The following is a 72,089-nucleotide window of genomic DNA, read 5'->3' on the forward strand; positions in this document are numbered from 1 at the left end:
GCCTTGCTGGGTATCTCACATAAAATATCAGTGGTGGTCGAGAGCACCTGTAGTGGGGGGCAGAGCCTGAAGTCAGTATCTTCAAACTAAGGCCCCCTTTGAGCCTGCACAGGGAAGTGGATCTTCCTGGACATCCTCCCCCTGCCCAATCCTACCTGCTCACACCCACCAATGGTAGTCCTTATACTGTGAGAAGCTGCAGAGCCCTGAAATCTGGGGGTGCAAGTTCACAAGGGTGTAGGGAAGTTGCCCTTTCAGGGTGGTACTTGTGATTTCCTTTAGCCTAGGCATTTTTACATGTTATATTTGAGTGGTCCCTCCATGATAATAGGTGCACTCAGAGTGTAATTTGTGCCCATTGAGAAGTCTGTGAGGATGAGGTGTTCTGTCCCGTGGACAAAGGGTTTATGAATATGGGAGTCCATTTGGATCAGAACCTTAACCTGAATCAGGCTTGGAGTTTCCTGACTTGTGATAATGGAAGCCTGGGGTAGGGAGAGCTTCCCTGCTTACAGGACTGGGGAGGGTTTGTGGAGCTCCCAGAGTTTATTTTTGTGGGTGCTCAGGTATCCCTGCCCTCATTGAGAGACTGACCCTTTACAGGACTTTTATGTCAAAGGGACGTATCTAGACTCTCAAGTCTGGAAAGATAGTCAACTTTCTGAATGTGGGCTTTTCTTCCAAACTGTAGGGAACACAGGCTGCTTACCTGTTTTGATTCTAATACTTGTGTTTCTTTTCTTGGATTCCTTTATCCATTGAGGATTACAGCCCTTTGATTCTAATTTCCATTAACACTTGGGCTTTTAAAATTTATGTTGATTGACAGATACCATCTAAGGCAAGAAAAATGTGCAGTCAAGTAGAATTTTTGTTTCATTTAGACAAGAGGACCTCAAGACGTGATATGGGTGTACTTAAGTCTCAGGTGCTTTTCCATTTTTAGGTCAGCGTTTGTAAGTGCCTGTTGCCTAGATAATTTTGACAATTAAAAGGCCTCTGCTCTTCCTAAAGGAAATGAATTTCTACTTTAATGGATATGGGGAAAAAATACAATTTAATTCTATTTTAATTGATAGGAAATCACCTCTAAGTTTATGTAAATCTTTCAAATTCCTAGTCCATTTAAAGGTTAAATTGCAAACCTCAAATGTGGTGTAATAGGCTCCTTATTTCTGAAAATATTTCCAATGTTTACTATAAAGGAGGGAGGGAAAAGCAATAATGTCCCTTGTCCTTTTAGTTAGGAAGGGAGTTTTTATTTTTTTGCTTTGCAGTTTTATATCCATAACTGTTTAAAGGATCAAATCTTGCAGTGGTTTTCTATGTAGAATATTTAAAATTAAATTCCTGAGGGAAGAAATTAACTTATGAAGACTCCCTGCCCACAGCTGTTGCTGTACTCCTCTGCTTTGAACTCCATCTACCCTCACATAACCAGTTTTGATTAAGCCTTCATCATCCTTTTAGTGTTTCTTAATATACAAACAATCCAGTGTGAATGCCTGTTTTTCTTACAGATTTTATTCTCATAATGATTATCTGGGATCCACCTATTTGATGTTTGACTACTGAAAGTTAAGCCTCACCATTACCTAGTGCTTCTTACCTGGACAGGTTGATTAGAAAGCCTGGAGGCTCCTGCTCTGAGAGCTGCTGTTTGCTGGGGAGCTTTTCCTGTGCTCTGTTCTGCCCTTTGTTGCAACTGCTGACCCCACCAAGCCTGGGTTGTATATAAGGAGGACTCCAAGTTGGCAGTTTCTGTTAGTTCCTTGTACTTTGGGAGCAGGAATATGAGAATGGGGCCCTCCTTCCAGTGGTCCTGGGTTGATGTCTGAGCTGGAACCTATCTGTGTTTAGATTAAAGGTGTGACTGAGGCTGGGTTTGCCCAGACATTGTTGGGTGTGGGAGGATTGGGGGCTAGGAGGATGATATACCCTGTGACTAAGATGAGCTCAAAAGATAGTCACTACTATAAAAAGAGCAGTTACTTCAGAGAAAGTGAAAGAGAAGAGACAGGGAAAGGCAGCCAGTAGGTGGTGAGCTTCCAGAAGCTCACCAAGGGCGGGGGACGAGGGGGTGGGGGGAAGATGGAAAAAAAAAAAAGTAGGCTCACCGAAACTTTTAAGTAACTCTGAGGCACTTGCCCCTTCATCTATTGCAACCAGGATCCTTACCCTCTGGGTTATGCCGGACAACACTCACTGTCTCCGTTTGGCACAGCAAAGGGCTTAGTTCAAACCCAACTTAAACTCGGGTTTCTTAAGTTGTGTAAAGCTATCAGGGTCGTGGAGGGGGCCTCTAACCCTGTGGGCAGTGACTGGAGGCTCTCTGAGGAGGGATTTAAGTTGGCCATAGGCTTCTGATGCAAGGCACTGCCCTAGGTCCTACATTAATATGCCAGTAAAGCTGCAATTATCCCCCTGGTACTGGGATCTCTTAAAACTAGAGGCTGCCACTGAGATGCCTGTTATGGCTTTGGTACTGGAAAGAGCACCCCAGTATTTCAGCTCGGCTACTGACAACTATTTGTGATATGATGTAGCCAAACCTTGGCTGGATTATGCCTTCCGTGGGAGAGATGACATTTCTTTCTTCAGTCCTTTGAAAGATGCTGTGGTGCTGGAGAAGCCACCCTTCTCCAACACCTTGGTTGCCTGGATAGTTTCTTGGGATTAACTGAATGCACAGATCTGGGGATTGCATAGACTAAGAATGACAATACACCCTGGTACATAATGGAGCTCAGTGGAGAACTGGTGCCCTTCATCCCTTAATTGGGACATCCTTGATGGAGAACCAAACACAGTGGTCCCTACATCTAAACAAACATCAGGCAGTCATCAGGATGAGTTGTAAGGAGTCAGTCCTCTTTTTTTTTTTTTTTAAATAAACTTCATCTCTTTTGGAGCAGTTTTGAGCTTTACTGAGAAACTGATCAGAAATTACAGAGAGTTCCCACATAACCCCTCTGCATCCACACAGTATTCACAATTTTTAAATCTTGTATGACTGGTCCATTTGTTACAATTGCTGAACTCATACTGATGCATTAAGGAGCAAAGATTACATTAGCATGGAGTTTTTGTGTTACATGATGTGTGGATTTGGCAAATGTTTAACAACACATATTCATTTCTATACATAGAGCGTAGTTTTACTTCTCTAAACTTCCTCTCTGCCACATCTATTGATTCATCTCTACCTCTAATCCCTAAATCCTTCAGAAGCAAAGATCATTTTACTGTCTCGTGCTTTTGTCTTTTCCAGAACGTCATATACTTGGAATCATACAGTATATAGCTTTGTCAGATTGGCTTCTTTCACTTAGCAATATACTTTTACGCTTCCTCTATGTGTTTTCATATCTTGATACCTCATTTCTTTTCATCAGTGAACAGTATTTCATCCTAAGGATATACCACTGATTATTTATTTGACTCTTGAAAGATATCTTGCTTACCTCTAACTCATGCCTGTTATGAACAAAGCCCCTGCAGGTATTTGTGTATGGGTTTTGTGTGAACGTAAGAGTCTAACTCATTTGGACAAATAACGAGGAGTGTGATTGCTGGATCTTACTATACATAGTAAGAGTATATTTTGTTTTGAAAGAAAGCTCCTGTCTTTCATTGTAGGGGTACCAAATTCCATCCCCCCCAGCAATGAATGAAGATTATCTTCACGTCTTGACTAATATTTGGTGTTCTGAATGTTTTGTATTTTATGCATTAAATAAGTGTGTAGTGATATCTTGTTGTTTTATTTGCAATTTCCCATAGATATTTGAGGTTGAGCATGTTTTCATATTTCTTATTTCCTTTGTATTTTTTTTGAGAGCTGTTTGTTTAGATCTTTTCCCCATTTTTAATTGGGTTGTTTGTCTTCTTACTGTTTTTGGTTTTTGTTTTTTGGGGGGGTTTTTGGCCTCACAGCATGTGGGATCTTAGTTCCCCGACCAGGGATCTAACCAGTGCTCCCAGCAGTGGAAGTGTGGAGTCTTAACCAGTGGATATTCTTGGAAGTCCCTCTTCTTACTGTTGAGTTTTAATAGTTCTTTAGATATTTTGAATACCAGTCATTTATCACGTAAATGCTTTGCAAGGATTTTCTGCTGTTCTGTGACTTGTCTTTTCATTCTTAACACTGTCTTTCTCAGAAGAGATGTTTTTCATTTTAATGAAGGGAAATTATACTTTTTTTCTTTTACAGACCTTGTGTTTGTTGTTATATTTGAAAATTCATCACCCAGCCCAAGAGGACCTATATATCCTTGTATATTTTCCAGGAGTTTAATACTTTTGCATTTTACGCTTAGATCTGTGACATGTTTTGAGGTTCTTATGGTGAAATGTGTAAGTCCTGTGTCTACATTCTTGTGTGTGTGTGTGTCTGTATATAAATATCCATAATTTCCAGCATTATTTATTTAAAAGATTTTCTTTTCATTTGAATTGACTTTCCTTCTTTGTCCAAGTTCAATGTTGGTCTATAGGAAAACAATTAATTATCTTTCAATCTTGGGATATGTCTTCTTAACTCCAAGGGTTGTCTGTTGTTGGAGAATCTTTCAGATGTTTCACAGAGATAATTATGTCCTAGAGAACAAATGTTTGAATTTACCTATAGGGTTCATGAATGTGTTCTTTCTCAGGAAGTAGAAGTTCCCTCTGTAGTTGTTTGTGAACATAAATGGGTGTTGGATTTTATCAAATCCTTTTTTATTTTCATATCCCCCACTGTTCCTTTCTGATATTAGTAATTTCTGTCTTTTCTCCTAGTAATCTTGACTAGATGTTAATCAATGTTAATCTTCTCAGGGCTTCCCTGGTGGCTCAGTGTTTGAGAATCTGCCTGCCAATGCAGGGGACACAGGTTCAAGCCCTGGTCCGGGAAGATCCCACGTGCCGCGGAGCAACTAAGCCCGTGCACCACAACTACTGAAGCCTGCGCACCTAGAGCCCATGCTCTGCAACAAGCGAGCCACTGCAGTGAGAAGCCCGTGCACCACAACGAAGAGTAGCCTCCACTTGCTGCAACTAGAGAAAGCCCATGTGCAGCAACGAAGACCCAACGCAGTCAAAAAAAAAAAAAAAAAAAAATCTCATAGAAGTAGCTTAAATTTTTTTTTCTCCTTCAATTCTCCACAATTACATTAATTTTGTTTCTGATTTTTATAATTTTATTCTGCTTACTTTGTGGTTATACCCTCTTCTTCTTATTTTTTCCTAATGTGGATGCTTACATTATTGTTTACCCATCTATTTTTTTACCAGTGTATTTGGCTGATGGCATAAATTTCACGGTAGGCACTGCTTTTGCTACATCTCACAATTTAGCTCAAAATAAATTTAATTTATCAAGTCTTCTTCTTTAATTCTATGTATTATTTAGACATGTGTTGTGGAATCTCTACATAGTAGGGCATTTTCCAACTCTCTTGCTGTTATTGATTGCTAGAGTAATGCTTTTTATTTTTTTTGTGTGGTACACGGGTCCCCTGCATCCGCTAAAAGAGAAAATATGTATTGATTCTGCCTTTTCTAGTTACAGAATTACCTGTACAGGTGTTTTTGTTTCTTTATGTTGATATGAATTATCTTCTGGAGTCCCGTGCTATCAGCCTGAAGAACTCCAGTAATTCCTGTGAGGCAATTGGCTATCAATATATTCTTTCACTTTTTGTTGATCAGAGAGAGTCCTTATTTTGCCATCTTTTTTCAGAAGGTAGTTTTGATTATAGGATTGTTGGTTGACAGCCTTTTTTCCTAGTGCACTTTGAATGCTTCCCTCTGCCTTCTGGCTTCGCTGTTTTCTGCTGAGACATCACCTGGCAATTTTACTGCGGTCTCCTTGTTAAGAGTTGGGTCACTTTTCATTTGCTCTTTGTTCTCACTGTATGGTTCTTACCTTCCTGCTTGTTTGCATGTCTCATATTTTTGATATAAACTAGATAGTTTAGGAAATATAATGTAGCAACTTTGGGAACTGGACCCATTCCTTCTGGAGATTTTTATTGTTATGTGCTTATTTGTTCAGTGAGTGCCTGCATTATTTTATTTTTTTTATTTTTTGCGGTACGCAGGCCTCTCACCGCCGTGGCCTCTCCCGTCGCAGAGGACAGGCTCCAGACGCGCAGGCCCAGCGGCCATGGCTCACAGGCCCAGCCGCTCTGCGGCATGTGGGATCCTCCCGGACCGGAGCACGAACCCACGTCCCCTGCATCGCCAGGCGGACTCTCAACCACTGCGCCACCAGGGAAGCCCTGCATTATTTTATTACTTTATTTTTTAAATATTTATTTATTTGGTTGTGCTGGCTCTTAGTTGTGGCAGGCTGGCTCCTTAGTTGCGGCACATGGGCTCCTTAGTTGCAGCTCATGGGCTCCTTAGTTGTGGCATGCGAACTCTTAGTTGCGGCATGCATGTGGGATCTAGTTCCCTGACCAGGGATTGGACTCAGGCCCCTTGCATTGGGAGTGCAGAGTCCCAACCATTGTGCCACCAGGGAAATCTCAAGTGCTTGCATTAGTTTAATAAAACCTGTTCCCCCTGTATTGAGAAGCCAGAGGTGGTGTATTGAATTAAGAATATGTAGATGAGGGACTTCCCTGGTGGTACAGTGGATAAAGAGTCCATGCTCCTAATGCAGGGGGCCCAGGTTCGATCCCTGATCAGGGAACTATGTCCCACATGCATGCCACAACTAAGGAGTCTGCGAGCCGCAACTAAGGGGCCCGCCTGCCGCAACTAAGACCTGGCACAACCAAATAAATAAATATTTTTTAAAAAAAGAACATGCAGATTATATGATCCTGCAATCCCACTCCTAGGCTAATATCTGGAGAAAACTACAATTCTAAAAGATACATCTGGGACTTCCCTGGTGGCACAGTGGTTAAGAATCCACCTGCCAATGCAGGGGACATGGGTTCAAACCCTGGTCTGGGAAGATCCCACATGCTGCAGAGCAACTAAGCCCGTGAGCCACAACTACTGAGCCCACATGCCACAACTACTGAAGCCTGCGCACCTAGAGCCTGTGCTCTGCAACAAGAGAAGCCACTGCGATGAGAAGCCTGTGCATCGCCATGAAGAGTAGCCCCCACTCGCCACAACTAGAGAAAACCTGCACGCAGCAACGAAGACCCAGTGCAGCCAAAAAAAAAATAAAGATACATCCATCCCTATGCTCACAGCAGCACTATTCACAATAGCCAAGAGATGGAATCAGCTTAAACGTCCATCGACAGGTGAATGGATAAAGAAGATGTGGTTAATATATACAATGGACTACTAATCGGCCATAAAAAAGAATGAAATAATGCCATTTGCACAACATGGATGAACCTAGAGATTATCACACTAAGTGAAGTTAAGTCAGGGAGAGAAAGACAAATACCAAACGCTACCACTTACATGTGGAATCTAAAATATGACACAAATGAACTTATCTATGGAACAGAAACAGACTCACAGACATAGAGAATAGACTTCTGGTTGCCAAGGGGGAGAGGAAATGGTGGAGGGATGAATTGGGAGTTTGGAATTAGCAGATGCAAAGTATTATACATAGAACAGATAAACAAGGTCTTACTTTATAGCACAGGGTACTGTATTCAACATCCTATTATAAACTGTAATAAACTGAAAAAAATATAAAAAAGTATATATATGTATATATAACTGAAACACTTTGCTGTACAGAAGTTAATACAACATTGTCAATCAACTGTAGTGCAATAAAATTAATGTTTAAAGAAGAGTAGTCCTTCAGAAGGGTTCACTGGCATAGCAGTCCTATCCTTCTCTCTTGCTAGTTTTTTTTTTTTTTTTTTTTTTTTTTTGTGGTATGCGGGCCTCTCACTGTTGTGGCCTCTCCCGTTGCGGAGCACAGGCTCCAGACGTGCAGGCTCAGCAGCCATGGCTCACAGGCCCAGCCGCTCTGCGGCATGTGGGATCCTCACGGACCGGGGCATGAACCCGCATCCCCTGCATCAGCAGGCGGACTCTCAACCACTGCGCCACCAGGGAAGCCCTTGCTAGCTTAATTGTCTCACAATTTGCCTAAATTTATAGGCCTTGGTTATGTCACAAAGGAGATTATAAAAATATTACCTAGCATACTAAGAAGTGAATCTATGTATTTTATAACCTATTGCTAATAGTTATAAAAGATTAAAAAAATCATAAAAATGACCAACAGCCCCCTCTTCTAACATAATTGAATAAAGTTTCTTAGCAATTAAGTTTAGCTCCACGAGAATGTTCTTGCTTTCAGGAAAATGATTTATGATCACCAATGATAAAGTTAACCGCCTAAAAGCATTCAATACTTCTTGCTAACTTGAACAGCAATCAAATCCTCTAACACAAGTAAAATTCCTATAAGAAGTCCCTTTGAACACCGTTACTGTTACACACCACAGTCTTATAGGATTTGTAATCATTATTTTTTATAATTTTTGTTGTATAGTTGATTTACAATAGTGTTAATTTCTGCTGTACAGCAAAGTGATTCAGTTGTACATGTATTCTTTTTTTTTAAATTTATTTTTGGCTGCATTGGGTCTTCCTTGCTGCGTACAGGCTTTCTCTAGTTGCGGCAAGCAGGGTTACTCTTCGTTGCAGTGTGCGGGCTTCTCTTGTTGCTGAGCAGGGCTCTAGGTGCGCGGGCTCAGTAGTTGTGGCTCATGGGCTCTAGAGCACAGGCTCAGTAGTTGTGGTGCACGGGCTTAGTTGCTCCATGGATGTGGGATCTTCCCAGACCAGGGCTCGAACCCGTGTCCCCTGAATTGGCAGGCGGATTTTTAACCACTTCCCCACCAGGGAAGCCCGCCTGTAATAATTCTTAATTGAATTCATTTTGCCCCAGTATTTGACTAGAGGTATGATCTTGTGGTCACTGGCAAGACGGCACTGAAAAAATCCCAAGATTAAACTTTTGCAGATGAGTAAGAAATTAGATCCATGACAAAACTATAACTAAAAATAAGAAAATGGCCTGAAGATAAAGTAGTTGACCTTCTATTCACAGGATAAAGCAGACTCATATTGTATAATGATTAAATGAAGAAAACTGCAAGTTTTTCTGAATATTTATAAAATGGGTACTTCAATATATTCTTTGAGGAAATGAAAAACAACATGTGTTAGCTAACGAAAGCATCAAAGAGTTGGTAAAATATTTGAAACGACTACAAAAACTGTTTTACAAAAAAATTCAGTTTTAATTATATAAAATAAAATAAAAAACATATTGAGGGGTTATATTCAGCTACAATTAACAGGAAAAACCCACCATCCTCCTGACGGAAGGTGCTTATTCTCACATGTAAACAATGGGTCAAGGAAGCCACTGTACAATGCAGCAGAGAAACAAACTCCCATGTCATTCTTTTTGGTGGCACCGTTGTAATTGCCGTGGTGACTCAGGAACACATACTCACTAGCACTATTAACAGCATTAAGTGTTTCCTACACAAATTAGACATTATGAAGATATAATCCAGAGAAGAGTGGAATCAGAGAATATTCCCAACCATAAAACACTGGAATACTTTGACCATGGACACAAGAGGCCTTACAGAAAAAATTCAAACTCTGATGCATCTTTGATGTGGAAGGTATGAAGACAGCAGGGGAAACTACACATCCATAAAAATGGAAATCAAACATTTGTTGGTGGTGTTAATGATACTCTTGACTATAAGGACACAGAGTCTGGAAAATAAGCTGGAAGACGGTGTCATTGAAGCTCCTAGTATCTGCCTCTCTCCCAGTGTGGGGATTCCAGTATCTGAAGAATATCTTCTTTGTACCTGCTTTTAAGTCACACACAGGTGAGCTATTGGTGAATGCTGATATGGAACCAAAAAGAGGATGGATTATGGAAAGTCTAGACCTTAATATTACTCACAGGCAAGATATCTCCAACTCTAGATTTTTTGTATTATCACAAGTCTCACAGTTTATTCACCAAATACTAGTCAGAAGGAAATACAAAGCATAATTTACATGAAACTATACTTTTTGCCATCCTTCCCATACATAAAATTTCTTCCAGGTGTTTAGTAGAATGGAAAATGGAAAAAGGCTCCTATACTCACCACCACCAAAAAGTATCTTTCTCAGTGAAAAGGGTACTATATATAATAGATTATGAATATCCAGGAACTGCCACACAAAGCTACTAGGCATATCCCAACAAATACCAAACTGCCATTTTGCAATGGCTCATTAACTGAGAATGAATAGAACATTATAAAAATTTAAGACGAACTGCATATTAGAAATGTACTTGGGGACTTCCCTGGCAATCCAGTGGTTAAGACTCTGTGCTCCCACTGCAGGGGGTGCAGGTTTGATTACTGGTAAGGGGACTAAGATCCCACATGATGCATGGCACAGCCCCCCACCCCAAAAAAAAGAAAAAAGAAATACACTTAAGTTCACCCATGGATCCAACAGGGTTAAAATGTAAAGAAAAATAATCATTACCTGATTAAAGGAAAAATCACTACCTTTAAATCTTAGGTACTATTGTTCAAAGACAATGTACACAATTACCTCACATTAATATTCATTTCTAAAATTAGGAGAAATCCACCATTCAAGGATACACTTGAAGAAAGATCCTTACTAAACACAACATATTTATTAAACTTTTAAAACAACTCTTTCATATTGAAGATTTTCTGGAACATTAGGCATGGAGTACTTTCCATTAAGTTATCTCATTTTATTTACATTTATACTTCTTCTTCATGGGAATTCTCATACATGATGTTGGCCAGCTGAAGTTGTTGCCCAGGCTGTTTACAAATGCGGTTTTATCTAGGGAATCCTTTCATCCTTTTAAACTACTGAGATCAGAGAAGCCTTTCCCATTCTCCACACTTTATATGTTTTCTATGCAGTGTGCAGTCTCATGTGTCTTCAAATGATTGAGAGATAAATGAAAGCTTTCCCACATTCCTGACCTTGGTAGGTTTTCTATCCAGTGTGAATTCTTTCATGCACTTGAACATAAGTGGAACGGAAGGTTTTCCCACATATTTTACATTCATAGGGTTTTTCTCCAGTATGGGTTCTTTCATGAACCTTGAAACCTTTTTGAGAACTAAAACATTTACCACATTGTTTACATTGATAAGGTTTCTCTCCAGTGTGACTCCTTTCATGAGTTCGAAGAGAACTGTGGTATCTGTAGGCTTTCTCACAGTGTTTACATTGATACGGTTTCTCTCCTGTGTGAATTCTTTCATGTGTTTGAAGGCTTTCATGACAACTAAAGGCTTTTCCACATTGTTTACATACATAGGGTTTCTCTCCAGTGTGAGTTCTTCTGTGTACTCGTAAGGAACAGTAGTAACTAAAGGCTTTGCCACATTGTTTACATTGATACGGTTTCTCTCCAGTGTGAATCCTTTCATGTATTTTAAGAGAACTGGGATTAATGAATACTCTCTCACATTTTTTACATTTATAAGGTCCATCTCTAGTGTGTGTTATCATATGTTTTCGAAAGGTTTTTTGCCATGTGAAGGCTTTCCCACATTCTTTACACTTATAGGGCTTTTCTCCAGTGTGGATTCTTTCATGATTTCGAAGAGAACTGGCAGTACTCAGTACTTTAGAACATATTTTACATACATACAGTGTCTCTCCTGTGTGATTTCTTTTGTGTATTTGGAAGGAACTGAAATAATTAAAGGCTTTACCACACTGCTTACATTCATAGGGTTTCTCTCCTCTGTGAATTCTTTCATGTATTTGAATAGTTTCAGGACTTTTAAAGGCTTTTCCACATTGTTTACATTGATAGGGTTTCTCTCCATTGTGACTCCTTTCATGCATTCGAAGACAACTGGGATAAATGAATGCTTTCTCACATTTCTTACATTTATAAAATCCATCTCCAGTGTGTGTTACCATGTGTTGTCGAAAGCTTGTTTCCCACGTGAAGGCCTTCCCACATTCCTTACATTCATAGGGTTTTTTCCCAGTGTGATTACTTTCATGTATTTGGAAACGTTTTTGAGCACTGAATCTTTTACCACATTGCTTGCATTCATAGGGTTTCTCTCCACTGTGAATCCTTTTATGTGTTCGGAAGGATTTCTGATATGGAAATGCTTTTCCACATTGTTTACATTCATAGGGTTTCTCTCCAGTGTGACTCCTTTCATGTGTTCGAAGAGAACCAGGATAAATGAATGCTTTCCCACATTCTTTACATTTATATGGCTTTACACCATATTTTTGATACTCTCGCGTTTTGTGTTCAATGTGACATCTCATGTGTCTAGTAAGGGATGAATGATCCATGAAGACTGTTCCACATGCACTGCATTTCAATGGTTTTAATCCAGGAGTTTTCTTGTTCAGATTGAGAGTTGGAATAAGGCTGAAATTTTCTCCACATAAACTAATGTCTTTACTTTTACAGAATCTCTCTACCAGAAAAGTTCTGTAATAAATGAGAATGTTATTAATGACTTCTTTATTAATCATTTTACATTTATTATATTTATTATGAATTATAGGAACTGGTTTTCTATCATGTGTGAACTGTTAGAAATTGAATATACTGAATGTTCTCAATGGGACTTCACACTTTCTATTAAAAAGTGATATTCAAGTATAGGTTTTATTACTAATGACTGCAAGTGAACTATTTTGCAAACACTAAATATTTATATCCCATTTAAGAAAATATTTTTGGGAAACATTTTCTAAGAATAACTCAATTTGGGGCTTCCCTGGTGGCGCAGTGGTTAAGAATCTGCCTCCCAATGCAGGGGACACAGGTTCAAGCGCTGGCCTGGGAAGATCCCACATGCCGTGGAGCAACTAAGCCCATGTACCACAACTACTGAAGACCATGAGCCTAGAGCCCGTGCTCTGCAACAGGAGAAGCCACCACAGTGAGAAGCCTGCGCAGTGCAACCAAGAGCAGCCCCTGTTTGCTGCAACTAGAGAAAGCCTGCACATAGCAATGAAGACCCAACACAGCCAAAAATTAAAAAAAAAAAAAAAAAAAGAAAACTCAATTTGAAGGCGGGGTTATTTATTATGTTGCTTCTTTTAAAATTTTCATAATATTACTGCAATTCTCACGAGACAATGCTTTGTATTTTAAGTGTGACTCACCTTAATTTTCTCCCCTGGTTTTTGTACTGATCTTCAATGTCATGATACTCCCATTTTGCTCCTGAAATGCAGACCCAGAAAAATGATCCCAAAGTACTATAAATTATAGAAAAATTATTAGATTCTAGGTCCAGGATGAGCTCTGACCATTTCTAGTTTCTTTACCAATGTCTTCCCTTTCCACGTTCCACATCTTGAAACAACATTGACAGGTAAGAAATATTTCTTCTCTAATTGACAAAGTTAGGGAATTTCTTCATTCTTACCGACTGCAGCCAGATTCCTTAAGGTTTCCTGCATCACATCTCTGTAGAGTTTCCTCTGTGAAGGACCCAATAAAGCCCACTCCTCCAGTGTGAAGTCCACAGCCACATCCTCTATGGTCACTGAGTCCTAAAATACCGAAAAAATGTGTACACCGAGATGCATGAGACTGACAGAACTAGACATCCACACTTCATTTATAGGAAGTTTACGTATGATTCTTTTATTTACAAAGTTATTCTATGACTTGATCATGAGAAACTTACTCTCCACACTTCCTCAATAATTTAGCAGCATCATGAAGAAATGAAAATTATTTACACATTATCACTTATATCACAATGGCAGAGCCCAGAGAATGCAGGGAAATGACAGAAATACTGTACAAATAAAACAAATATCATTTTAAGAACATCAATTTCTTGTGAAAAAAATTATTTCATCTTCTTCCTATGATGCTCCATTTACAGCACTTCATAAGGCAGAGGATCAAAACTCATGCGGTTTCAATGAATAGAAACACTGTCAAGAACTGGAAGCTTTTTCCTAGTCTCATCATCTAACATCAGAGTCCAGGTGCCTGGAGAAATCGAACTTTTAACAAATCCCAGCTGGCCACATTCTCCCAAAGTCCTCCAGGCCTTTAGAGAAATCAGATGCAGATGCCTGAATATATTCTTCTGGGGAACCATTGCCTTCTACTTGCCTTTTAACAATTATCAAAGACTCTATTTTTCCTTTCTCTCTATATATAATTTGATGCAGCTAGAAAATTTGAAACTTAGAGCTCACTCACGAGGAAGAAGCAATATTATATTAGACCACAAAATCCCTATACTCATGTGCCTCAGGGCTGCTTCCAGCCAAATTTTAGAACACACAGTGCAATTACATGCCAGAAAAACTCTTCTCATCACACCCTAACAGTATACCCTGGGCCTTACTGTCCTTAAGGAACAGTTTAAGAGCTACAGTTTGCAAGGGGGTTCACTGAGGTCCATAATAGTGTGATGGTGAATATTCCCATGATTAGAAAATATGTATAGGTTTCATCGGTGGTTTTCTCCAACACAACATAAAGTCTCCATTCTGCAGTTTCAGCTACAAGTGTTGGGCATGCACTTGGCTACTGCCAGGTGAAAATCTAGTTCTGGGATTTATGAATTTAGAAGCTGTGATTCTTAATCTCACAAGAAGAGAATGAAAAAGCTTGAAATAAACAAGTCCTCCCAGAGCCATAAGAGCACTGACTTCAAAGGGCAAACCAATGTCCTAAAACTGGATAAAAGAAAAGAAAGATGTTTTTAAAATATGACCCAAGTATTCAGTTCTTAATGCCTATACCCAAGAGTCTGTTTCACCAGAGTCTAACAAAAAGACCAAAAAGAACTAAAAGATACAACACAATATTTATGAAGCCTGGCATGACCTTCTTTAACACAAGACTTAAGATACATATAATGAAATTAACTAAAGGAAAAGAAAGAAAGAAATAGAACATGTAAGTAACAACTAAGGGTTTTCTAAAATTAATGATAGACAATACCTGTAGGTTCATGAAGCTCAGTGAACAGAAAACATGAAAACACAGAAATGGAGATTAAAGTATATCATATTCAAATTAGGGAAAAAATGAAGAGAACACATTGTAAGAAGCTAGAGAGAAACATGTACAATGCAAAAGTAATAAACTCTTGGAAAATATCACAGAATGAAATCTAGGTCACCTTGGGTTTGGTAACAAATTATCAAATATAACAACAATCACAAGATTTATAAAAGGAAAAAAAAGTATAATTTCACTTCATTAAAATGAAAAATGCCTCTTTCAAGAAAGAGTGTAAAGAGAGTGAAAATCACAGAATAGGAGAAAATCCTTACAAAACACATACATGATAAATGACTGGTATTCAAAATATCTAAAGTATTATTGTCAAAGTAAGAAGACAAACCACCAATGAAAAATTGGCTGAATATCTAACAAACAGCTTCCCAAAGAAGACATACAGAAGGGAAACAGGAAATATGAAAACGTGCTCAACATCAAATGTCAATGGGAAACTGCAAATGAAACAATGAGATATCACTACACACTTATTTAATGGCTAAAATGCAAAACATTCAGAACAACAAATATTGGTGAAAAGGTGAAGAAAATCCTCATTCATTGCTGGGGGAAATGGAATTTGGTAGCCCTACAGTGGAAGACAGGAGCTTTCTTTCAAAACACTACATACTGAGTAAGATCCAGCAATCACACTCCTTGCTATCTGTCCAAATGACTTCAACTCTTATAGCTCTTATGTTCACACGAAACCCATACACAAATACCTGTAGGGGCTTTATTCATAACTGGCATAAGTTAGAGGTAAGCAAGATATCCTTCAAGAGTTAAATACATAATGATCGGTATAGCCATATGATGAAATACTGTTCACTGATAAAAACAAATGAGGTAGAGCTATGAAAACACATGGAGGAAGCAAAAGTGTATTGCTAAGTGAAAGAACACAATCTGACAAAGCTATATACTACATGATTCCAAGTATATGACATTCTGGAAAAGACAAAAGCATGAGACGGGAAAATGATCTTTGGCTCTGGAGGATTTCGGGATTAGAGGAAGAGATGAATCAATCTGTGGAGCACGAGGAAGTTTAGGAAAGTAAAATTACACTATATGTGCAGAAATGATTAATACATGTTATTATACATTTGCGAAATCCATACATTATGCAACACAAAAAGTCAACGCTAATGTCACCTGCCCACTTTAATGCATCAGTATTGGTTCAGCAATTGTAACAAATGGACCAGTCATACAAGATTTAAAGAATGACGACTACTGTGTGGATGCCGAGGCATTATTTGGGAACTCTCTGTAATTTCTGATCAGCTTCCTAGTAAACCTAAAAAAAGCTGAAGTCTATTTAAAAAAAAGAGCACTGGGCTTCCCTGGTGGCGCAGTGGTTGACAGTCCGCCTGCTGGTGCAGGGGACATGGGTTCGTGCCCCGGTCCGGGAAGATCCCACGTGCCGTGGAGCGGCTAGGCCTGTGAGCCATGGCCGCTGAGCCTGCACGTCCGGAGCCTGTGCTCCGCAACGGGAGAGGCCACAACAGTGAGAGGCCCGCGTACCGCAATAAATAAATAAATAAATAAATAAAAATAAATTTAAAAAACAGCACTGACTCATTACAACTCATCCTGATGACTGCCTGATGTTTGGTTAGGTGTGGCGACAGTTGGTTTTGTTTCTTCATCAAGGCTGTCTCAACTAAGGGATGAAGGGCAGCAACTCTCCACTGAGCTCCATCATGTTCCAGGGTGTACTGTCATCTTTAGTCTATTCACTCCCCAGAGCTGTGCATTCAGTGAATCCCAAGCAGCTACCCAGGGAACCAAGGTGTTGGAAAGGGTGGCTCCAACAGCACCAGAGCATCTTTCAAAGGACTGAAGAAAGAAATGTCATCTCTCCAAGGGAGCATAAGCCCAACGGCCAAGGTTTGGCTCCATCATATCACATGTAGGTGTCAGTGGCCGAGCTGAGCTCCTGGGGTGCTGTTTCCAGTACCAAAGCCATAATAGGCACCTAAATGGAGTCCTCTGTTTTTAAGAGATCCCAGTATGGGGGGATAATTGCAGCTTTAATGGCATATTAATGTGAGACCTAGGACAGTGCCTTGCATCAGAAGACTATGGCCAACTTAAGGCCCTCCTCAGAGAGCCTCCCATCACTGCTCGCAGGGCTAGAGGCCTCCTCATGACACTGATTGCCTTATAGAGCTTAAGAAACCCGAGTTCAAGTTGGGTTTGAACAAATCCTTTTGCTGTGCCAAGCTGAGACAGTGAGTGTTGTCAACCGTAACAGAGAGGGTAAGGATCTTTGTTGCAACAGATGCAGGGGCAACAGCCTCAGAGTTACTTAAAAGTTTTGGTGAGCCTTCTGGAATCTCACCACTTACAGGCTGCCTTTCCCTGTCTCTTCTCTTTCACTTTTGCTGAAATAACTGCTCTTTTGAAAGTAGTGACTGTCTTTTGGGCTCACCTCATTCACAGGGTATAATCATCCTCCTACACTCCCCCAGTCCTCCCCTCAACATTAATGTCTGGGCAAACCCAGCCTCAGTCACACCTTCACTCTAAACACAGATAGGTTCCAGCTCAGATATCAACCCAGGACCACTGGAAGGAGGGCCCCATTCTCATATTCCTGCTCCCAAAGTACAAAAAACTGACAGAAACTTTCAACTCAGTATCCTCCCTGTATACAGCCCAGGCTTGGTGGGGTTAGCAGTGCAACACAGGGCAGCACAGGGCACAGGAAAATCTCCCCAGCAAACAGCAGCTCACAGAGCAGGAGCCTCCACACTTTCTTATCAGCCTGTTGAAGTAAGAGGCACTAGGGGAAAGGTAGGGGGTGAGGCTTAACTTTCAGTAGTGAAACAACAAATATGTGGGTCCCAAATAATCATTACTAGAAAAAAAACTTTAAGAAAAATAGGCATTTGCACTGGATTGTTTTATATAAAGAAACACTAAAAAGATGATGAAGGCTTAATCAAAACTGGTTATCTGAGGGTGGCTGGCGTTAAGAGCAGAGGAATGGGGCAAAATGTGGGCAGGGAGTCTTCTTAATTTCTTCCCTTAGGAATTTAATTTTAACCATTCTATATAGAAAACCACTGCAAGATTTGATCCTTTAAACAGTAATGGATATAAAAGTGTAAACCACAAAAAAATGAAAACTCCCTTTCTAACTAAAGGCACACAGGATATTATACGTTTTCTCTCCATTATAGTAAACGTTGGAGATATTTTCAGAAATAAGTGGCATATTACATTGTATTTTAGGTTTGCAATTAAGTCTTAAATGGACTAGGAATTTGAAAGATTGACATAAACTTTGAGGCGTTTTCCTCATATCAACTGAAATAGAATTTGTTTCTCCTTTTCCCCCACATCCATTAAAATAGAAATTCATTTGCTTTAGGAATACTAGAGGACTTTTTTTTTTTTTTTTTTTTTTTCTTTTTGCGGTATGTGGGCCCTCTCACTGTTGTGGCCTCTCCCGTTGCGGAGCAGGCTCCAGATGCGCAGGCCCAGCGGCCATGGCTCACGGGCCCAGCCGCTCCGCGGCATATGGGATCCTCCCAGACCGGGGCACGAACCCGTATCCCCTGCATCGGCAGGCGGACTCTTAACCACTGCGCCACCAGGGAGGCCCTACTAGAGGACTTTTAATTGTTAAAGTTCTCTGGGACAGGCACTTACAAACACTGACCTAAAAATGGAAAAGCACCTGAGAACTTAAATGCACCCATTTCACGTCTTGAGGTTCTCTTGTCTAAATGAAACAAAAATTCTACTTGACTTCACAATTTTCTTGCCTTAGATGGTATTTGTTAATCAACATAGATTTTAAAAGCCCAGTGTTAATGGAAACTAGAATCAAAGGGTTGTAATCTTGAATGGATAAAGGAATCCAAGAAACACAAATATTGGAATCAAAACATATAAGCAGACTGTGTCCGTACAATTCGGAAACCCATATTCAGAAAGTTGAACATCTTTACAGACTTGAGAGTCTAGATACGCCCGGTTGAGATAAAACTCCTGTAAATGGTCAGTCCCTCAATGAGGGCAGGGACACCTGGGCAGCCACAGGAATAAACTCTGGGAGCTCCACAAACCCTCCCCAGTCCTGTAAGCAGGGAAGCTCTCCCTACCCCAGGCTTCCATTATCACAAGTCAGGAAACTCCGAGCCTGATTCAGGTTAAGGTTCTGATCCAAATGGACTCCCATATTCATAAACCCTTTGTCCACAGGACAGAACACCTCATCCTCACAGACTTCTCAATGGGCACAAATTACACTCTGAGTGCACCTATTATCATGGAGGGACCACTCAAATATAACATGTAAAATGCCTAGGCTAAAGGAAATCACAAGTACCACCCTGAAAGGGCAACTTCCCTACACCCTTGTGAACTTGCACCCCCAGATTTCAGGGCTCTGCAGCTTCTCACAGTATAAGGACTACCATTGGTGGGTGTGAGCAGGTAGGATTGGGCAGGGGGAGGATGTCCAGGAAGATCCACTTCCCTGTGCAGGCTCAAAGGGGGCCTTAGTTTGAAGATACTGACTTCAGGCTCTGCCCCCCACTACAGGTGCTCTCGACCACCACTGATATTTTATGTGAGATACCCAGCAAGGCAAATATATAGAATCAGAAAATTGATTAGTGATTTCCTAGGCCTTGGGATGAGAAGGGAGAGTTACTGCTAATGGACATGAGGTTCATTTTGGGAGTGATGGAAATGTCTTAAAATTAGTGTGGTGATAGTAGAATAAGTCTTTAAATACGGTAAGCACCAGTGATCATTTAAATACACAAACCCTGTCTGGACAATTCAGCAAAATCACTCAAACGCAGTGTGTATGTGGAAATGAGAGAAGAAAATTCTCAGCCACTTTTATTAATTCACCCAGAAAACCCCAAGTATCTTTTCCTTTCAGGAAAAATATGTCAGTCATTTATTATTTTCAAGGCAAGTTTAATTAGTACGTAACTAATCACATTTGAATACTTTTTGTCTCCAAGTCTAAATCCTGGCATTTCATTTGAAATCAACCAACAGTAAAGCAGAGTCCAAAAGAACTCACCTTACTCAGGGAATTAAAAAAGTGAAACAAAAATTCTTAACAACTGGAATGTAATACTGAAAAAATTTTTCCCTCTGGAATTCAACTCTCTTACCTCTTTGGAAATATTTTACATGGTCTTTCAAGCTCTATTAATTAAATACATTTTACATTATTGAAAAGAAAAACTTAAATAAGTGAATAAATCTTTTGAAGGGGACTAACCCAGGGACGGGCAGTAGTCACAGCACAGATCGTCCAGAAAAGTTTCATAAAAAACCTCGACAAAAGGACTTCCCATAGGATGTCTCTTCCCAGAAAAAAAATGGGGAGGAGAAAGAATTTCATACACCTACTTGCAAGTAGTTATTCTTGGCTTTCCGCTCCTGTAAAATATACACAGACCGCCCCCCTCCCGAATGCAATCCACGACTCTGCGCAAATAGTAAAAACAATTAAAATATTGGGTTTGTATGAAATGGACCACGGAAGATGAACAGTTGACAGACGATGTGAATCGGAGAGGGGAAACTGACGTTGGGAAGACGGGGAATAACATGGAAATGTAATGATTTACTACAAGCCCTACAAAGAGCTACTCTGCTGGGCCGGGGTCTTTGACTTGAGACTTTGCTTCCCAAACATTCGGAGGACTCAGAGGAAAACGGGTGCCCCCTGGGCAGCAAGGAGGGGCTGGGACCTGTCAGGGAACAGGTAATCCCAGGACCGAATCCTGGAGAACGAGTCACGATTGTCACCTGAAGACGGCGCCCGACTTCACCGCACAATTCGGGAGAGAAGAGGGGCTGCGGGCGCAGAGCCGCGCGGAGAGGCGCCGGGGCGGAAGTTCCCGCACGAAGTGACGGAAGAGGACGCCAGGGGTCCCGGCTGCCGGGCCAATCCTCACGCTGCGAGCCTGAGGGGACAGAGGTACGAGCGGCGCCGCAGACCCCGCGTATCCGTAGACTCGGGCGTGGAGCGCTAGGAGGCCGTGTCAAAAAGATGGCCGGCTTCGGCCGGTTTCGACCAGTCCCTCCGCGGCGGCCGCGGCCGCAGCCTGGGGCACCACACTCACCATTTCGAGGTTTCCTGAGTCTGAGTCCTTCCTAACGACTCCAAAGACCCGTGCAGATACGTGACACGGACGGGTCTCCAGGGGTAGTGAACCGCACACAGCCAGCGGCTTTAGGCTTTAGGAGAAAGAAAGGAGGTCCACGCCGGTGCAGAGCATCGCCCCACCCACCTGCCTCAGCGGCCTCCCGCTTGGACAGATTTCCAATACCCCGCCCTCTCGTGCCTGAGTGACAACCTGCAAGAGGAAGCCTGACTCAGCAGAATCACTTAGCGCCGCTGGGATTGAATCTGTCCCCGCCTGGCACTTAAGGTTTGTAACAGAACTTTTCCCTGGCCTGGGATTGCCTGGCATGGAACTGTGCTTCTTGTTAAGAAAGGCAGACACTTAGATGTGAACTCACCGTTTGTAACGACGAGGCTGGCTCCAGTTTCATCTTTGCGCCTTGACAGCGCTGAGCCTTCCACCCATCCCTCCTCATCCCCACTCATTAGGTACTTAAGCTAAAGAATCCCAGAGCACTTGGCTTTGGTAGGAGGTCTGAATCACTCAGTCCTAGCTGGGTGCCAGGACAAATCTCAGTCAAACCACAGGCTGTGAGATGTGTGCATTAACTTCTCAGCTGTACATTTTACACTAGAAGGAAATTTATTTTAGATTAGTGTTCCCTGTGTGCCTATAAAACTTTGAAATGTCAACAGCTATAATATATATAAGGCAATTGTATTCCCATTTTCACTGATAGAAGAAAAACAGTAAGTTGTACTTAACATTGGAGTGTACCTGGAAACTCTTCCTGCCCGCCATCCCTAGCTCTACAGAGGGATAACTGACTAATAAAACTGCATTTAAAGATGACAATATGATGATCTGATACACTTATACTGTATAGCATAATTGAAATTTAGGAAGAGAGTGAATCTATTTTTCTGAGGGACTCCTAAATAAGCATTTTAATGAGGAATGGCAGAAATCACAATAGACTATTATCATTGTGGGAGTATCAATTGCGCACCTTAAAAGTATTCTTGTTCGATGTCTGTCTGTTTCTTTATTCCTTGGTTCTCTCATTCCACAAGTGCATAGGTTATTTTTTCTGTAGATCTGGGGAAAATGGGCCAGGGGTGGAAGGTCCATCCAGGCTAGACAGTGAACAGCCCATGACTGTTCAGCACAGAAGGAAACTTGAAAAGTGTTTTAACACCTTGAAGTCTGGCTGGACTTAGGGGAGCAACAGGGCTGAGAATACTCCAAAAGTAGATACTGGAGAGCAAGGGACTCCAAGACAGTAAGATGGGTGTCTGTGAAAATAGTGCTGGCCTAAGAGAAGCTCTAGGGAGAGATGGGCTCTTATTATCGGTGGGCTTGGATCACTGCTTGTGATCATGAGGGTTGGTGCCAGCTCTAACCCTTTGGGTTTCTTGGACCTTGATGATCATTTTATCCTTTTCTGGCAAAGCTGAATCCTGGTCTTTAGCCTCCAGTGACAAGTTCTCTGGAAGTTCCACTGGCTGAGAAGCCACTAATTCCATGTCTGCATCCATGTCTGGGTCCATGTCTGGGTTGGAACTCAGCGGTAGTGAAGGTGTTCTAGGAGGTTCCTGAAAAGGGCAAATGGATGAAACAGGAGGTGTAGTGGTAAAAGCGGCAGTTGCACTGGATGCAGAAGTTGGTGTTTCTAGGGAAGGCAATTTGGGGGAATATAAACTCTCCAACGCTTGGATAGTTTCCTTGGAAGATGGAGAAATACTGGGGTCAGTTGAATTGGCGGCAGCAAGAGTTTCTGCTGGTGGCTTTTTGGAAGGTGTTACAAATTTGATAACAGAGGGGATTTTTTTCTCTGCAAATTTCTTAGCTGGATTCTCAACCTTAGAGATTTGAAAAGCTTCCTATTGGAGGAGTTCAAAGACTGAGGGTAAATGAAGAATATAAGCCAAAGTGTCTGTAGTCACTGCAGCTAGGGATCTTGGCACCAGGCTGCGGTGGCTTCTTTTTCCCTCCATTTTCCTCATCTTTGGATCTCTCGCTGCTGACTTCACTGATGCGTAAAGCTTCAGTCTCCCTCAAGCCTGCCCACTAGCATAGGAACCGTGTTCAAAATCTCTAGGTGTGAGACAAACTTGTACACAAACTTCTGACCCCTCACGTTTTCAATGATACTCTTCATATAATAGTATCTGAGGGATCAGCTGTGTTTGTCATAATTCATATTAGGCTTGTTCTTTTGAATCCCTCAGAGACGAGCCACCTCTTCTGCCTGCAAATGCTTGAACTCCCCGTCACTACAGGTCCAGCAGATCATGTGACCGTTCTGAGGCTCCTTTAGGAGCTGAAGGAGGAACTGCCACAGGGTGATGGCATTGTTAAGAGCAATGAACGAGGCCACTTGCGGGGCTGCCTTAGGGTCTCTGCCTCAAACATGATGCTTCTCTCCACCGGCCACCTCCTAACATTGAGAACTCAAGGACAGTGAGGCAGCCACTGACACCCCCGTGGTGGAGCCAGATATAAGACTTTAATTTATTTAAGAAAATCCTCTTAAATAACATTAAACACACAAAAAAACAGCATCACAAATATTTGTAGGCCAAATCAGTTGGAAGTCTCAATCTCAGTTAACAATGTCAATACTCAAGCCCACATCATATATATATGTATAATTTGTAATGGTTACCAAACTGAAGATGAACCATATCCATATTTTATCTTTATGGTGAATCTTTACTGATAATCAAGGAAAGCAGGACTTTCTATATTGCTACCCTCTATTTACTTACACAAGAAAGCAGATCCTGAAACAGTGTTTAAGGTGTATTATGTGGTGGAAATACAAGTGATCAATAGTGACATCTTCATTTACTGAGGCAGACTTTGATATAAGAAGAGGGATGTGATAGGACCATAAAACGTAGAGTTGGAGATATCCTCCCTGAAGGTTAAATCAGGAACTAGGTATTCCAGAATTCATCCGCTTTATGGTTCCATGGTAGAATTCACCAATAGCCTCTCTTGCATGAGATTTGGAAAGCTGATGTGAAGAAGGCATTAGTCAGATTTTTGAGCCATCATACAGATAGAGACAGATATATTGGAGTCAAGGACACCATCTTCCAGCTCATTTTTCAGATTCTTTGCTTTCCTAATTAAGAGTATTCTCAAACCCACCAATGATTTATTTAACTGCCATTTTCATAGAGGTGTAGCTTTCCACTGATGTCTTTATAAGATCCATATGAACAATCCATTGGGATTTAGATTTTTCTGTAAGGCCTTTTGTGTCCAACAGGAAACTATTCAGACTTTACTGCTTGGGAATATTCTCTGATTCTCTTCTACTTTATATTCACATAAGTCTTAATTGCCTAGGAAACACCTTATTCTGTCAATAGTGCTAATGAGCATGTTTTCTTTTTTAAAAAATTTGTTTATTTAATTTATTTATTTTTGGCTGCGTTGGGTCTTCGTTGACGTGCGCGGGCTTTCTCTAGTTGAAGCCAGCGGGGACTATTCTTGGTTGCGGGCTTCTTGTTGCTGTGGCTTCTCTTGTTGCTAGGCACGCGGGCTTCAGTAGTTCTGGTGGGCGGGCTCTAGAGCACAGGCTAAGTAGTTGTGGCACATGGGCTTAGTTGCTCTGCAGCATGTGGGATCTTCCCAGACCAGGGCTCGAACCCATGGCCCCTGCATTGGCAGGAAGATTCTTAACCACTGCGCCACCAGGCAAGTCCCTAAAGCTAATTTTTTTTTTTTTTTTTTTTTTTTTTGCGGTACGCGGGCCTCTCACTGTTGTGGCCTCTCCCATTGTGGAGCACAGGCTCCGGACGCGCAGGCTCAGCGGCCATGGCTCATGGGCCCAGCCGATCCGTGGCATGTGGGATCTTCCCGGACTGGGGCACGAACCCGTGTCCCCTGCATCGGCAGGCGGACCCTCAACCACTGCACCACCAGGGAAGCCCAAAGCTAATATTTTTAATGATGAAAGATTGGGTGCTTTCACCTGAAGATAAGGAACACAACAAGGATATCTGGTCTTGCCACTTCTACTTGAGAATGTACTGGAGATTTTAGCCAAAACCGTTATACAAGAAAAGACAATAAAATGCCTAAAGATTGGTTAGGAAGATGTAAAATTATTTCTACTTCCAGATTGGCTATCTTCTATTCAGATAAATGTAATGAATCTAGTTTAAAAAAAACAAAACAAGACAAAATGTATGAGAACTCATTATTGAGTTCAGAAAGGTGATAATATTCAAGATAAAAATATAAATATTAATTGTATTTCTATACACTGTCAATGAACGTTCTTTTTAAAAAAATTTTTATTGGAGTATAGTTGATTTACAATGTTGTGTTAGTATCAGGTGTATAGCAAAGTGAATCAGTTATACATACACATATATCTACTCTTTTTTAGATTCTTTTCCCATATAGGTCATTACAGAGTATTGAATCGAGTTCCCTGTGGTATATAGTAGGTCCTTATTAGTTATCTGTTTTATATATAGTAGTGTGTATATGTCAATCCCAATCTCCCAGTTTATCCCTTCCCCTCCCAACAATCTTCTAATGAAACTAATACATGCCTTTCTAATAAAATGAAAAGAGAATGAAATCATTGGGAATAAATTTAGCAAAGAAGTACAAAATGAATATTCATTATGTGTATATTACTACAATTCAAAGTAAAATTTCTAGGGCAAGAGAGTGAAAACAACCCACAGAATGGAAGAAAATTTTGCAATTCATATATCTGAAAAGGAACTTGTATTGAAAATACGTAAAGACCTCATAAGGTCATTATAAAAAGTCAAATAGGGCTTCCTTGGTGGCGCAGTGGTTGAGAGTCCGCCTGCCAATGCAGGAGACACGGGTTCTTGCCCCAGTCCAGGAGGACCCCACACGCCGCGGAGCGGCTGGGCCCGTGAGCCATGGCCGCTGAGCCTGCGCGTCCGGAGGCTGTGCTCCGCAACGGGAGAGGCCACAACAGTAAGAGGCCCGTGTAACGAAAAAAAAAAATGTGTTTTAAGTTTTGGTTCTCGAAAAGTTTTACAAAATCATGAAAGAAATCACACTGGACTCTACTCAATACTCTGTAATGACCTATATGGGAAAAGAATCTTAAAAAGAGTGGATATATATATATATATATATATATATGTATAACTGATTCACTTTGCTGTACAGCAGAAACTAACACAACATTGTAAATCAACTATACTCCAGTAAAAATTAAAAAAAAAAAGAAATCACCCTGGACAAAAACGCTATGAATGTTAGGAACATGGGAAAGCATTGTGTCTTACCAGTTCTCTTCAAAAACATGAAAGAATTCACATTGGACAGAAACCCTATCAATGTCAGGAATATGGGAAAGCTTTCATTTCCCTGTCAAGAATTTGAAAGCACATGAGACGGCACAGTGGAGAGAAACCATATAAATGTGAAGAAGGTGGGAAAGCAAAGGTGTGAAAAGATTCACTAGGTAAAACCTCTTGTTTGTAAACAGCTTGGGAAACACTTCAATTGGCCCACATCTTTAGATGTGAAAACTCCCATGAAGAAGTATAAATGTAAGTAACATGAAATAACTTGATGGAATGTAATCCATGCCTAATGTTTCAGAAAACCTTCAGTATGAAAGTTGTTTTTACTTTATTTTGTTTTGTTTTATTTATTTATCTGTTTGGTTGCACCGGGTCTTAGTTGCGGCAGGCAGGCTCCTTAGTTGCAGCTCATGGGCTCCTTAGTTGGTCCCTAGTGTGGCTCGCCAGGTTCTTAGTTGCAGCATGTGGGCTCCTTAGTTGCAGCTCCAGGGCTTCTTAGTTGCAGCTTGCCAGCTCCTTAGTTGCAGCATGCAGGCTCCTTAGTTGAAGCATGCATGTGGGATCTAGTTCCCTGACCGGGGCTCGAACCCAGGCTGCCTGCATTGGGAGTGCTGAGTCTTATACACTGCACCACCAGGGAAGTCCCAAGAGTTGTTTTAAAAGTTTATAAATATGTTGTTTTTACTAAGGATCTTTCTTCAGGTGTATCGTTGGATGGTGGGTTTCTACTAATTTGAGAAATGAATATTAATGTGAGTTAATACTGTAAGTTGTGTTTCAACAATGGTACATAATGTTTAAAGGTAGTGATTTTTTTCTTTAATCAGATCATGACATTTTCTGTTTCCATTTTGAAGCTTTTTGGATCCATGGGTAAATAAAAGTGTATTTCTAATATGCAGTTAGGCTTAAATTTTTATAATGTGCTATTCATTCTCTGTTAAAGAGCCATTGAAAATAGCAGTTTGGTGTTTGCTAGGATTTTCCTACTGGTCTTGGGTGACAGTTTCTGGATATCCCTAATCTACTATATATAGTACCTTTTTGACTGAGAAAGATCTTTTTCTGGGGGTGGTGGGTACAGGAGCCTTATTCAGTTCTCCATTCTGTTAAACATTTGGAATAAATTTTAATGTATGGCAAGGTTGTCAAGGAGTACAATTTTATGTAAATTATGTTTTTCCTGTTTGCTTTTTCTTTCCTTCTGCTTGGTATTTGGTGAACAGAATGTGAATTAAGAAGACAGACTTGTGATAGGACAAAAAATCTAGAGTTGGAGATATCTTGCCTGTGAGTAATGTTAGGGCCTAGGTTTTCCAGAATCCATCCCCTTTGTGGTTCTATGTTAGAATTCACCAACAGCTCACTTGTGCGTGATTTAAAAGCAGATGCAAAGAAGACAATTTTCAGATTTGGGAGCTACCACACTGGGAGAGAGACAGACACATAGGAGGTTTGAGGACACCATCTTCCAGCATATTTTCCAGATTCTGTGCCCTTGTAGTTAATAGTAGCCTCAACACCACCAAATGTTTGGTTTCCAATTTCTTATAAATGCAGTTTTCCCCTGATGTCACCACAAGTTCCAGATCAAAATCTGTCAGTTTGAATTTTTCTATATGGCCTCCTGTGTCCACTTGGAAAGTAATTCATGTTTCATGGTTGGGAGTACTATCTGATTACCATCTTGTGTAGATTATACCTTTATAATGTCTAATTTGTATAGAAACACCTTATGTTCTTAATAGTGCTGGTGAGTATGTTTTCCTGATTCACCATGACATTCAGAATGGTGCAGCCAAAAACAAGAACATGGGAGTTTGCTTGGGGTATTTTTTTTTTTTTTTTGCGGTATGCGGGCCTCTCACTGTTGTGGCCTCCCCCGTCGCGGAGCACAGGCTCCGGACGCGCAGGCTCCGGACGCGCAGGCTCAGCGGCCATGGCTCACGGGCCCAGCCGCTCCGCGGCATATGGGATCCTCCCAGACCGGGGCACGAACCCGTATCCCCTGCATCGGCAGGCGGACTCCCAACCACTTGCGCCACCAGGGAGGCCCTGCTTGGGGTATTTTTTTTTAAGTCTATTTTATTTATTTTTTGGCTGTGCTGCGAGGCTTGCAAGATCTTAGTTCCCCAACCAGGGATGGACCCGGGCCCTTGACAGTGAGAGCTCAGAGTCCTAACCACTGGGCCGCCAGGGAATTCCCTCTCTGCTGCATTGTGAAGAGGTTGCCTCGACCCATTGTTTCACCTTGACCTATTGGCCTTCTGTCAGGAAGGACATCCTCATTTGTGTAAATCAGCATCATTTCCTTCCATCATCATACATAGATTATTTCCAGCTCTCAAGCCTACCCTGTGCCTGTTTACGTGGAAACGTCTTTAGAAATCCATGCATATCCCACTCTGGAAAATTTCCTGAGGCAACACCAGTGACTGTGAGTTGAGAGGGCAGTAGAAGCAGTTGGCAGAACCTATGTTATGGGCACATTCCATCGGCCACAGTAATCCCGGCTGTCTCATATTTGTAAAATATGTTTGCTTGCTTGTTCACACAGCACTTCAATTTTTACCGACTTTGAATGGGGAATCATACGCTCTGGAATTTGTCTGAGTAACAGTTACTCCATTATCATCTCCCTCCCCACACCCGTTTACCATAAAGGCTTTAGCAGCCTCTGTTTATGCATCCAGGTGTCTCTAAACCACCCATGGTGGACATAAGTTATCCAAGGCATTCTTGTACCAGAAACTAGTCTCCTCAGCTGTTACTGCACACAATTAGAGCAGCTCTGCTGGCAGCTGACAGAGTTGTTCTGTAAATGGAGGCCCTCCCATGGCCAGAGTTGAGCCTCCACAGCCAATTTCCCATTTTGCCTTGGGTCATGAATGTAGGACCCCTCAGTTTTGCTAACCAGAGTCTTCCTCATTAAAAAGGCATTGGTACTTGCAGCATAAAGCAAAAATTGGCCCCTCTGTCACATCCCACTTGCTGAAGGAACTGTGTCCCCCCACCCCCCCCAAGTTGATGCCTTTTGTTCTGGAGTAGGTCACTTCTTTCTGGACACATGGCCACTTGAGGAGTCACTTGGGATCCCAGGAGAGACCAGGGAGTCCACATACTTTATATACAGTGTGTTGCTGCCACGCCTGATGGGGTCCACTGCAGAGATGCTGTGTTCTGTCACTAAATCAGACAGGCCATCTGGGATGAGATGGATTAGCCAAGCATCAGATGGATTAGTCAAACTTCAGGCAATCGTGCTAGCAATAGAGAATTACCTGGCCAAGAATGGAACTCATCTGCACATTGTTACAGATCCTTTGGCCACTGCCAGTGATCTAGGTGTACCAATCATAGCTCCTTATCCAAGGTTGCCCCCTTTGGCATTAAGAACTCTGAGAGTAACTTGCCTCACAATATCCAAGTCCAAATCAATGCGAGTCCTTACTCTGCACATATATTAAACCTCAGTCTGCAGAGGCTCAGTGTTCAGAGTGATAAATTGACTTCTGGGCACACTCTCACCTGGGATCTGATATTATTAACCTTAGCCCTGTGAGCCCCCGCAATCCATAACCACTTAGAGGCCTTTAACCTCAATGTTAGGCAATATTCATGGGACACCCCTTCTCTGCCATGGCTGCCTTAGTGACTGATGTGAACAAACACCACTGGTAATAAGCTCAACAGACATAGCTTCCCGACCAAGGAAGGGGTCCCTACAGCTGATGGCAAACAGACTTTGTAGGGCCCTTCACCCCCTCTACTGGCTACTTGCTATGCTGACCTTGGTAGATACTCACATACAAAAATTACTTATCCTATCACACATAACCCTTTTGAAACCAAAATGCAATCACTCACCAACATACTGTAAAAATTACTGATATCCACTCAATTCTGAACAACCAGGCTCTTGAAAAAGGCATTCAGTGGCAGTCTTAGGACCCCAATCTACAACCCTCATAGGATGTCCTGATGGCTTACTTAAAGCTTGCTTTCTTCTATACATAGGTCTTCCTGCTGTTCAGGGCATTATTCAGATTTAATCCACAGTCTTTGGGGCCAGTTACTTTGTTCTGATCATCAGGCTTACTGTTATCTTACGGGTAGAGCCTTTCTATACTAGACATTTCTGTCAGACTGGTCACTCCTGCAGGTCTTTGGTTTATTGTCATAGTACATCCTGGCCACCACATGTATATCCCACTCCCGGTTCTTCCTCCTAACATCATCCATAGACTGGGTAACCTACATGTCAGTATTTCATTTTGGGCACCCTCCTTCAAACCCCTCTCGCCCATCCAACACAAATGTCCTCTTTTCCTACAGTTTACAATCACAGACTCATCGTCGTTGGAGCCCCTGGCACTGACCTGGGCACACATGATGTCATTCAACAAACATTAATGCCAATCAAGAAATGTCAAAAACTTTCAAAATACATGTAGTAGTCAGCTAATGCCTCAGGTGTTTTCCATGAAGGACAACTCTCTAGTGGACATGGTAGCTGATGACCACTTGGCTTTGCACTATTTATGAGCCAGGGAGGGAGAGTTCTGTTCCCCAGGAGGGCTGCTTGCTGCATGTGGGTGGAATACACTGGCAAGGTGCCACCAGTAACACAAATGAGACAGCAAATTAAAATAAACAACAACAACGTTATTGAAATATTTGAACAGAATTCCAGAACCATACTGGCACACTTTCCTGGATCCCTCAAAATACCCGGGGATGACAGGATTCCAATGTTGTTTTGAAGCTTCATCATCTTAATTATGGTGCTTGTGTCACATGGCTTTTCAATTAATATTCAAATTCATTTCAACGAGATATGGCAGCATTCAGTCTGTAAGCTTAAGGAGTGAAAGAACTGACCTCATTTTTGATATTTGACTCTTAGGGCTTTGGGTATCTGCTCACCTGTCTGGCCTACAGTGCATAACGAAGTTAGGTAGGGTGACACCTGCTCCTTTTCTTTTTGTGTCAGCAGGTGGGAGGGTCAAAACTTGAAAACCTGCAGCCTCCACTTCTACACACATTAAATAGCCAAGCCATTCTTTACACAAGGCACCTGAACTAGCTTACCCTTGCCCAACTCTCCTTAGAAAGTACCTCTGAGTAATAAGCATCTTTCTATTTTTTAAATTAATTTATTAATTTATTTATTTTTGGCTGCATTGGGTCTTCCTTGCGGCGCACAGGCTTTCTCTAGTTGCAGCAAATGGGGGCTACTCTTCTTTGAGGTGAGCGGGCTTCTCCTTGCAGTGGCTTCTCTTGTTGCGGAGCATGGGCTCTAGGTGTGCGGGCTTCAGTAGTTGTGGCATGCAGGCTCAGTAGTTGTGGCTCGCGGGCTCTAGAGCGCAGTCTCAGTTGTTGTAGCACATGGGCTTAGTTACTCCGTGGCATGTGGGATCTTCCTGGACCAGGGCTTGAACCCGTGTCCCCTGCATTGGCAGGCGGATTCTTAACCACTGCGCCACCAGGGAAGTCCAACATCTTTCTTTTGATGCACTTGAGAACATCAGTGTTGACATCTGATCCCATTTTGGGTAAGGTGTTAATCCTGCCCCCAAAAGGACAATGATAAAACAGAAGGTAACGCATGGAAAATGTCTTTAGGATGACAAACATGTATTCAGGGTGAGATATTTTAGAACATAAGGAAAGAAATTCAAATACAGAGATCCAAATATGATCACAGAAGAAAAACTTTGAAACCACCTACATGGTCACTAGCAGAGGAATGAATAAGTGAAATGATAAACAGTCTTATAAAGGAAAAATACAGAGCAGCATAACTGAATGGATAGTTTCTGCTCGTATATGTAAAGAGCTCTGAGAGATCATTGTTATCTTCACAACAAGAAAGAAAAACTAAACAACCTGAAAGGCAACACCTGTTGGTAGATTCATGAAGATTTGAGTACATGGCAATCAATGCTCCCCAAATCAGAGACAGATAAATAGAACTGTCAGTTACCTGGAGGTGAAGCAATTGGAGCCAGTAACCTCTAGAAACATTTAAACTGGTAACTTGAATTTGCTGGAGACACAGATTGGACTAGCTTGAGATTTAAAACATTTAGGGAGTCCAGTCTCAGGGAACCCCCCAAATTTATGAATTTTTCCTACAGGAGCCCAACCAGGTTCTCCTCATGAATGATGGAAAAACACTGCCTCATGCTTCATGCAGGAGTCAGGAAAACCATTTTGATAAGCACACAAAGCATTCTGTTCCCTGTAACTCAGGCTCTCAAAGAAAATTAACTTGCCAAAACCTTATCTGAAATGGGGCAGAGCAGTCAGACAGCTCCCTGACCCTTCAGGTTTTCTCTGTGTCAAAAGGGAAGGAATGAATACTAAGAACCTGTTCTGAGGTTCATTGTCCAGGGATTCTGTCCTGCCAAAACATTACAGGTTTAATCATAAGAGAACATTTTTCCACACCAGTACCTTCCTACCGTATCAACAGGGCTCAGTATAAAAAGAGTGGATTAAAACAGAGTTTTAAGACACAGACTATTTACCATTGAGTTTCTAGGGATACCCAAACACAGCAGGGGAGATAAATACAAGGAGACTTGTATACAGCATAAGGTATAGTAAAAGGGAAATTTATAAACACCTATATTAAGAAAGATATCAAATTAACAACCTAAATTTACACCTCAAAAACTAGAAAAAGAACAAGCTAAACCTCAAGTATAAAGTGAGTACTTTTCAAACTACAAAACATGATGAAAAGAAATTAAGACGAGTATAAATAGAAAACATCCCAATTTCATGGTTCAGAAGAGTTAACATTGCTGAACTGGCACTACTTCACAAAAATGCCAGCTATAATCTTTGTAAGAAATTGGCAAGTTGTTTCATAATTTTATATGAGTGGGGAAGAGGCAGGGATGGATGGAAGGTTCAATCCTGTCAAAGGCCAAATATTAAAATGGAGCAGACTCTTTATTACAGATGGCGGGGTCACCTTAAGTGTCTTTGTTTCTAAACAAGGGTCACAATTTAGAATGGTCTGACAGACTTAAGCCAAGACCCTGACCCATATAGGACGTAAGACCCTATTGTTTCAGTGTCGCCTGATATGGGCCATCTTCCAGTGCTGTACTTTATTCATTTGGGAATTCAGTCAGCATTTCCCTGTACCTCCGCGTTCATAAAGAACTGGGCGAAAACAACACAGGCCGCCCCAAGCCGGAAAGAAGTTCCGTTTAAATGCAAACATCCTTTGCCGGATCAGGTCGCCGCCCACCCGCAGAATCTGGTTCCGCAGACCTGCATCTTCCTGCCCTGCTGTCACTCAAGCGTGGGGGGCGAGGCCTCTCAAACTGTCCAATCAAGAACCCCGTTGGGGAAAGTGGGTGGGGACACGCACTGCATTGGCGCAAACATCCCTACTCGCCCCTAATCGTCTCTGTGGCTTTGCCGCAGTGTCCCTCACGCTGTGCTTTGCTGCGGTCGTGGGAGTCATAGGAGGGACTCAGGGAAACCTAGAAATGGTAAGTGCGCTGCCCAGCGATGTGGAGACGCGGTGGAGGGTCTGATCGGAACCGGCCCTGGCAGGACCCGGGTCTGACCGCGGTCAACTGTGGGGTATGCGGACCCGAGCTGCGTGTGTCTCCGCTCGGACCTCAGTCCCCTCGGTCTGGCAGCATGGGGGCGGGGCCGGCAGCTGAAACCCCGGGCGTCCTGTCCCGTCACTGTGCGCGGCGACTTGGGCCCTGACCCCAGAGCCTCTCTGGGCAGCTCTGCGCCCGCAGTCTGTCGTCTCCCCGAGACTGTGCGGTGACCACAGGGAGAGTCATCAGGGAACAGTCGTGACTGGGTCTCCGGGGATCGTGCGTGGGAGGAGCTGTGCTCTTTGGAGTCCACAGTCTCTCGTTTCACGTCAGCGGGACTCGTTTTCTTCTGAGTTTTACGAGTGTTGTGGTTTTTAGAGCAGTGTTTCAAATTCACAGCTCTTGTTTCCCCAGCCTAGCTCTGGCAATAAATCTCTCATTCCCAAAGCCAGCTTCACTTTTCCGATTCACAGCATCACTATCAACTATTTGTCCTCTGTGGTGCATTTCAGAGCGACCCAATACTTTAACTGTTTATCCTTTTCCCACAGAGCCATGGATGGCCCTTAAAGATTTATTTATTTTTTTTATCTGTGGATGTTTTACATGAGAAGAAAGACGAATAACCACACGGAATCATGTACGTTGTATGAAACCTTGTGCCTCTCCGCCAGAATCCTTACAGGACACATACATCCTATGGGAAGTCCTTTGGGTGGAGTTTATTTTTGTGGAAACTGTCAGCACTGCCTCTCCCTGGGTTTGTAACTTTAAAGAGATTTACTGACTTGGTCTGCATTTTTCAATAAAGGAAAAACGTATTTAGTCAATAGAGCTATAAGGACAGTATAAAATAGTTCCAAACAAGCAAGAAAGAGGTGACTGAGGGAAGATAAAATATTCTTGTATTACATTACATTTGTTAAGAATTTTGGTTCCACTCTTTCTTTCCCTGAACGTGTGTAGTAAGTTTCTGAGGTCTGTGTTTACTTTTGGATATTTTCAAATGAAATTGCAGGGCTTAGACCAAAAGTGTTCAAGTATAGTTAATTATTTACAAATGAATTTCTTGCCATGGAAATAATAATTAACTGACATCTTTTATTCTGGATGGAATAGATATTTGGGGTTTTCTGCTTGAACTACTAAAGTGCCTTACCATTTTCTTTCCTCCTTCCCACATGAACATTGGATTTAAGTTATTCTGCTGTATTGTTCAAAAACTGGCTTTGTGTCATTTAAAATCTCAGGGATCCAAAGCAAGTCCAAGGAGGATAGAGGCCTGTGGTCAGTGAGCTTCACTAAGGCCCCCTTGAGGTTGGAAAGGGAAGTACTGCGAAACCTAGTTGGTTCTTCCTGGGAAGCCTTACCCTTGCAGGTGTCCTCCGTGTTTGCATCCACCACAGAAGGAAACTTTATAGTGAGAGAAGATGCAGGGCTTTGGAAAGCTGGCGGTGCACCTGCACGTGGGGGTGGGGATGATGCCTTTTTTAGGTTGTAGTTGTAGTTCCGTAGGCCTAGACACTTTTAGACAGAGTGTTTGAGTTTTGCATCCACGGTGTACATGCAATTAGTGTAATTTGCACACACTGAGAGTCTGTGAAGATCAGGTGTTCTGTCTCATGGACAAAAGGTTTATGAATTGGGGAGTTCCTTTGGGTCAGAGCCTTAAACTGAATCAGGCTGAGAGTTTCCTGACTTGTGACAAGAAAAGCCTGGGGGAGGGAGTGCTTCCATGCTTACAGGAGAGGGGAGGACGTGTAGAGCTCCCAGAGATCATTCGTGTGGCTGCTCACCTGTCCCTACCCTCCTTCACCAGGGACTGACCCACTCTAGAGGTTCCATCTCAACCTGGAGTGTTTAGACACCAAGTCTGGAATATGTTCAACTTTCTGAAAATGGGGTTTTCTTCTGAATTTGAGGGAAGCAGCCTGCTTATCTGTTTTTATTTCAGTATTTGGATTCTTTTATCCTAAATATTGCAGCCCTTTAACTCTAGTTTGCACCAGCACTTGGGATTTTAAAATGTAAGTTGATCGAGAGGTATGATGTAAGGCAAGAAAATTGTGGAACCAAATAGGATTTTTATTCCATTTAGGCAAGAGAACCTCAAGATGTGAGATGGGCATATTTAAGTTCTCAGGTGCTTTTTCCATTTTTAGGTCAATGTATGTGCCTGTCCCTAGAGAAATTTGACATTTAAAAGGCTATTATACTATTCCTAAGGTAAATGAATTCCTATTTTAATGGATGTGAGGAAAAAAAACAATTGAATTTCTGTTTTCACCGATACGAGGAAAGTCCTCAAAGCCTCTGTAAATATTTGAAATTCTTAGTTTACTTCAGCTCTTACTTTGCAAGTCCTAGTGTATTAGAGTATGCCATTCATTCCTGAAAACATCACCAGTGTGAAATATAGTGGAAGGACAAACTGTAAGGCCCTAGTCCTTTTCATTAGAAAGGGATATGTAAATTATTTACAGTCTGCAGTCTTATACACCTTACTGTTTAAAGGATTAAGTCTTGGTGTGGTTTCCTATGTAGAAAAGTTAAAATTAAATTAATTTTTAAATGTAAAAGTTAATATAAAATAATTATTAAGCATAGCAAAATATGGCATATAAAATTTTTTCTCCTTCTTTTCAATAAATAATTCATGGGAAGGTTAAAAAAATCCCTAAGGTAGGAAACTAACTTAAGACAACTCCCTGCCCACATATCCCACTCCACTTCTGTGCAAAGAACCAGTTTTGATTACTTCCATCATCCTGCTAGTGTTTCTTTATATAAAACCAAGTCATTGTGAATGCACATTTTTCTTCTGTTTGTTCTTGGGTGGGGTGGTGGGGATCCACATATTTGATGTTTGACTACTGAAAACTTAAGCCTCACCCCTCCCTTTTCCCCTAGCGCTTCTTACCTGGACAGGCTGATAAGAAAGCCTGGAAGCTTCTGATCCATGAGCTGCTGTTTGTTGGGGTCTCCTCCTGTGCGCTGTGCTGCCCTGTGGGGCACTGTTGATCCCAGCAACCCTGGGTTCTATATACAGAGGATTCTGAATTGGCAGTTTCTATAATTCTTTGTCCTTTGGAAGCAGGAGTATGGGAATGGGGCCCTCCTTATAGTGTTTCTGGTTGGATGTCTTGAGTGTAACCCATCTATGTGTTTGGAGTGAAGATGTGTCTGAGGCTGGTGTCTCCCAAACTTTAGGAGGGGTCTTAGTGTTACCAAGTTCAAGCTCATACTGCTCACGGTGTTACCCAAAAACTGGGTTCACCTCTTGGTGGGTGTTGAGCCAATAGACACAACCAAGCCAAAGATCGGGAGAAGGAAGGATTTATTATTACTTGCAGCAAGTAAGGAGAACACTGGGGATCTTTCCCAAAGCATTGTCACCCTGAACAACAAATTGGGGAAGTTTTAAGCTAAGGGTACATGCATGTTCATGAAGGGGATTTAGCAGAGGAGAATTCAGCGTAAAATTGGGGCAAAGGTTGACAGAGTTCAAGCTTTGGTTTATGAAGTCAGGAGGCTCAACATCATCATTCCATCCTCCACCTGGGTGGGGGCCTTAGTTCCTGCAGAAGTCAAAGATATATTATTTTGTATATATATCTATATCCCTTGAGGAGGAACTAGGACTCTGCTGTATTACTGCACTATTGTTTGACTACTTTTTATCTGTTCTTTCATTCCTTTGTTCCTTAAGTTCATTGATTACTGAGACCTGTTCAAGGGCAAGCATTGTGGCCAGGCTTAGATCACAAAATGGCTTAGGCCAGAAATGGCTTCTCTTATGTCAAGAAAGCCAGGGTTCTCTTTCACTGAGGTTCCCCTAACTTACCTGCTTACAGCTGCATGACAGGCCAATAAAATGAGAGGTGAGGTGTTGGGGCAAGAGTAGCGACTTTATTCTGAAAGTCAGCAAACTGAGAAGGTGGACTAACTTCCTAAAGAACCATCTTAATTCAGAAAAGAATTTAGGGTTTTTTTTATGCTAGGAGGAGAAGTGAGATGGCGGTTTTTCATCTTCTTGTGGCATTTTCCCAGGAGGCAGGAGGTCCCAGCTCCTAAGTCACCCTTATCTGTAGATACCATCTAGCCCTGGAAAACAACTAGTCAAAAGCGCTGTTATTTTTAGGAATTAGGGTTTGGTTAATGATTATCATGCTGTGGGGGATGGAGGTTAGGAGGACAAAGTAAAATACTTTAGTGCATTCTGTGAAGTTAGTACAGCTTAATCAGGTCAGTTAATAAAATATAGAAGGCCTGGGAATTCTCTGGTGGTCCAGTGGTTAGGACTCGGTGCTTTCACTGCTGTGACCCAGGTTCAGTCCCTGGTCGGGAAGCTAAGATACTGGAAGCTGAGTGGCTCGGCAAAGGGGGGAAAAATATATATACACACACGTGCGCGCGCACGCGCGCGCACGTGTGTGTATGTGTGTGTGTAAAAGGACTTTTGTAACAAGGCAAGAGAGCAGATAGCCCCTGTTACATTAGGGTGTTATGAATACGATTATACCCCGTGAATGAGGTGAGCCTAGGGGTTACTTCTTAAAGGGCAGTTATTTCAAAGAGAAAGAAAGAGAAGAGAGGGAAGGGAGCCAGTAGTTGGTGGACTGAGTATACTCTCCAAATACCAGAGGGCTCATCAGCAGCACCTCTGCTGCAGCTGCTTCTCCCTCTACTGCAACAAAGATCCTGACCCTCTGAGTTATTAGGGGCGACACCATAACCTCACTGTGACACAGCAAAGGAATTAGCTTTAACTGATTTAAGTTTGGGTTACTTAAATTATATGTCACGGAGGAAGAGACATGATACATCTTCACCTGGTTATCCTCAGGGAACCTCAGCAGCCTTGCCATTTCACAGTCTCTGCAGGTAGGATCTGCACTGCATGCACTTTGCTCCAGGAACACAGGTATGACATCACACTAACAACGTCCTCCTCTGAGGATATTCGTTTCACGCTCATTCAGAACTAGTATTGGAATGGGAGCTCATATGAAGTGGATGGGCCATTGACCCACGCATAAGATAAGACCCTCATGCCTTGGTCAAGTTCCTGAAAATTCTTTGATAATCAGATGGCTGCTCCCCCACAAGATCTGCTGGGTCCTTTTGGTGTTGGGAGGCAATGTTTTCCTTGTTTACTAATTTTACTTGAGCCCATATTTGCTATTCCTTGGAAATTTGCCCACCTTGAGGTCACCCCTACCACGACTGTGTTTAAATTGCCGTACAACAGCCACACATAACAATAACTCATGTTAGAGTCCTCTTAGCCTCCTTCACTGTAGAGTTTTTAGTGACCTTTCATACCTCCTGGAGTTCCCACGATGGCCTTAAATTGTCCATAGGCTTCTGATGGAAGAAACTGCCCTGTGCCTCACACTTTTGCCATTAGAGCTGCAGTGACTGTCACACACCGAGCTCTCTTGAAAATAAAGGGTCTCAGAGCTTCCCTGGTGGTGCAATGGTTAAGAATCCGCCTGCCAACGCAAGGGATACGGGTTCGAGCCCTGGCCTGGGAAGATCCCACATGCCGCAGAGTAACTAAGCCTGTGTGCCACAATTACTGAGACTGTGCTCTAGAGCCTGGGCACCACAACTACTGAAGCCCGTGCACCTAGAGCCCGTGCTCCCAACAAGAGAAGCCAGCGCAATGAGAAGCCCACGCACCACAACGAAGAGTAGTCCCCGCTTGCCGCAACCAGAGAAAGCCTGTGCACAGCAACGAGGACCCAACACAGCCAAAAAGAAAAAAAAAAAGAAAATAAAGGGTCTCATAAGCACTGAGCTTGTGACCCTCTGCTGAGCTGCCCATTGTGCTTTTGACCCTAGAACTAGCACCCCATCGGGTTGGGATGCCTAGCAGCACCACCGCGTGCAATGATGGAGCGAAACCTGTCCTGGTTTATGCCTCCTGCAGGAGGGTGGCCTGTTCTCTCTTCAGTACATTAAAGGATGCTGTGGTCTTGGAAGAGGTCACTACTCCCCCAGATGGAGACTTCCCTTGGGAGTTTCTTGGGATTAACTGAATGCATAGCTCTGGGGTGTGCATAGACATTAAGGATGACAATATGCATTCGTGCATGATGAGCTCAGTGAGAGTTGCTGCTCTTCATCTCTTGTAATATCCCTGATAAATGACCAAACCACACGGCTAACCAAACATCAGAGAGTCATCTTGATACTGGCCAAACATTGGCCCCATCTACATGTATTCACAGCCTTTTGGACGATGTCTAAGAATTGCCCCTTTGTATTAAAAGAAATGTTGGGATCTCTTGATTTAGAGATACCCAAAATAGAATTCAGGGTTATTCTCATCTGTACATATACTAGGTCCACAATATAGGGACTCACCAGGACACTCTTATCCATGTTGGAGTCCCAGACATGACTGGTAGTAACCGTGGCACTTCTCAGAAAATACAGTGCTGCTCTCCAACATGACATTCAGTTGAAGTTTCACTTCCGTTAACAGGTCTCAGGCTCATGGAGCACCATACTGGCTTATTGAAATAAGTTCAAAAAAGTTGTATGAAAAGTGTCCCGTTTTGGTCATCAGTCATCGGGTGAATTGCAATGAGTCTGTCTTCAACTTTTTTTTTTTTCTAATTCACTTCAGTTTTCTTTTAGAGCAATTTTAGGCTTACAGAAAAAGAAAAATAGAGAGTACAGGGAGTTCCCACATAACCAGTCTGCATCCACACAGTTTACACTATTTTTAAATCTTGTGTGTGGAACATTTGTTAAAATTGTTCAGTGAATGTTGATACATTAAAGTATACAGTTTACAGTAGCATTGACTCCTTGTGTTAAAAGATCTATAAATCCTGGCAAATGTTTAATGACATACATCCTTCATTTCATTTCTGTATCCTATAGCATAGTTTCATTTCCCTAAAAATCCTATATGCCCAACCTATTCATTCATTCTTCCCTTGAACTCTCAAATCCTTCACAATCAGAGATTTTTTTCTTGGCTCATAGTTTTGTCTTTTCCAGATTGTCACATACTTGGAATCATACAGTGTGTAGCTTTGTGAGATTAGCTTCTTTCACTTAGCAGTATACTTTTTTTTTTTTTTTTATTCGGCCGCACGGCATGGGGAATCATACTTCCCCGACCAGGGATCGAACCCATGTCCCCTGCATTGGGAGCACGGAGTCTTAACCACTGGACCACCAGGGAAGTCCCTTTTGGGTTCCTCCATGTGTTTTCATGGCTTGATACCTTATTCCTTTGGTATCCTTCAACCTTGCTCTGCTCTTATTAATTCCAAGAGTAATCTCTGTTGTAGATTCTTTCAGATATTTTACGTAGACAATCATGTCATATAGAACAAAGACAGTTTTATTTCTTGCTTCCCAATCTGTATATCTTTTATTTCCTTTTCTTACTGCATTGACTAGGGCTTCTAGTACAATGTGTTTTGTTTTTATTTGTGTGTGTGTGTGTGTGTGTGTGTGTGTGTGTGTTTGTAGTACAGTGTTGAATAGGAGTGGTGAGAGGAATCTCCTTGCTCTGTTCCATTCCTGTCTTACCAGTAAAGCATCTAGTTTCCCACCACTAAGTATGATGTTAGCTACAGGTGTCATGTAAATGTTCTTTCTCAAAAAGAGAGAGTTCCCCTCTATTATTAGTTTGTCATCATAAATGGATATTGGATGGTGTCAGGTCCTTTTTCATGTTCATTTTCCCCTTCTTTCATTTCTGATATGAGTAATTTCTGTCTTCCCTCTTTTCTCAGTTATGTTGACTAGATACTTATCACTTTTATTAAATTGATCTCATCAAAGGACAGCCTTTGGTGTTGAAAACAGAAGAGTGTTTTTTTCCAATATATTTAAAATAATTTCAGACTTTTTGCTCCTTTAAATATTTCCACATTCTTTGATCTTCCAATCAAGCTTATCCTCAAAAGCACCACCAGCTGTTTAATTTCTATTTTCTGAGAGGTTTAGTTTTCCACTAATGGCTTCTCAAGATCCACATCAAAAATCCACCAGATTTCCATTTTCCATTACCACCAGCTCTTCATCTTTGCCATTATTTGGTGTTCTGAAGTTTTGTAATTTTAGGCATTGTAGGAAGTGTCGGGTGATATCTCATTCTTTTATTTTCAGTTTCCTGGTAATAAGAATTTTTTCACGTGCTTATTTACCATCTGTATATCGTCAATAAAATGTGTTCAGATCTTTTGCTCATTTTTAATTAGGTTGTCTTCTTTTTGTTCAGTTTTAAGAGTCCTTTGGATGTTTTGGATACCAGTGCTTTATCATACAGATGATTTCCAAGGATTTCTGCCAGTCTGTGGCTTGTGTTTTCATTCTCTTAACACTGTGTTTCACTGAGCAGGAGTTTTTCATTTTAATGGAGTCAAAGTTATTTTTATCTTTTGGATCTTGCATTTGCTTTTGTATCTAAAAATTAATCACCAAAACCAAGGTCACCTAGATTTTCTCATATGTTATCTTTTTGGAGTGTTGTAGTTCTACATTTTACACTAAGTACTGTGATCCATTTTGGGTTAATTTTTATGAAAGGTTTTAAATCTCTGTCTAGATTCATTTCTTCATTCTGCATGTGGATATCCAATTTTTCCAGCATTATTTGTTGAAAAGACTAAATTTTTTGTATTTAATTGCCTTTGGTCCTTCGTCAAAGTTGAGTTCACTATTATGTGTGGATCTGTAGGAAAGCACTTGACTTGTGCATGTTAACATTTTAATCTTCAACCTTCCTCTACTCTCTTAGTAGTTCAAGGTCTTTTTTTTTTTTTTTTTTTTTGCTCTTGGAATTCTTTGAGGTTTTCTCCAAAGACAGTCTTGTCATATGCCAGCCAAGGCAGTTTTATTTCTTCTCATTTTTTATCCTTTTTATTTACTTTTCCTGTCTGATTGCATTAGCTAAAAATTCCAGTATAAGATTGATAAAGGAATGGTGAGAGGGGACATCCTTACCTTCTTGATGTTACCGGAAAGCATCTAGGTCTTTCTGTATAGTCCATTTATATTAAACAAGAGGCCAGTTGATGTAGAAGTAGATGTGGGCAGAGGGGAAGCATTCTCTAGAACACTGATTTGATCTCAATCTTTTAGTGATCCTGTATCTCTGGGTTTGACTTTCTGTGATACAATGAGAAAGATGTTTGGTCTTTGTCCCGCGTTCCTAGCAAAAACCTTTTGAAGTCCTTGGAATGACTTGAGTAATAAGGGTGATAGAGTGTCTTTTGTTTTAAGTAAATTACGAAACCCGATGGTGTGTCAAGGAAATCTATGAGTTGTAGACGCCTGAGTAGAAATGTTGGTAACCAAGGTATGCCATTTGTGTCTGGCATCTGAAGTAGAGACGTTGTCTAGTACTGAGCGCTTAAATCTATAGAGTGTAACATATGTGAGTTAGTGTTAGAATTGAATTGAACTGTTGGACATCTATTTGGTGACGGAGAGTTGGAGAAGTGGCATTGGGACACCACATATTTGTTGTTAGGAGGGGAAAAAAACACTGTTATCCTCAGAGGTGCCCCCACCTTTGAGAGCAGAAAATGCTAAAAGAGACTCACGTTGGCTATTTCCCTACACCTACAGGTCAGTTAGGCTGTAGCAAATTCCCAGTTAGTTGCATGCTTGCGAAATAGATTGTTTTCAGGACAGGCCTTGTTAAAAAGAAGAGACTATTCTGGGTATTTTTTTTGTTTTGTTTTGTTTATTTTTACAGTTGATTTACAGTATTATATTAGTTTCAGGTATACAGCATAGTGATTCAGTATTTTTATAAAAATATGGAACACTTCATTAATTTGCATGTCATCCTGCTGACCTTCTCTGTATTGTTCCAATTTTATTTAAAAATTTTTATTGGAGTACAGTTGATTTACAATATTGTTTTAGTTTCAGGTGTCTGGGTGTACTTGTTTGTTTCTATTTCTAATTTGGAGACAGCAGTTTACCCTGTGACCTCAGTTCTCTGGTGGAAGAGTTGTTGTTTTTAAGTTTCTTGGCTTTTTTTCTTCTGAGGACTAGAAGGCACCAGAAGCTGACTTCTAAGCTCCTTAGATACCAGACCATAGATAAGAAGTCTCTGACTCCTTTTTTTGATGTTTGAGTGCTAACAACTTTAAACCTTACTTCCTCTTTCTTTCATCTACTTGTGCCCACATCTGTACATGGTGATAAGAAAGCCTCAGTGTCCCTTCCTTTGGTTCTGGCAAGTGATTGAATCCACAGAAGGCCTTGCTCGTGTACTTGAATTCTCACCCTAGCCCATCCCCTAAGCTCAATAAAAAACCCAGGCCAGGCTCCTTTCCTTCTTTCCTTGATGTCTCAAGGCATTTTTCACCATCTTCAGAGGCTTCCTTTCCTTTTCCCAAACACTTCCATTATAGAAGTAAGAAACCCCTTTCATGCTCTTTAGGTGTGTATATGTTAATCATCAGTGCAGACATCTGAACTAAATCTCAGGCGAGGCTTCATCTTGTCTGTGCAGGAGACCATAACAGTTATAGAATAGGTAACATGCTGCACTTTTTGCAGTACTCTTTGCTTTACTGTTTTATTGATAAAACCTTCAGATCTGTTGATATTAGTGTATGTCCCCTTGTATATCTCTCCAAGTGCAACTATGCAATAAATTCTGTGGACATTGTTGGAAATTGCTGGGCTGTAAATAGTGATCAAGTTCATATTCACAGGAAATAGCAATGGAGTATATCACTTGGCCGTTCCTCCATTTGTGCATAATTTAATGATTTTTTTCCCCAATGGTCTTCAACACTTGGGATTTTCTTTTTCTTTCTCTTCTTCTTTTTTTTTGGCTGCTTTGGGTCTTTGTTGCTGCGCGCGGGCTTTCTCTAGTTGTGGCAAGTGGGGGCTACTCTTCATTGCAGTGCGCAGGCTTCTCATTGCAGTGGCTTCTCTTGTTGTGGAGCAGGGCTCTAGGGCATGCAGGCTTCAGTAGTTGTGGCATGCAGGCTCAGTAGTTGTGGCGCACAGGCTTAGTTGCTCCGTGGCATGTGGGATCTTCCCAGACCAGGGATTGAACCTGTTCCCCTTCACTGGCAGGCAGATTCTTAACCACTGCACCACCAGGGAAGTCCCAAAACTTGGGATTATTAAATTGACTAAGTTTTGTTCTAACCACTGTGAAATGGGATTTACTGGACATATTAGTGTCCTATTACCCAGTAGCCAAGGTGATGGACATTTTTTCATATATTATCCTTTACATATCTGTTAAATATGTTTTGCTTCTTCTTCCATTTTAAAATTGTCTCTGTTCATTTTAACTCTACAAAGTAGCCCTTTTCTATTTTTATACCTGTGTACATTGCAGATATTTTCCTTTTTATGTATCTTTTAACTACCCTAATTTTAATATATTTGAGTTTGTCTCTGGCTGTATAGATCATTCTTTTGCTTATATGAGATACTCTTTCTATTCTTCTATCAATAAAACATTTACCTGTGACTTCTAAAAGTGGCCTAGTTTTATCTTTCACATTTAAATCCACAATGAGGAGGCTATTGTCTATGGAATGGAGGGAAATACGCTGCATTTTTCCAACTGGATAATAGTTTGTCCCTTATGTAGTCACATGTTCATGATATTTGCCACTACTCTCCTGTTCTGTCCTTGAACAACTTTCCATATTAAATGCTGGTCTATGGAAGACACTTTTCCTTTCCTTTGTTCTGTTTGTTTTTCTTTCTGCTAATACTTGTATCGTCTGAATTACCATAGAGGTGTGTTAGGTAGACTGCCATGTTTTTCCATAGAAGACTTTGTCCATTTTTGGACCTTCCTTCTTTGTATTAGGTTTGGAGGAGTAGTTTTTATCAAGTCCTAAAAACTGTTTTAGGTATTTGTGAAATTTAATAAATGTATCATTTGGGAGACATGACATCTGGGCGATGCTGAATTCTTTCTAAGAACAAATGCCATCATTTTACTTATTTCAGTCTACTTTGACATTACCCAATAATTAAAAAAAATTTTTTACATGAGGATCATTAAATATTTTGTATTAGTCTTGTTTAGTATTGAATTAAATTTGGTGTGGAGGAAACCAGAAGCAAGCTCTCAAATGTTGTCTCTTGGTGTTACCACGTAGGATGGGCTCAGTTCTCCAAGTAACAGATTAGAGACTCAGTGCCCATAGTTGTTTAGGGAGGTGGGTACTGATCAGGTAGGCACCTTCTGCTGAACATGACACAAAATTACCACTCTCCAAAGGAAAATAGGAGTTTACCATATACACTTTAGGCTCACTGAGGCACTTTTATCTGTAAGGTTGGTCGGCTTACTCCCAAAATCACAGATCCCAGATACCAGTGAAAGATGAAATTTGTGAGCAAGCATTTCTAAGGCTAAGCAGTCTTGGGCCTGCTAATGTTCACTGTCTTTTGCACACTAGGTGGTTGGACTTTGTTATGAGCAAGTGCTGTTGTTCCAGTGAAGAAAGAGTAATTAGGGCTGCCCTAGGCGGCTCCTCTTACTCCCTGGACCCACAACAAGAGAGGTGTTCCTTCGTTGATGTTGCTCTACCAAACAAGCTATTTCTAGCATCAGAATTGATGGATGGGAGCCTTTTTTCTGTTCCCTTCACATGGACATCAATGGGTAATTGGTCTCTTTCAGGGACCAGCATTTAGGAAATTATGCCACTGGGGAATTCCTATACCTAGGATGGACTGTCATGCTGCTGTGCCCCACCTGGGAGCTCAGAAATGAGAGAAGGTGGGAGGACAGACAGCCTCTAGAGTGGCTGGTCAGGTATCACTTGCTGATATAAGAGAAAAGCGTTTTTTGTTTTTTTTGTTTTTTTGTTTTTTTGAGAAAGCACTGTTGAACTCTTTATGTATTTTTATAATTTGTGCAAATTCACCATGAAACCATTGAAGATTTTAATGAAGCCCTTGCAAACTTTGTCTTAACCTGTTCCTCAAGGTCATCAAGGCCCAGATTATAGTTGTATGATTCTGCCGAAAAGAGGTCTTCTGTGATCTTATCATCTCAGTATGGTGTTCTAAAAATTGTTCAGAAGCCATCCCGAGGCACATGAATATAGGGATTTTGTGGAGGTGTGAGTTGTCCTGTTTTCCTCCTCATGCCTCGGCTCTGACTCTGAATAACTTCCTAGCCCCATGAAATGAGATAGAGAAAGGAAAGCAAAACTGAGTATGTGATAAATATTATATAAATTTTAATTTATACTCCTCCACAAGAATATTTTCATTCACCCACCTGGATCTGACTACTTCTATTAGCCTGGAGTACTTCAGGACAATATGACTAGCTGGATCTTGTTACAGGTTGGATTTCCACAGGACTTTTGGCCTCATGTCTGATGATGAGAATAGAAAGAAAATCTTCCAGTTCTTCACCGTGTTGTTATTTGTTAAAACCTCATGCACATGTGAACCTGTGCTTGTATAGTGCTGCACGATATGGTGGGTACTAAAGAGGGAATGAGAAAGTTTTTATCAGAATGAACTGGTGTGCTTAAAATGGATTATTTCTTTCATCTGTATAGCAAGTTTCTCTTATTTCTCCAAGGTGCTCTATGTCTTGACAGAGAGGAATAAAGACTTGAAGTGATCACAATACAAATGTAACAGTAAATTCCTTGTGTTCATGATGCTCTTGAATTCATGAGGGAGTGTCACCATAGAGTGAGAGTTCTAATGACAAAGTTATAGAACAAATGTTTGGAGACCACAGAGTCGTATGTGAACCTCCTATGAATTGAGTATAGATTGCTGGTGCTCTTCATTCTGTCCATTCTCTCACATACGTCTTTGGGATGTTTTAGGATTCAGTGACCTTTGAGGATGTGAGTGTGAAGTTCACCACAGAGGAGTGGGCTCTGCTGGATCTATCCCAGAAGAAACTCTACAGAGATGTGATGCAGGAAACCTTTAAGAACTTGACCTCAATAGGTAGGGATGATGACATTCTTACTTAGTCAATTAGAGAACCAGTGTTGCTTGCTCATCAACACTTTCAAGAGGTGAAATGTGGAAAGGGACTACATTAGTAAATAAACCAGGCCTGAGCATAGTTCATCATGGACCTGTCATGTAACAACTTTTCTCTGATATTTTATAACTTACAATGATTTTTTGTTGTTGTTGGTCTGCATTTTAGGAGAAAAATGGGAAGACCCTGATACTGAAGATCAGTATGCAAATCATGGGACAAATCTAAGGTGAGGTATACTCATATGAGAAAACAATGTCCTGTGACAGAATGTTAGTATGCCATGACATTTTTTTTTGTTGATAGGAGCTCACATTTCCTTTTTTGTTTGTTTGTTTTTGTGGTACGCGGGCCTCTCACTGTTGTGGCCTCTCCCGTTGCGGAGCACAGGCTCCGGACGCGCAGGCTCAGCGGCCATGGCTCACGGGCCCAGCCGCTCCGCGGCATGTGGGATCTTCCCGGACCAGGGCACGAACCTGTGTCCCCTGCATTGGCAGGCGGACTCTCAACCACTGCGCCACCAGGGAAGCCCCATGACATTTTTTTTTTTTTATTCAAGTACAGTTGATTTACAATGTTGTGTTAGTTTCAGGTGTATAGCAAAGTGATTCAGTTATACATATATATATATACATATATATATATATATATGTATATATATATACATTCTCTTTCCAATTCTTTTCCATTATAGGGTATTCCAAGATATTGAATATAGTTCCCTGTGCTATACAACAAGTCTTTGTTGTTTATCTGTTTTATATAGAGTAGTGTGTATCTGTTAATCCCAAATTTCCAATTTATCCCTCCCCACTCTTTTCCCTTTGGTAACCATAAGTTTGTTTTCTATGTCTGTGAGTCTATTTCTGTTTTATAAATAAGTTCATTTGTATCATTTTTTTGGATTCCACATGTAAGTGATACCACATTTTCTTTATCCATTCATCCGTGATGGACATTTAGGTTACTTCCATGTCTTGGGTGTTGTAAATAGTGCTGCTATGAATACTGGGTGCATGTTTCTTTTCGAATTAGAGTTTTTGTCTTTTCCAGATATATGCCCAGGAGTGGGATTGCTGGATCATATGGTAATTCTATTTTTACTTTTTTATGGAACCTCCTCCATACTGTTCTCCAGAGTGGCTGCACCAATTAACATTCCTACCAACAGTGTAGGAGGGTTCCCTTTTCTCCACACCCCCTCCAGCATTTATAGTTTTTAGACTTTTTAATGATGGCCATTCTGGCCAGTGTGAGGTGATACCTTGTAGTTTTGATTTGCATTTCTCTGATAATTAGTGGTGTGGAGCATCTTTTCACGTGCCTGTTGGCCATCTGTGTGTCTTCTTTGGAGAAATGTCTATTTCAGTCTTCTGCCCATTTTTTGATTGGGTCCTTTGGTGTTTTAATATTGAGCTGTATGAGCTATTTGTATATTTTGGAAATTAATCCCTTGTCAGTTGCATCGTTTGCAGATACTCTCTCCTATTCAGTAGGCTATCTTTTCATTTTATTTATGGTTTCCTTTGCTGTGCAAAAGCTTTTAAATTTCATTAGGTTCCATTTGTTTATTTTTGCTTTTGTTTCCATTACTCTAGGAGACAGATCCAAAAAAAATATTGCTGCGATTTATGTCAAAGAGTGTTCTGCCTATGTTTTCCTCTAGGAGTTTTACAGTATCCAGTCTTACATTTAGGTCTTTAATCCATTTTGAGTTTATTTTTGTATATGGTGTTAGAGAATGTTCTAGTTTCATTCTTTTACATGTGGTTGTCCAGTTTTACCAACACCACTTGTTAAAGAGACTGTCTTTTCTCTATTGTATATTCTTGCCTTTTTTTGTCATAGATTAATTGACCATAAGTGCATGAGTTTATTTCTGGGCTTTCTATCCTTTTCCATTGATCTATGGTCTGCTTTTGTGCTAGTACCATACTGTTTTGATTACTGTGGCTTTGTAGTATAGTCTGAAGTCAGGGAGCCTGATTCCTCTAGCTTCTTTCTTCTTTCTCAAGATTGTTTATGCCATGACATTGTAAAACAAAGAAGTAAAACAAATCAGCCCAATCTTAAAATTAATGAATCTTAGAATTTTTGCATCAAACCTTTTTTCTCAAATGTGTCTTAAATGTTGAGTGTTTGAAAAATAGTACACTTGGAATCAGTATTCAGAATCACCATTTATGAATATTACTGTTTTGATAATTGCTTTGATTATCTTGCAGAGCTTTAGTAAATTCACTTTCAATCAGAATGTGCAGAAAATGTGCACTTTCCTTTAAAATGGTAAAATTTTCATTGTCATAACTATTATTAAATATAATTAATAAACAATTCATTAATAATACGCTTCTTATTTTTTACAGCAGTCATATGGTAGAGAGACTCTGTAAAAATAAAGAAGGTAGTCAGTATGGGGAAACATTTAGCCAAATTTCAAATCATAATCAGAAAAAGAAAACTGGAATAAAACTATGTGAATTCAGTGTATGTGGACGAGTCTTCATGCGTGATTCATCCTTTAATAGGCACATGACATCTCGCACTACACCCAAACCACGTGAGTATCAGGAATATGAGGAGAAGCCATATAAATGCAAGGAATGTGGGAAAGCCTTCAAGCATCGTCAATCCAGACATACTCATGAGAAGATTCACACTGGGGAGAAACCCTATGATTGTAAGAAATGTGGGAAGTCCTTCAAGCTTCGCCAGTCTATTCGAAGGCATGAAAGGATTCACACTGGAGAGAAGCCCTATGAGTGTAAAAGATGTGGAAAAGCCTTCAGATATCACCACAACTTTCAAAAACATGAACGAACTCATACTGGAGAGAAACCCTATAGATGTAAGCACTGTGGTAAAGCCCTCAGTTCTCTCAGATACTGTCGAATTCATGAAATAACGCACACTGGAGAGAAACCTTATAAATGTAAGCAATGTGGTAAAGCTTTCAATTGTCCTAGTTACTTTATAAAACATGAGAGAACTCATAGTGGATTGAAACCATATGAATGCAAGCAGTGTGGTAAAGCCTTCAGTTGTGCCAGTTACATTCGAAGACATGAAAGGACACATACGGGAGAAAAGCCCTATGAATGTAAAAAATGTGGTAAAACCTTTAGTTGTTCAAGTTCCTTTCGAAAGCATGAGAGAACTCATACTGGAGAGAAACCCTATGAATGTAAGCAATGTGGTAAAGCCTTCAGTTATTCCAGATCCTTTCGAAGTCATGAAAGGAGACACAGTGGAGAAAAGCCCTATAAATGTAAAAATTGTGGTAAAGCTTTCAGTTGTCCAAATTCCTGTCGAAAACATGAGAGGACTCATTCTGGACAGAAACCCTATGTATGTAAGGAATGTGGGAAAGCCTTCAGTTCTCTTGCCAAATTTCAAAGACACATGATGAAGCATACTGGAGATGGACCTTATAAATGTAAAGACTGTGGGAAAGTCTTTGATTGTCCCAATTACTTTCGTTGTCATGAAAGGACTCACAGTGGAGAAAAGCCATATAAGTGTAAGGAATGTGGTAAGGCCTTCAGTTTTCTATGTTGTCGTCAAATACATGAAAAAAGTCATACTGGGGAGAGGCCCTATGAATGTAAGCAATGTGGTAAAGCCTTCACTTATCTCAGTTCCATTCGAAAACACAAAAGAACTCATACTGGAGAGAAACCCTATGAATGTAAGGAATGTGGAAAGGCCTTTATTTATCCCTCAAATGTTCAAAGACACTTGATAACGCATACTGGTGATGGACCTTGCAAATGTAAGGATTGTGGGAAAGGCTTTGATTGTCCTAGTTCTTTACAAGCACATAAAAACACTCACACTGGAGAGAAACCCTATCAATGTAAAACTTGTAGTAAAGCCTTCAGTTGTCCCAGTTCTTTTCAAAACCATGAAAAAACTCATAATGGAGAATAGCACTACGAATGTAAGGAATGTGTGAAAGCCTTTATTTGTCCCAGTTCATTCCAGTTACATAAAGGAGCTCACACTGGAGAGAAACCCTATTTTTGCAAACAGTATGGCAAAGCTTTCAGCACTCTCTGTTATATTCAGATACATGAAAGAACTTGTACTAGACAAACTGAATGTAAGGAATGTGGGAAAGCCTTCATATATCACATGTTTCCAAGGACACATGAGAGTGCACACTAGAAACAGTATATATGTAAGGAATGTGGGAAAGCCCTCAGTCCCATTTCCTTGGAAAGCCACGAAAGAACTTGCACTGGAGAGAATTGTATTGAATGTAAACTATGTAGGAAAACCTTCACCTGCCCCACATCCTTACAAAACCATGTGAAAATGTACATGTGATAGAAACCTTGTAACTGAAAAATAAGGGAGACTTTTCCATTTTAACAAATATTTTCAAAGTCATATGAAAACTGCACTGGAAAGAAATTATCTCCATGTAAGTACTATGGGTATGCTGTCTGAAAATTCACAACATGAAAGAAATGTTATAAATTTTCTTTGTAATTGACTGATTCTTAAAGTGATTCTCTATAGTATGGATTTCTAATTAGTTTTCAAAGCACACATTGAAGTGAGATAATTTTGTAGGTACTCATTAAGCAAGAGTTCCTAAAAAATTAATAGGTAGTTTTTTCTTTTAGTCATTTAGTAAATTTTTGTGTGTCCATTTTGAAGTCTATTGGAACCATGAATTGAAGTTTATTTCTAGTATGCAAGTAGGTTTAATTTTTACCCAATTTTGTAAGTTACGTGTAAGGAAAAGGACATTGAAAAATACCAGTTTGGTTTTTTTTTTCCTACTGGCTTCCTGTGGCAAGTACTGGATATGCCTTATTCATTTTATATATATATATATATATATATATATATATATATATATATATATACACACATATATATATATATTCATTCCACCTTATTTAGCAGAAAACTATCTTTTTATTACCTAAGGATCCTTATTCTATTTTCCATGGAATATATAATTGCTATATACTTGTAAGTATGCAAAGTTTATCATAGTGCAGTCTCTTGTGAATTATCTTCATCTTTTGTCCTTTACACTCTGTCATTTCTTTTGGCTGGTATTTGGACTGTGGAATTTACATTAAGAAGAGAGACGTGTGAAAGGACAATAAAATTTAGATTTGGCAATGTCCCTTCTTGATCCTGTTATATTAATGTGAGTCCTGTGAACTATATTTTCTAGAATGTGTTGCCTTATGATCCCATGTGAGAAGTCACCAAAGCCTAACTTACATGAAACTTGGAATGCAGAAATGAAGTATGATTTAGTCAGGTTTTGAAGTCACCTGTATGGAAGGAGACAGAAGCATAGGGCCTTTGTAGACACTTGCTTCCAGCCTGTTTTCCACATTATTTTCCCTATAAGTCAAGTATATACTCAAAACCACTGTAGACTGCTTGACTTCCACTTGATCTGAGCTGTAGGCTTCTACAGTTGTCCCCAAATTCAACATTAAAGATCCAATACAGTTTGGATTTTCCTGCAAGCTCTCATGTGTCCACCTTGTAAGAAATTTAGACTGTCATGGTTAAGAATATTCTCTGAAGCACTGAGCGCCCTGTTCTCTAGATCTTATTTGTATAAGGTCTAATTTGTAAACACCTTGTTCTGTTTATACTGCTCCTGACTATGTGCGCCCCATTCCACTATGAGAGTTACAGTGGTACAGTCCAAAAGAACTACATGAGAGTTTGTTCCTCTACTGCACTGTGCAGTGACTGCTCTGATGCAGTCCTTCTGTGTAGCATCAGCACCTTCCTCACATCAGGCAGGTTCTGTGTGTTTCCTGTTATTCATAGCTGAGTGTAATCCCTAATATGTCTTCGGTCATGTTTTATTGTATTTAATTTAAAGTGTGTACATTTTCATGTCAGGACTCAGCCCACCCACCAGCAGTGTTGCCAGTCATCTCCACAAATTAAAATCTCATGGGTACAAATTAGACACTGATGTCAAGGAGAAAGGGTTCAGTTAAGAAGGTGGAGCCACCATGGGAGGAATCAGTGGGGTCTAGGGGAGTATGATTCCACAACTGGAGAGATTATAAAAATATCTAGCAAAATAGACTTTATTATTTATTTATTTATTTAATTTATTTACTTTTGGCTGTGTTGGGTCTTGGTTGCTGCGCACAGGCTTTCCCTAGTTGCGACAAGCGGGGCTACTCTTGGTTGAGGTGCACAGGCTTCTCGTTGTGGTGGCTTCTCTTGTTGTGGAGCACGGGCTCTAGGTGCGCAGGCTTCAGTAGTTGTGGCACACGGGTTCAGTAGTTGTGGCTCGCGGGCTCTAGAGCACAGGCTCAGTAGTTGTGGTGCACAGGCTTAGTTGCTCCACGGCACGTGGGATCTTCTCAGACCAGGGCTTGAACCCGTGTCCCCTGCATTGGCAGGCGGATTCTTAACCACTGCACCACCAGGGAAGCCCCCCAAATAGACTTTAAAACAAAAAAATATAATTAGAGATAATGAGGAACATTATATCATGCCTAAGGAGTCAAAGTTTATAGTTTGCATCTAAAATAGTACATAGAAATGTTTCTATTTGCAATTAATGCCTATGTTAACAAGAGATCGCAAATCAACCTTTTACCTTCTTGACCTGAAACAAATAGACTACAAGATACTTCTCTAGCAAAGGTGAGTTTATTCAGGATCAGCGGAGAACTGCAACTCATGGTCTGCAACATGGCAAGTCACATTGCAAGTTCCCACACAGCAAGGGAAGGTGAACGCTTTTATAGAGCAGAAAAGGAAGTTGGAAGGGCTGTAGTAAACAGAGTGTCAGTGACTTTTCATTGGCTGAGTCCTTGCCAGGAAAGAAGAGGTATCTTTCTTCTTTCCTGTTGGGCTCTACTGTCATTGCAGGATGTGAGAGCTCGCCCTTCTGGTCTGCCCACTCTATTTGAGGTTTCTGTGTATTCATTTTTTACATTTTCCCCTTTTGATGAAGATCTTTCTCTGAAAGCATTGCTGATCAAGAGTCAGGTTTTCTGTATAGTTTCAGCAGCTTTTTTCCCTCAATGTCAGGGTTTCCTGGGTTTAGTATCTCATGTCAAAGGGGAAGTGCCCAAATAAACCTACTAAGGTCACATTTGAGTAACAAGAAGGGGTAAGAGAGAGAACCTTCAGGCACTTTTTATCTAGTCCTTATGTTATTAAGATAATAAACACTGGCTATCATCTGAAGCGTTAGGTCATCATCAAGGGTTTGGCAACAGACTTCCAGCAGACCTGGTCCTGATATCTTGGGAAAGCTGTCTTATCAAATCTTGTCTGCTTCAATTCTGGGAAATCTTTACTTTCAGGTCACCAGATGATGTGCAGCTCCAGTCAGGGTTGATGCTTTCTTTAGGTGTGTCATAGGTGTGTCACGTGAATCCAAGAGTCCATTCCTTGGAATTTGATGGCACAAGGGTTGGGCAGCAGTACTTGATAGGGGTGTTTCCAGTGAGGTTGAAGAGAGTTCTTCTGGAGGTGTATTTGTGAATAAATGAAATCTCCAGGTTGCAAGATGTGATACTTAAAGGTCTTTGTTTCCCAAGGGTACACTGTGAAAAGACTCTTCTACCAAAACATGATTACTTTTCATAGAAACAATTAGGCCTTTGCAGTGTTGGAGCATCACCCCTTTTATCAGTTGTGGGTCAAAAGAAGCAGTAGGTCAAGTGCGTTGGGTGTCCTGTGACTGTCTCAAAGGGTGAGAGTTTATGAGTTCCAAAAGGGGTGGGTCTGAGATTTAGAAGAACTAACGGCAGTGCGTTTGGTCAAGGTATTTATAGGGCCTCAACAAATTCTGCCAGTTGAGTCTTAATACCATTAGTGTGTTTGACTAAACCAGACGATTGAGGGTGGTAAGCACAGTGATAGTGTTGCCCGTCAAACGGCAGAGACTTGTCAAAGCACCTAACCAGTAAAGTGGGTTCTTCAATCACTGTGAAATTTGAGGAGTTCCCCTGGTAGGGATAATCTTTTCCAAAAGGATTTTAGCCACAGTAGAGGCAGTAGCATGTCTGTAAGGGAAGGCTTCAGTCCAGTATGAAAACATAACAGACCATGTCTTAAATGTATTTATATCCATTAGACAGGAAGTTGCATGAAATCTATTTGCTGGCCTCAAATGGTTCATTAGGCAGTTTTATTTTTTTATTTTTATTTTTTAATAAATTTATTTATTTATTTATTTTTGGCTGCATTGGGTCTTCATTGCTGCACATGGGCTTTCTCTAGTTGTGGCGAGCCAGGGCTACTCTTCATTGCAGTGCGCGGGCTTCTCATTGCAGTGGCTTCTCTTGTTGCAGAGCACGGGCTCATAGGCACGTGGGCTTCAGTAGTTGTGGCACTCGGGCTCAGTACTTGTGATTCGTGGGCTCTAGAGTGCAGGCTCAGTAGTTGTGGCGCACGGGCTGGGATCTTCCCAGACCAGGGCTTGAACCCGTGTCCCCTGCATTGGCAGGCAAATTCTTAACCACTGCACTACCAGGGAAATACCCATTACACAGTTTTAAATCTTTGGGAGCAAAACAGACAGGCTTCACTGGGCTATGCTTTGGACAAGTGGGACAAGTGAGGTAGGCACTTTTTGTGGACTTGTTAATGTTTCCCCACCAATATTGAGTGATGAAGGATATCATTTTGTCAGTTGACCAATGGTTTAATGCATGGATAGTGGTAAGGAGTGGGAATTTTAGAATCTGTGATAGGAATGGGTTGGTATTTGGTCCAAACAAGAGCTTTCTCTTTTTATCAAACCAAAAGTTGTTGACTTTCCAATCTTCTTTTTCCTTTTCTGAGGCCAATTGTTGGGCCTCTCTAGCCAGTTTTTCTAAATTATTTGGGCAAATATCCCTTTGGTCTATGACAGACATTTGGCTGCTCTAGATCCCTTTAAGGGCAGCATTCCTTGCAGAAATATCAGCAAGGTGATTTTCCGTAGCTTCAGAGAGTCAAATTTAAAATGCCTTTGGGGAATTCCCTGGCGGTGGTTAGGACTCCACGCTTCCACTGCTGGGGGGCATGGGTTCAATCCCTGGTCAGGGAACTAAGATCCCACAAGCCGTGCAGCACAGCCAAAAAAAAAAAAAGTTATTACAGTGTAAAAGAGTTATGTGAGGGGCAGTTAACAAGGGACTTCATAGGAGGTGAGGCAGCTGCCTGAGAAATGTTGAGTGTGATGAAAATTTAGGAGAGCTTCTAATGCATGAGGTACAAAAATGGCTAAAGGGATCCCACAGTGATTTTATGCACGGCCATAACCAAAGGGCAGTGGCCATAATGGCTCTAAGCTGAGGCAGGGGTGTGTCTCCATGCCACAGGGTCCAGTTGGCTGGCTATAAAACCCTATGCTATGGGTGGATGGTGGTACATGTTTTTGGGTGAGTTCCCCAAGGGCATTCCATTCCTTTTCATATACCAAAAGGATGAAGGGAATCTGATAATTGGAATGCCAAGGATAGGTGGGTTCATTAAACACTTCTTTTCTTTGCAATTCTTTTCTTTTTTGTTCTTTTTAGCTGCGCCACGTGGCATGTGGGATCTTAGTTTCCCAACCAGGGATTGAACCTCTGCCCCCTGCATTGGAAGTGCAGAGTCTTCACCACTGGACCGCCAGGGAAGTCCCCATCAAACCCTTCTTTAAGGCCTTGAAGGCTTTGTTGTCCGGTTCTTTCCATAAAATTGGGTCAGGGTTGTTACTGTTGAGTAAAACATACAGAGATTTAGCCATAAGAGAGAAATTTGGAATCCAGTTTTGGCAGTGACCCACTAGCCTGAGAAAACCTCACCATTGGTGCTTACTTTGGGAACCATGAAACTTAGGAAACTATGAAGTCTATCTGGATCTATGTGTCACCCATGTTCTGATATCAGATGCTCTAAACATTGAACCTGGGTTCAGGCAAACTGCAATTTTTCTTTGGCGACCTTATGTTCCTTTAAGGCTAAAAGCTTTAGGAGGTGGCTGCTATCTTCCTGTGAGGAGGCTTGAGAAGGAGAGCAAAGAGGCCAATCATCCACATACTGCCTCTAGTGAAGGATTCTCTAAGGGCACTAACTGGAGTGCCACTTGTAATTAAAGAGAGTCTTTAGCCTTTTGTGGCAGGGTACCCATACAAGGTGGCAAATTTGCAAATAACAACAAAAATGGGCTCAAGTAAAATTTGTAAACACGCAATATGTTGCCTCCAGAACATCAAAAGAACCATGTAGATGTTGTAGGTGCTATGGGGAACAATAGCCGTTTCTTCATGGTGTCAGGGAGGGAGCTGGCCTCAGCTTATCAAATAATTTCCAGAAATTGAACAGAGTTATCAGGGACTCACATTATATGCATGGCCTTGTCCCATCTACTTTTTGTGAGCTTCTCTTTTCAATATTTGTATGTCCTTAATGTCCTTAGAGGAGATGTCATTAATATAATGTTCTGCCTGTGTTCTTAGAGAAGCCAGCATGCTGTTCAGATCTTGCCTGCAGTGATTGTGTGGGAGGGCAAAGCTGTTAATGATCCGTGAGGATAACCCAGTAAAGGTGTATCACATCCCTTCAGCGGTGAAGGCCAAGTGCAGCTGAGAGGCTGTTGAAGTAGGCACTGAACACAACAGACTTAGCCAAATCTGTGAGAGCAGGATATTTATCAATTGCTTATTAGATGGAGTAAGTAATTTCTATAATGTTGGGGACTAGGAACAGGGTTCTGTTAGGTATGACCACAGCCTTGAGGTTGCCTTAATTCACTGTAAGGTGTCATTCTTTCCTGGTTTAATGGGATAAACTGGGCTGTTAGAAGGAGGATGGAGAATAATTAACCCTTCACTAACCAGGTTTTGTATCCATCAGGGCCCTGTGTAATTTATGTTGGGCCATATTAACTAACTTATTTGGGGAGTAAGGTCTGTGAGGTCCAGTTTTTCTTCTTTTTTGGGGGGGGGGCGTGCCACGCGGCATGCAGGACTTCCCCACCCAGGGATCCAACCCATGCACTGGAAGCGCAGAGTCTTAACTACTGGAGCAGCAGGGAAATCCAAGGCAATTTTTAAGTGGCAAAAACTTTAATTTTAATCTATGAATCATTGGTTCAGAGCTTCCCAGCTTGTTATGGGATATTTTAGGACAATGGGGGTTGTGACCATGGAGAATTTAGGCACAACCATGGTTCTGATGGTTAAGGAGAAACATTGTCCTATTTGTCTTCTATATTCATTAGAGCTCCTAAGATTATCAGAGGTATCTTGCTTAAATTTAGTGGGATCTCAGGTAGATCTGTACTTTGAGACCTAGTATTTATTAACTGCTTGAAGGTATCTGAATTAGTACTTTATATCAGAGAGCAAAATTAATTCTGAACCTATGTTGTAGAGGCCCAAAAGCTAAGCAGTGTACTTTAATCTGTTTTGTTGTGTAAATTATTTTAGTATATTTTGGATTTCCAATTGCATCAAATTGTGGACCTTTGTTTTAGTATTGTATCTATTATTTCCTTCCTCCTGATCTACTCTGTTTTGTGTCCTTCTTCACGGGATATACTTCGGGGAAGGGGTGTCCCTCTACCCTGGTATTTATAATTTTTTTTCCTCTCGAGAGCCTCAAAACAGTGCCATCAAGGTTAGGAGTCTTCCCCATGACAATTGGTTGCATTATAGGGTTTAAGGAACCCAGGCTTAAGTCAGGTTTGAATTAATCCCTTGGCTGTGCCACAAGGATGCCATGGGTGTGCAGCAGCAGAAGTCTTTAAGGGTCCTGGTGAGCCTTCTGGTATTAGGAATGTGGGCTCAGCCTGCAACCTAGTGGCTGCCTTTCCCTCTCTCCTCTTTTCTTTTCTTTTTTTCTTTCTTTCTTTTTTTTTTTTGGCTGCATTGGGTCTTCGTTGCTGTGCGTGGGCTTTCTCCAGTTGCGGTGAGAGGGGGGCTACTCTTCCTTGCAGTGCACGGGCTTCTCATTGCAGTGGCTTCTCTTGTTGTGGAGCACGGGCTCTAGGTGCGTGGGCTTCAGTACTTGTGGCACACAGGCTCAGTAGTTGTGGCTTGTGGGCTCTAGGAAGCAGGCTCAATAGTTTTGTTGCACGGACTTAGTTGCTCTGTGGCATGTGGGATCTTCCTGGACCAGGGCTGGAACCCATGTCCCCTGCATTGTCAGGTGGACTCTTAACCACTGCGCCACCAGGGAAGCCCCCGTGACTTTCTTAATGTATACAAGTTACACTCTGAGTGCAGCTACACTGGATGCAAAACTCCAACCTTTTTCTACAAGAAGGGCCACGGGAAATACAGCTAAAACCTCAGAAAGGGCATCACCTCCCTGTCTACTCCGCTCTCGCCCCCAGCCCCCATCCCCACAAGTGCATGTGCATCCCCAGTTTCCAGGGCTCTGTAGCTCCTCTCAGCCTAAAGGCTCCTTTCAGGGTGCGTGTGAGCAGGTAGGACACCTGCAGGGAGAGGCTCCCTGGGAAGAACCAACTAGGCTTTCAAGCAGTTCCCTTCGCAGGCTCAAGGGGGCCTTAGCTTAGAGTCACTGGCCTCAGGGCCTCTACTTCCACTGGAGTTGCTAGGACCACCACTGCTATTTTAAATACACAAACCAAGTGAATAATCCAGCAAATTCACTCAAACCCAGTGTTTATGTGGAAAAGAGAAAAGAAAATTATAGGAATTTTGCTAGCTCAACAAGAAAACCCACAAGTATCTGTTGAATATTACATTCCATAAAAAGAAAAAAGTTGTTAATTATTATTTCCATGGCAAAAAAATTGTTTTGAAGATAATCATACTTGAACGCTTCAGGAGTGCAAGTCTAAGCCCTGGAAATCGATTTGAACTCACCTGAAATAAAAGAACACACCTCATGACTATTACTGCGCACGATCTGGAAATGAAAAAAGGGAAACAATTTTTAATACATGCAGTATTATATTGGAATATTTTTATTTCTTTCTGATATTTATCTCTTTGTTGTCTCTTAGATATAATTTCATACCATGTTTCAAGTTTTGTTGATTAAATAAAATGTATTAATTGAACACAGACTAACATCAAGTGAATAAATCTTTTAAAGGTATTCCTTTGGGTTTGAGTAAAGGTCATCTGCACAACTGTAGCTCATCATGCACTTTCCTATGAGTAAGAGTGATATCTGTGCAAGTCCAATATGATTTCCTAGTTGAAACACCAAAAATAATTATGGATGTTTAGAGGGCAATTATCCAAGGAATAATTGAGGTGAGCTGCAGGCAGAGGGTATCATTTTGAGTAATATCTGAATGTGGTGGCAAAGGAGGTATCTTTCCTCAGAGCAGGAAATATTCTATGCCTTCTTTTTTTTTTCTTTAAACTTTATTCTATAAGTCTATTTATTTATTTATTTATGGCTGTGTTGGGTCTTCGTTGCTGTGCGCAGGCTTTCTCTAGTTGTGGCGAGCGGGGGCTACTCTTTGTTGTGGTGCATGGGCTTCTCACTGCAGTGGCTTCTCTTGTTGCGGAGCACAGGCTCTAGGCGCATGGGCTTAAGTAGCTGTGGCTCACAGGCTCTAGAGCGCAGGCTCGGTAGTTGTGGCGCACAGGCTTAGTTGCTCCGCGGCATGTAGGATCTTCCTGGACCAGAGCTCGAACCCATGTCCCCTGCATTGGCAGGCGGATTCTTAACCACTGCTCCATCAGGGCAGTCCCTATGCCTTCTTACAAGAGGAGCAGCTGGGAGGTTTATGCACAAAGCCCTCAAAGCTCATTTTTTCTGTTTTCAGGGATCATTTCCACGTTTACACTTTCAGCAGATGTTAGGGAAGATGGGGTAAAAGGTGACAGTTTTGGTTTCATTCAGCAGCAAAATAAGTCCAAACTTGCTCCTCCCTTTTTTTTCAGTACTAATTTATGCTTTCTTAGCAGTGTTGACATGTGACTTTACCATTATTAGTATCTCATTTGATCTCCTGTCCCCATCATTCCTGCCACATACAAATGAAGAAAGTTAAGCATTGGGTCTTACCTCAATTCCCATAGCTGATAACAGTGGAATCTCTCAGTTTTGAAGGCATAATGTGTGCCACTCTTCTGGGCAATGTCAAAAATTGCAAACTCAGAAGGACACTATAAGTTTGTATAATTACATACTTTTACAAATGCAGAATCAGAGTTTCCAGCAGGGAACATAAGACAACATGGTGTTCCATATATATGACATTGTGGAAGAGGCAAAGGTATAAGAAGCTAAAACAGATCAGTGATTAAGGGTAGGGAGGGTTCACTACAACCAGGCACCACTAGTGTTCCTTTGAGATGATGAAGTGTACTCTATCTTGTTGGTAGTATAACTATACATTTGTAGAATTTCACAACTACACTCCAAATAGTATGTGTATATACTAAAAAGTAATAGAAAGCAACAAAGATGCTTTCACATGCTAGGAGAATGTTAAACTTTCCCAAACCTTGATTTTTACACATGTAACACTTCTTTCCACCTTCTGGGATCCTTCATAAGAAGAAATGGAAGGACTAGAATGGAGGAAGGTCACAACAGGACTTTCTTGGTACCAAGTCTGACTCAGGAAAGAAACACCTTCTAGGGCTACACCTGCTCTTGTTGCCATTCACATAACTGGTGAGAAAGTGATAGGGCTCTTGGAGTCCACTTCTGTGTTGACTCCAAGTTTTTTGGGTCATATCTTGGCAATGCTGTGGTCTGACACAAAGGTGCATGTCACAGACCTACCAAATGGAATACAGCTGCGTGCGTCCTAATCTAATCCTTGCACATCAACATGATGTGTTCCCAGAGAAGGTCTTGAGACCATTTCCAGCTTATAAATTTCCCATCTCTAGTGTACTCTGTGACCGCCTGTTAGGAAACATGTTTAAATCAAACACTATCCCACTCTGGAAATTTTCTGTTGTGACCTCAGGTGACTGTGAGGTGAAGCAGTGATGGAACCCAGAACCCATGTCATGAGTGCAAGGCTCAGGCCCCTCAGACACAGTATTACCCACTGTCTCATAAAGATCAGCTGTGTACCAACAAGCACAGTTTCACAATACTTTCAAAACCACCAATAATGTCGAAAAGAGACACCCTGCCTTGTCCTAGCTATAGAGTCCCTCTGACAGACCCCACTGTTACCAAATAATCCTCCCTTTGTTCTAAAACCATGCACGCTATGATTTCGGTGGCACATGTGCCGACCACCGTGGGGGGGGGGGTCCCTCATCTCGGCATCCGCTTCCAGAGTTTGGCGTTCCCCTACCGAGGCTGGTGACAACTCTTTCCTGGTGCAGGAGAATCTCTGCAGATCTGCCCCGTGGCCTGTGGTAAATGGTGATCTCAACCAGACCCTCCGCCGCTGGGGCCCCTTTGCTTCCCAAAACTCTAGAATGCAACGCGACACCGTCTCCAAATAAGATGCGCAAAACACCCGGGATCCCTGAAGTGCGCAGGCGCAGGAGGTGGTGCCTCCTCCTTAATCGGAGGACAAGCTCCGGGTTTCTCAGGAGGCAGAAATGGGTGGAGCCATGTCCCCACCTGCTCTTGCAACAGCTTTCAGTGCTTTCCAGAGTCCCAGAAAGTGCTCTCTCTGTGGCTGGGAAACCTGGGGTCCGAGGTCTGGAGGCCGCCTCTCTCCCCATCCGTGGAAGTTCAAGTAGGGGACAGCGATCAAGGGCTCGGTGGGGACGGCCTGTGAGGCGGACCGGAGCGACCTCAGTGCGCAGATGAGACCTGGGGGCTGATGGATACCGGACGGAGGAGACCTTCCAGAGGACATGGAGGCCGAGTGAGGACACACAAACCTTTGTCGCCCTCACTGAGCTTCCTATGGGAAAGCAAAGTGAGGAACGGTCACATTGTGACCGGTGATTTTCTGGAAGTGATTATAGAAGCGTGAGTGCCCTACTAGTAGGTTGTGTGGTGAACAAAGCCAAAGAAATATCCCTGTGTGCTTAAAAGTTGACATTCTAGTAGAGAAGAAAGAAGGTATCTAAGTAAAATGATAACATATCTGATTGATTAGTCCTAAACCGAGAAAGAAAACTGGGGAGGAGTGCAGAGGGCTTGGGATCCATGTGTCTATGGGAGTGTCTGTGTGTCTGAGCCATTAACTCTGAGGTTTGTGTGTCTGTATCTGCGTGTGTCCTTCTATATGTGCCATGACAATAGCTGTGTGATTTTGTGTTTCTGCCTGAGGAGTTGTATGTATATATCCTGGAATGCTTTTATTTCATGTTCCTGCCTAATTTCCCTGGTAGCACCTCCTTTACAATATTAAATAGAACTGGTTAGAGCAGATAACTTTGTCTTGTTTCTGATCTTAGAGAGAAAGCCTTCAGACTCCATCAAGTATATTGTTAGCTCTGAGCTTTTTACTGATACCTTATTTCAGGTTGAGGAAATTCCCTTCTAGCTGCAGTTTATTGAGAGTTTTCCTTGTCAAGGGGTGTTGCACTTTGTCAATAGCTTTTTTGTATCTATTGATATGATCTTTTAGACTTTGATGTTTATTCTACTAATGGTTCATTATGCTGAATCATTTTCAGATGTAAAACCAACATGTTGTCCTGAGTTAAATTCCACTTGGTCATGGTGTATAGGTCATTTTGTGTATTGCTGAATTCAGTTTGCTGGTGTTTTGTTGAGGCTTTTTTACTTGTATATAAAAATAGGTTTCATGTACTCTATTACATAGTATATAGTATCAAATTGACCAATATTGCATAGAGTGTGTGTCTGCACATATATATAGAGAGAATATACTATATATATAAAGTGTATGTTGGAGCTTCCCTGGTGGCGCAGTGGTTAAGAATCCACCTGTCAATGCAGGGGACACGGGTTCAAGCCCTGGTCTGGGAAAATCCCACATGCCGCAGAGCAACTAAGCCCGTGCACCACAACTATTGAACCTGTGCTCTAGAGCCTGCGAGCCACAACTACTGAAGCCTGCGTGCCTAGAGCTCGTGCTCCGCAGCAAGAGAAGCCACTGCAATGAGAAGCCCATGCACCGCAACAAAGAGTAACCCCTGCTCTCCACAACTAGAGAAAGCCCGTGCGCAGCAATGAAGACCCAATGCAGCCAAAATTAAATAAAAATAAAAATAAATTTTTTTAAAGCTAAAAAAGTAAAGTGTATGTAGTATATTACCTATACATAGCATAGATAGTATGTAGTATAGCATTATATGTAATTAGCTTATACTATATGTAAATAGAATATATTATATATAATTAGCATATACATAATTACTTTATAGTGTATAGTATTGTACTTTTACAGAATAGTACAGTTGACCCTCGCAAAACATGAGTTTGAACTGCGAGGGTCCACTTACATGCGGATTTTTTCAACGTATATACAGTCGGTCCTCTCTAGTCCCGTGTTTAGCATTGGAGCATTCAGCCAAACTCAGACTGAAATTTCCATTGGACATTGGATGAATCTGTGGATGCAGAACCTGGGGATATAGAGGGCCTACTATGGGACTTGAGCAACGGTGGATTGTGGTATAGTCTGTGTCACCTGGAACCAATCCCCCCTGGTTACGTAGGGATGACTGTATTACAGTCTTATCAGTCTGTAGTATAGTACCATTTCCATGTTGGTCCACAAAATCAATCAAATAAGTCACTCACATCCTCCCATGGGAACACAGGGCACCTCACCCTCTTGACACTGCAAAGTCTGCCTCCCTCACCCAGGTTGTTCTCTGGGTTCCTGAGTGCAACTGAGGTGTCAGTATGTGTTTCAGAAATTTGAACTAATTTACCAGCCTGAGGATTGCAATGAAGCACTGAAGTTTGATTTTTAGTAAGTGCAGAGATACGTGACCTTTGTGTTTGCGTGATTATGAGGCAAGATCATCCCAGAGTGCTTTATCCCGAAGAGATGCCCTTGGATAAAGGAGTTGTTGTTGATGACAAATTGAAATTATAATGGAGTAATCACAATTCAGGCATACTAAAACGGAGTCAGATGGCCATTAAGGATTTAATCTCAGACATCTCTTTACCACTGAACTTTCTTTGAACTGAACCAGACCCAGGGACCACCAGCTATATTCAGAACAACAGCTGCCAGCTACAACCTTATTGTCTCAAGGTCTCCCCTGGTAACTATGCAACCATTTCACATCCCAAACCAATCCTTGCATAACAAGCACCCTCACTTTCTGTCAGCTCCAATTAGAATTCTTGACAAACAATTTATGTAACTGACCATAGCTTTGCAGCTTTTTGCCTTTATAAACCACCCCTATTCTGTAGTCTAGCAGAACACAATTCAAATGCTTCTTGAAACCGTGTCTCCCGGGCTGCAGTTCTAACAAACCCCAAATAACAGTTTTTAATTTCAATCAAATCTCCACTTCGAAAATTTTGGTTAACATTGTTCTTGGTACCATGATAATGGCCTAAAAGTCTGTAAAAATGTGCAGTTGAGGTCAACTCTTGCCCAGGGCATCCTCTATCATGATTGCCTGGAGATTAACTAATCCTGCTGCCCATTGGGTGCCGTTGCAGACTAGGAGTGGCCTGGTTAGGGATAGCAGCAGCAGCTCTCCAGTGTTCTTGCTCACATGTGCTGGTAGCACACCACCATTGATAGGAAAACAGGTACAGGATTTTATTTATTTATTTATTTATTTATTTATTTATTTATTTATTTAGGATTTTATTTATCATTCTCTCTCTCTCTCTCTCTCTCTCTCTCTCTCTCTCTCTCTATTTATTTATTTATTTATTACTTGCTTGCTTGCAGAGCTGCTTGGCTTGAGGGATCTTAGTTCCCTGACCAGGGATTGAACCCGGGCCCTTGACAGTGAAAGCACAGAGTCCTAACCACTGGACCACCAGGTAATTCCCAGGATTTATTTTAAATGAACAAGAGAGCAAAGCATATTTCAAAATGTAAACCACGTTACCTTTGCATTTCAAGAGGAAGAAACAAAAATATATATAATTTAAATAACTTAAAAGAAGCAATTTAAGCTTCTTTTTACGTAAGTGCTGAAAAGACTTATAAGCAACAAATCACATCATTATCTACAGGAGCATGGGGAATTTAGTCGCCAGTGGTAGAAGACATGCCAGGAGTGAGTCTTCAGGCACACCTCTATGTCTCAGGCTGAGGTTTTGGAAGTTGATATACAAAATAAACAACTCATACTAAACAAAAAAAAATGTACCCATATTTTATTTTTAATAGTTTATAATCAAATGACTAATTTATTTTATTTTTATTTTTGGTAGTCATGAATTACCTGCTTAATTAAACATTTAAAAATTAAGTGTAGGGACTTCCCTGGTGGTGCAGTGGTTAAGAATCCACCTGCCAGCGCAGAGGACACAGATTCGATCCCTGGTCCGGGAAGATCCCACATGCCTCAGAGCAACTAAGCCCACGCACTGCAACTACTGAAGCCTGCGCACCTAGAGCCCATGCTCCGCAACAAGAGAAGCCACCGCAATGAGAAACCCGCGCACCGCAACGAAGAGTAGCCCCCACTCGCCGCAACTAGAGAGAAAGCCCGCATGCAGCAACGAAGACCCAATGCAGCCAAAAGACAAGTAAATTAAAAAATTAAAATTAAAACAGATAATAATTAAGTGTAAAAAGTCATACATAATAATCATTTCAAAGTGTGGAGAAATTTAACCATTCTTCAGCACCCTCAGTCCTACTCAGTAGAGGTAACCATGATGGAAACATATATATATATATAACTGCAAATTGGAAATTTTCTTTTCCCTGACCAGTGATGGAACGCAGGACCTTGGCAGTGAAAACGTGGAGTCCTAAACACTGGACCGCCAGGAATTCCCAGCAAATTGGAAATTTTTAACTTAGCTACATCATTCTGCAGCACATATAGATCAGTGCTTATAGATTTACCCCATGCTTTTATTTTTCTTTTTCAGATTCTCTTCCATTCTGGCTTATTACAAGATATTGAATATAGTTCCCTGTGCTATACAGTGGGACCTTCTTGTTTATCTGTTTTATATGTAGTAGTTTATATCTGCTAATCCAAAACTCCTAATTTATCCCATCCCCCTTCCCCTTTGGTAGCCATAGGTTTGTTTTCTATGACAAATGACTAATTTATTTTCTTAATTTTTTAAACTTTTATTTATTTATTTTGCAGATTAAAATATATATGTATATTTTTAATTTATTTATTTTGTCTGTGTGGGGTCTTAGTTGCAGCACAAGGACTCTGTTGCAGCATGCGGACTTAGTTGTGGCATGCAGACTTAGTTGCACCATGCGGACTTAGTTGCTCCATGCATGCAGAATATAGTTCCCCGACCAGGGATCAAACCCCAGCCCCCTGCACTGGGAGCACGGAGTCTTACCCATTGGCCCACCAGGGAAGTCCTGACTAATTTATTTTTAATGAGAAGCTGCATCTTTATGTGTTAATCCTCTAAACAATAATATTTTCAAGTGTGCAATACAATTTTACAAACCATACAAAATTAATGTTCTCAAATTTGTTTTTCTATAAAATGACAAGTGCCATCACAGCCTGTAGTTCCATTGTATATCAATCTGGAGATCATTATCTGATATGGGCAGCATATTAAATGCATATGGTGGTATGATAATATGAGGAGTTCCACTGACCCACACCCCAGTGAAACTGGTGAAAATTATTTTTAAACCAATCATTTAAAGCCTCTGGAAATTGTCCTAAAGGCAAACAGCAAAGGAAGACATCCATTCAATTAAATCACTGGAAATTCTGTGAGAATATGTGAACCATGACCCCTCCCTTCCTACCCTATCTCAGCTCAGTGAGTGAACACTACTCCATTTTAGAGTATGGCACCCAGAACCAGAATACAAGGTTCTCTCTCTCCGTCTAGTCTGAGGGCTTTGTTTTAGGAAGAGCAGGTACATCTGTAAATAGGATACGTATAAAAGCTGGAGAGATTATATAAATATCTGGCAAGTAGACTTTTAAAATATAAATTTATTTATTTATTTATTTTTGGCTGTGTTGGGTCTTTGTTTCTGTGCGAGGGCTTTCTCCAGTTGCGGCAGGCGGGGGCCACTCTTCATCGTGGTGCACGGGCCTCTCACTGTCGCGGCCTCTCTTGTTGTGGAGCACAGGCTCCAGACGCGGAGGCTCAGTAGTTGTGGCTCACAGGCTTAGTTGCTCTGCGGCATGTGGGATCTTCCCAGACCAGGGCTCAAAGCCGTGTCCCCTGCATTGGCAGGCAGATTCTTAACCACTGCGCCACCAGGGAAGCCCCTGGCAAGTAGACTTTAAAACAAAAAAAAATATTGCTAGAAATCTTGGGGGACATTATATCATGATAAAAGGGTCAAAGCTTATGGCTTGAATCTAAAACAATACAAAGAAATAAATTTATAGCCATTAATGCCTATACTAACAAAGAAGAAAGAAATCAATAACCTAACCTTTCATGTTAACACACTTGAAAAGATGAGCTATCAAACCCAAAGCAAGGAGAAAAAGAAATAATAAAAATTAGAGCAGAAATTAATGAAACAAGGAATAGAAAAACCATAAAGAAAATCAATGAAACCAGAAGTGGGTTCTATGGAAAAATTAACAAAATTGACAAATCTTTACATAGACTGATTTAGAGAAAAAGAAGATTCATAGAGTCAGGAAGAAAGAGGGATATTACTACTGACATTACAGAAGTAAAAAGTATTATAAAAGCATTCAATGAACAATTCAATTCAACTGAACAAAGTAGATAACTTGGATGAAATGGACAAATTCCTCAAAAGACACAAACTACTGAAACTAAATCAAGAGTAAGTGGAAAATGTTAAAGAACTATAACAAGTGAAGGGGTTGAATTAGTAAACAAAAAACTACCCACAATATAAGCTTGAGCCCAGAGTAATTCCCTTGTGGTCCAGCAGTTAGAACTTGCTTTCACTGCCAGGACCAGGGTTCGATCCCTGGTGGGAGAAGTAAGATCCTGCAAACCGTGTGGTGCAGCCAAAAAAAAAAAAAAACAAAAACAAAAACCTGAGCCCAGATGGCTTCAACACAGAATTCTCCAGAACATTCAAAGAAAATTTAATATCAATTATTGACAAACTTTTCTTAAAATAGGGCACTTCACACTCATTTTATGAGGACCATACAGCAAATACTATTATATTTTAGTATTTAAATACTGCATTTATAAAAAGAATTATATACCATAACCAGTGAGATTTATCTCAGGGATGAAATGTTGGGTTAATCTCAAAACCCATTAATGTAATAAAGGATATCAATAGAGTAAAAAGTATAAGTAGCAAGATCATCTCAATAGCCTCAGGGAAGTAACTAACAAAATCCAATATGCTTTCTTGATAAAAGCACTCAGATTACCAGTATTAGAAGGAAATTTCTAATCTCTTCCTAACCTCATAATGAGCATCTATGGAAACCCATAGCTAATATTATCTTTTTTTTTTTTTTTTTTTTTTTTTTTCTTTTTGCGGTATGCGGGCCTCTCACTGTTGTGGCCTCTCCCGCTGCGGAGCACAGGCTCCGGATGCGCAGGCCCAGCGGCCATGGCTCACGGGCCCAGCCGCTCCGCGGCATATGGGATCCTCCCAGACCGGGGCACGAACCCGTATCCCCTGCATCGGCAGGCGGACTCTCAACCACTGCGCCACCAGGGAGGCCCTAATATTATCTTTAATGATGAAAGACTGGATGCTTTCCGCTGAAGATAAGGAACAAGACAAGGATGTCTGCTCTTACCCCTTCTATTCAACAATGTACTGGAGATTTTAGATAGAACTATTATGCAAGAAAAGGAAATAAATATAATGTTAGGAAGATAAACGTTAGGAAAATGTAAAACTATCTCTACTTTCAGGTGAGGTATCTTGTTTTTAGAAAACTCTAAGGAATCCACTAAAAAAAAACTGTATGAACTTACAGTTGAGCTCAGCAAAGTGCTAAGATAGAAGATCAAAATAGAAAAATCAATTGTATTTCTATATACTTGCAATTAACAATATGATAAGGAAATTAAGAAATGCAAGAAGCAATATTACGAATCAAAGGAATAAAATAAAATACTTTAGAATGAATACTTAAATAATACTTAAGAATGAATTTAGTAAAAGATTTACAAAATTAATACTCAGAAAACTACAAAATATGGTTGGAATAAAATAATGTACAAGTAAATGGGAAAACATCCCAATTTCATGGATCAAAAGGCTTAACATTGTTAAAATGGCACTATTCCCCAAATGATCCAAAGACTCACCACAATACCTATCACGGTCTCAGCTTATTCCTTTATACAAACTGGCAAGCTGTTACATAAAATTGTATGGAATTGCAAGGAAGCCAGAATAGCCAAAGCAATCTTGAAAAAGAAAAACAAAGTGGTAGAACAAACATTTCTCAATTTCAAAACTTTGTAATATGCAATGGTAATCAAGATATTGTGGTACAGACCCCAGGATAAACATACAGATCTATGGAATAGATGACATTTTAGAAATAAACCCCTACATCTGTGGTCTATTGACCACAGACCCCTACATCTGTGGTCAACTGATTTTTGAAAAAGGATCCAAGAATAGGGATAGAATAATCTTTTCATAAAATGGTGCTGAGCCAACTGGATAGCCCTATGCAAAAGAAAGAGGCTTTATCCTTCTATCACACCACATACAACAATTTACCAAAAAGGATAAAGACCTAAGCATAAGAGTAAATCTATTACAGTTAGTTAAATATAGGAAAAAGTTCTTGGTCTTAGATTTGACAACGAATTGTTAGATATGACACCAAGAGCAAAAATGGGAAGAAGGTAATTTGGACTTCCACGGATTAATTACTTTTGTGCTTCAAGGGATACCACCAAGGAAGTGAAAACACCCTTTGGAACCCTTGCACAGTATTGCTAGGAATATAAAATTGTGCTGATGCAATGAAAAACAATATGATAGCTCCTCAAAAAATTACAAACTTAGTTGCCATCTCTGGGTAAGTACCTAAAAGAATTGAAAGCAGGGACTCAAATAGGTATATGTACACTTTTATTCATTATTAGCATTATTCAGAATAGCCAGAAGGTGGA

At 41.0% G+C, this 72,089-nt stretch overlaps 2 protein-coding genes and 2 pseudogenes across 2 annotated transcripts; 1 reads left to right on the forward strand and 3 right to left on the reverse strand.

Annotated features, from left to right (window-relative positions):
- Positions 1-10,575: 10,575 nt before the first annotated feature.
- LOC132486581 (zinc finger protein 709-like) lies at positions 10,576-21,292 on the reverse strand. Its single transcript, XM_060093976.1, has 4 exons — positions 21,139-21,292; positions 13,422-13,548; positions 13,156-13,216; positions 10,576-12,472 (listed from the first exon to the last, which is right to left on the reverse strand). Exons 1-4 carry the CDS (start codon positions 21,139-21,141, stop codon positions 10,996-10,998), a joined length of 1,668 nt encoding a protein of 555 aa, XP_059949959.1. The 5' UTR covers positions 21,142-21,292; the 3' UTR covers positions 10,576-10,995.
- Positions 21,293-22,222: 930 nt separating this feature from the next.
- LOC132486927 (ETS domain-containing protein Elk-4-like) lies at positions 22,223-30,850 on the reverse strand (annotated as a pseudogene).
- Positions 30,851-33,897: 3,047 nt separating this feature from the next.
- On the forward strand, positions 33,898-52,515 carry LOC132486583 (zinc finger protein 14-like). Its single transcript, XM_060093979.1, has 4 exons — positions 33,898-33,973; positions 47,860-47,986; positions 48,195-48,255; positions 50,393-52,515. The coding sequence occupies exons 1-4, from the start codon at positions 33,971-33,973 to the stop codon at positions 51,954-51,956; spliced, it is 1,755 nt and encodes a 584-aa protein (XP_059949962.1). The 5' UTR covers positions 33,898-33,970; the 3' UTR covers positions 51,957-52,515.
- Positions 43,825-43,918, reverse strand: LOC132487272 (U6 spliceosomal RNA; annotated as a pseudogene).
- Positions 52,516-72,089: the final 19,574 nt, after the last annotated feature.

The sequence above is a fragment of the Mesoplodon densirostris genome, chromosome 3 (assembly GCF_025265405.1).
Source record: "Mesoplodon densirostris isolate mMesDen1 chromosome 3, mMesDen1 primary haplotype, whole genome shotgun sequence".
In the NCBI taxonomy this organism is placed as follows: Eukaryota; Metazoa; Chordata; class Mammalia; order Artiodactyla; family Ziphiidae; genus Mesoplodon; species Mesoplodon densirostris.

What these genes read in the sequence shown, in the direction of transcription:
- LOC132486581 (XM_060093976.1), bottom strand. An exon ending in AAGGAATCTGGCTGCAGTCG is followed by an intron (nt 13,217 to 13,421) that starts GTAAGAATGAAG and finishes TCTGCATTTCAG; the next exon opens with GAGCAAAATGGGAGTATCAT. An exon ending in AACCAGGGGAGAAAATTAAG is followed by an intron (nt 12,473 to 13,155) that starts GTGAGTCACACT and finishes CATTTATTACAG; the next exon opens with AACTTTTCTGGTAGAGAGAT.
- LOC132486583 (XM_060093979.1), top strand. An exon ending in TAAGAACTTGACCTCAATAG is followed by an intron (nt 47,987 to 48,194) that starts GTAGGGATGATG and finishes TCTGCATTTTAG; the next exon opens with GAGAAAAATGGGAAGACCCT. An exon ending in AATCATGGGACAAATCTAAG is followed by an intron (nt 48,256 to 50,392) that starts GTGAGGTATACT and finishes TATTTTTTACAG; the next exon opens with CAGTCATATGGTAGAGAGAC.